General features: G+C 44.5%; 1 protein-coding gene across 1 annotated transcript; it reads right to left on the bottom strand.

Annotated features, from left to right (window-relative positions):
- Positions 1–919: 919 nt before the first annotated feature.
- Positions 920–58,079, bottom strand: GLRA1 (glycine receptor alpha 1). Its single transcript, XM_037015821.2, has 9 exons — positions 58,020–58,079; positions 48,764–48,941; positions 43,274–43,341; positions 25,165–25,388; positions 22,371–22,453; positions 21,057–21,194; positions 18,722–18,936; positions 7,215–7,361; positions 920–1,384 (listed from the first exon to the last, which is right to left on the bottom strand). Exons 1-9 carry the CDS (start codon positions 58,077–58,079, stop codon positions 1,094–1,096), a joined length of 1,404 nt encoding a protein of 467 aa, XP_036871716.1. The 3' UTR covers positions 920–1,093.
- Positions 58,080–60,948: the final 2,869 nt, after the last annotated feature.

Here is a 60,948-nt window from a genome sequence, read left to right as displayed (position 1 = left end):
TCTCAGGACTACCTTACAACAGCTAAATCTTTACTCTGCAGGACCACTACATAACCAGTCTGTTTCAGCCCACTGATCCCACCTTCCCAAAGATATACCCACTTGCAGTTCCAAAGACACTCTTCAAAAAAAAATAGACATTTGAAGAAAGTGCATCTGTTGAGCCTTAGTCTATCTGCATATTATTTCTTGAGATTATTACTTTTCAACCATAAAAAAGATTGCATATTGACAATATAATGAGGAAACCATAACGGCCATTTCTGGGTGGTGGTGGAAGGTAGAGGTGTGGAAGCACAGAAGCAAGAGGGCTCTGAGAGGGGCAGGTGTGGGCCTTAGCCTTGGTGTATGAGGATTGAGGTGGGTGATTTTGATTCTCAGTCTTTCGGCCTCTGAACTGTCCCATCTCTTTAGTCCCTCCCTTCTCTCCTCTCTACCTTTCCCCATTCCCACCCCCCATGCCCAGGATGCACTACCCTCTTGAAGCAGAGGCAGAATGGCTTTTTGGCATGTGTCCACCTGGGCCAGTTTGAGATAGGCGTGGTGTTTGGAAGGCTGTGATACGGACATACACCAGAGCAAGCTTATTTGTGACTGTTTCCACTGGGAAAAATTGTCCATCACTTCCGTGACTTTAAAACTTTAAGCAGTTACTATGCTGATAGGTTAAGAAACAAACATTTTGTTCTTGTGGTTTTGCGTTAGTATTAAGCATGAATATATATCATATATTACATTGCTTTCCTTCTGCTGCGGGGCAGATTGCACTCTCTTTCCAAATAGGAAAATTGCACAGCCCATGGACTCAAGCTTTTGAAAGCTGTTACTCCCTGACTTCCCACCCCACCCCTGCCCTTCCTCCCAGTCCCTCATCCCTGTTAGAAAAGCCCCCCTCCCCCTCCCAGTAGCCTACCCGAGGTTTAAATAGTGCCACACTCTAAGATTCATGCATTCCTGCACTTGCTATTGCACGTACTGCAGAGAGAGTTGTGCGTGTGAGCCCCTCCCTCTCTTCCCTGCTCTGCCTCAGGCTCTCAGCTTCCTGTGCTGTCCCCACTGTGCACGCTCCCAGCCACCCCCAGTCCCAGACCCATCACTGGTTGTGGACGTCCTCCCTGCGGACGATCTTGTAGATGATCCAGTAGAACATGTTGAAGATGAGGAAGGCCATGGGGAAGCCAATGCGGGATATTTTGTCGATCTTCTTGGCCCTCTGGATGAAGAGTTTTCGCATCTCCTCTGGGGACTTAGAAGGCGCAGCGGCGGGGCTGGTTGTATTGTTGCTGTTGGCACCCTTGACCGAGATGCCGTCCTTGGCCTGCAGACAGGCTGGGCCCATCCCGTAGGCAGAGAAGTTGAAGCGGCCCTCGCCGGCCTCATCCTCCTGGAATAGATTCAACATGGGACTCTACTTAAAATAAGACAGCAGCTGGGCACCCCCCACTTGCAAGGCACTCCCCTGGGGGCCATCACGCCTGTCGGTTTCTCCCTGCCTCTTGGGCCACCAGTCCAGGCTCTGGAAGGCTGTGTGCCTGGTTGGGGTTGTGCCTTAGGGAGGGGTGCCACTTGCATGCTGAAACAGACGCAGACCAGGGGATAGGAATGTGGCCGGGGTCTGGAGACCTGTGTTCAGTGTCTGCTCTAGCGCCTGCTGGCTGTAAGACCTTAGACAAATCACTTCCTTCTTTGAGTCTCAGGGCTTTTTTATTTAATTTTTTTTTTCATTTAAGCAGGGGGTAAGATTCACCCCACTACCTCAGAAGGTTCTTTTAACCATCACAGGTTACAGATGAGCAGATGTACTGAGTGTTATTTTGTTAGAGATCCAGGGGACAATTTGGAGAGATCCCCTGCTTTGCCTCTGTTGCTTCCTTGCCCTCTTCACCCACCCCATTTCCCAGTTAACGTCTCCTCGTGCGCAGGTCGCGGGGAGGAGCAAGTGGCCCAGGAGCAAGCAGAATCTGTGGGCCTCACCTCTTCCACAGGCCAGCAAGGCCACTGCTGCTTCTTGCCCCCATGTTCCTATATTCCTTGCAGTTATTGCCTCAGACATACTTTGGATGTTATCAACTTATCACTCAAAGTCCTTCATCATCTGGCTCCAACTTACCTTCATGCCTTTCCTCCACCCCCTACCATATGCTTTGCAAACTTGCCAGTTTTGTTGCACCTTTTCAGTCATCCCTCCTGCATTTCTACCTCTCTGCCTTATGCTCACCTCTAAAACGCCTGCTGCCCTGACCCTCCTAATTGCTCTTTTTCCCAGCCCATGGTGATCTTTTCCTGACCTGACTCTTGGACACCCTGTTGTCTGCCCTCATCATGTCCAGCTTTGTTTTCTTTCCATGGGATTTCTGAGGTGGCCCTGAGAGTCTCAGCTGAGCTGCTGATTCAGTGGGTGGCCCTGGGGAGTTAGCAGTGCACATTGTCCTCGCCGGTAGTGGGGGCTCGTAGAGCAGGAGTCTCATCTTACCCTGTCCTGTGCAGGATAAGGCCAGTGGGGGCAAATGCAGTGAGGTGGCCGCTGCTTCCTCTCCAGCTCTGGCCACCTAGCCTGGGCCACCATCTGGGCTTGTTGCCTTCTAGCCACAACTCCTTCCTGCCTCTAGTCTGGCTCTCTGCCCTAACTGGGTTGTTCTAACAGTCCTTATTGGTCATCTTTTGTTTGGAACTTTTTATTTTAGTAGGCCATCACTGACTTCAGGGTGATTAAAATCCTCACATGGTGAGCAAGGCCTCAGAGGACCTGGACCCTGTCTGCAACTCCAGTCTCTCTCATCCTCTATCTGGCATTCTATGCTGCAGTTGTCGTAGAGTATTTATACATATCTTAAAGTACCATCTCCTTGTCTTTCACTCTGGGCCTCTGTTCAAGTTGTTCTGTGCCTGGAACATACTTCTAATACCACCCCTGCCTCCAACTCCACTCTCACAGAACTAATTTCTTACTCAGAAGCCTTTCCTGAGTCTTAGGATAGGCTTCGTGTCCTTGCTCTGTGCTCCATAAGCTTCCTGTACATCTGTCCCTCTTTTATTTTTTTTTAAAAAAAATCTCTAATCATGTTGTGTTTCTTCATCGGTGTCTCTCTCTCCTGCCGGACTGTAAGTTCCACCAAGACAGAGGCAAAGCATCATGTTCACTGAGTCCTCAACACTGAGCACACGGACATAGTTCTGAGACAGACGCTAAGGACTCAGGAAATGTTAGATAAATAAATGTTTACTTTTAGATCTTCAGTCCTAGCCACCCCCCCCCACACCCTGCCCGCCTTTTTTTTAATGGCACCAGGAAGATTTGAGACATATGATAAATGTTCAAGAAGTCTTTGGCAAATGAATGAATCTGGTCCAACACCCTCATTGCAGAAGTGGGTGAAAGAGGATGTGTTACGGTGCCTGGCAAATAGGTGCTCAATAAATTTGTCTATGAGTAGGGCAGTGGTAGAGGGTTTGTGCTAGGGACAAGGAGAGGGGTTGGGGGAAGCTGGCCAAATTCCTGGACCCCTGCCTGGAAGTGGGGTTGGGTCCGACTCTTGCTTCTCAGAATAAATCTGCCCTTGCTGCAGGCTTGCGTGCTTGAAAATGTGTTTTCACTGGGTTCTAGTTATGCAGGGGGAAGCACCAAATTAACTTTCTATATAGCTTTGGGTGAATTATTCTCTGCCTTCCTAATTTGTTAAATATAGGAGTGGAAGGGATGGAGGTGTGTACTCCAGGCTCCACCTAGTTAGATGATTATCAATTTTCATACTGTAGCCAGGAGAAAGGAAATTCCTTAAAAATGATTGGAACAAAGGCTTGCTATTCCTATTCTTCCCAGCAGGTGGCAGGAAACGAATGCCCAACTGCGTCTGGCTGGGAAATCTGGTTGTGTGTACTCTAGAACCCAGGGAGGTTAGTAGTGTGCCTGCCCAGTCGGGCTCAAAGAGTTTTCCTAATAATCTGACTAATGAGGCCGGCTAGGGAATTTGGACCAGATGCTTTCTGTTCAACAAATGTGGTAACATGGAAGGATGGTGGGAGTTGAGGAGCCTGGCCAAGATCACAGGCTCTGAGAAGCTCAGGCATATAGCTAGTTACCCGTCACTCACCATCTGGGGATTAAAATACCCCCTGCAAACTTCCTACTAACAGAGGTTTCTGCCACCTAAGTTTATATGCCACCAGTTTACAAGCCAATACCCAGAAGGACTTTCTGCAAAGGAAGCTGGTCTTTATGGTGAACCCAATTTTGTGTCCTTGTAGTTTCTGCCATTTGGGCTAAGTTCAGAGCCCTTAGGAACAAGGTCACACTGAAATGCACACCAGGGGTCAGGCAGGGGAAATCTGAGTGATGAAGTGAGCTAGGCTGAAGAAGCCCTCCAGGTAGAAGGGACTCCGGCAGCCTGCAGAATGCATTCCGTTCCCTCTAGGCAGTTCGTGTGCACCAGCGCTACCTAGGATGTGAATCCAGTGGCACCAGAGGCTGTGACTTTTTTGAGTGAGCGAGAAGTGTGTTTGTTAAATGCTGGCATTGTATTCCAGATTTTTAAGACACTGCTGGTGAAATGGAAGATATTTCCATATTGAGTTGGACCTTCTGGCTATTAGTTTTTGGCCTCTGCCTTGGGATAAATCTTGGTTCTTATTTAAGACCTAGTAAATGCTGGACTATTTTTATCTGCTTCAGGATGGAAACATTGACGAATAGATAAGCAACTGATGGTGAACTGTCAATGTTTTGGGAGGAGTCACAGAGCAACTCCCCTGCCTTTGCTGCCAGTGCCTCCGTGATCCTGGTGACTTGCTCCTCTATGCTGTCATCATTTGCATGTCAGGAGTGGACAGGATGCCTTTGGAGCTCTCCTCCAGTACTGATGTACTGTGAGAAGGCGAGGAGGGAACTGAGCGGGAGAATCTGATCAAATCTGGGTAGTGGCTTTATTCACACTGGCCAGAGAGAAAGCTTTTGTTTTCCTCTAGTGTGTAATGCTGGCTGGGTTCTGGCAAAGGTGGAAGCAGCCTTTGGAAGTACTCTGGGCCTACCATGCCATAGCCTCATCTCCTGGAGGCTGCATTCACAGTTTAGTCTACGCATATAGGCCTCCTGGAGTTGTGCAATGCACACTCTAGAGGCCTGGTACTTGTCAAATATTTTGGATGTAGCCTTCCCAAATAAGTGTCTCTTCAACAAATGTATTCCCTCTTTTAGCAGAAGGAAATAGAAAAAGCAATTGGCCCTGGGGAAAAAGGGAAAATGCAAAGTAAATCCTAGAAATAGTTGTGTTTGGTCAGTTTCTCACTTAGAATATTTTAGAGTCAGAGGGTAGGTATTCAGTGGATAGTAATGGAGGGAATGAAACTAGCAGTCCTTTAAGAAGTCCTATCTGGCTTGCTGTACCCAAGATCATTTCCTCTTCCAATGCAGATACCGAAGGATGGTTGGATCTTAACTCCCATGGACATCTTCTGTCTTTGAATGTCTGCCTTCTGCCTATGGTAAACTTCTGGAAGTTCACTGAATCAGCTTTCTGATGTATAAGAAACATACTGATAGAAATCTATGCCTGTGTAATCATTTTATTCCCTGGCACTTGTGTAACAGGAACAAAACTTGAAGCTGCTTTGGCATCTGATCTAACCCTTGCCACAGTCCCCCATTATGCCCATTTAATCCATTTTACAGATGGAAAAACTGGAACCAGAAGGAGGCTAGCTCGAAGTCACTTACCAAACAGTGCTAAAGAATCATAGTCCTTTGACACTGCCCGTTGTAGCTGGGTAGACAGCTGTTTCAAATAGGTCAGTCTAGAGCCTTTCTGGGTGGCAGGTGTGTGGTGTGGCTTGACAGGCCACAGTGTATGTGTTCTTGACTGCCCTAATCTGTCACTGGAGGAACTTCTTGTCAGGCTCTCTGACTCTGAACAAAGACCTCTTTGTTCATTAGTTTGTTTATCCTTTTGCCAATTTCTTCAACAAATGCCTACTGCATGTTCACTATGTATCAGGCATTGTGTTAGGCACCAGGAATAAAGCTCTGAGCAAAAACAGATATGGTCTCTCCCTTTATGGAGCTCATAATTCAGTGTAAGAGATGAGCATAAAACAATCACATCACTGAATATGTAATTATAAATCTAGGAAAATATTCAGAAGGAAAGAAACCAAGTTCAATTAGAACATGACCTTTGCTAGCACACAAAACATCCTTGTGCAGATTAGGAAAATAGCCCTCCCCCTCCAGGCATATGAAGCAGAATCCCTTTGTTTGGCTGATATTCCATGCCAGGCAGGACTTGGAGAAGAGTGCCTTGTTGGCCAGGGGCCCTTGCAGGATACAACCTACACAGCCATACTTGACAGCCTTGCATAAGAATCTTCATATAGGACCTAGATCTCGTCTAGGGTATTAGGGAAAGATGCCTCAGCTGAGAACTGGAAAATGAGTGATTGGTCAAGACTAAGCAAAGTGCATTGGAAGGGCAATCCAGGAGAGAATGAGATGAGTGTATGTTTGAGGGGCTAGGAAAAAAGCTGGGTGAGCAAAAGAGCAAAGGAGAGAAAAGTGAGTTCTTTCTCTTCCAGGGGAAGGACTCCTGGGGGAGTGGCTACTGGGCTGGGGCATGGAGCCAGTTGCCTCCCGCAGGCTGCAGGCCCCACAGTGCATTTGCTGGCTGGGAACATTACATCTCAGTTAACAGGGTTTAGTGACTTTTCAAAGTGGCCTGCCAAATATTTCTTTATTCAATCCCTCATAAAGTGAGAGAATCCACTCTGGGGGAGGATCTTGCCTTACACCCCTTCCTTGGAGGTAGAAAGCAAAGGCCTAGAACCTAGACATTCTACTCAAAAGGCCTCATCTTTTGTGGAGCAATTCCCTTCTGGAACAACCCCATGAAAAAATGTAGCCTTGCAGAAAACCCCAATAAATAACTCTCAGCCTGGATGCTTAGTGCACAGTCTGTTGCTATCTTGGCCCTATCATTCTGCCTCCAGGTGTAACCTGCTAATTTCTGTTGTGTTATGGTGGGAAGAGTGGTTCCTGTAGATCCAATCAGGGCATCATTTAATATGGAAGGGGAAGTTAGGACTTCTAGAATTTTAATCCCTATTCTATGCCTGCCTTACCCACTAAGAAGGATGGTTCAGTGAAAAAAGTGTCACAGACAAGGGCGCCGGGAGCTCTTCCATTTACTGCCAGCTGCCCCTCCTGAGGCAGTGACCCAAAGGCCTACCTTGTGATGTCTTCGCTTCCTCCTGAATCGGAGCAGCTCTTTGTGCTGCCGAGACACAAAGTTGACAGCAGCGTACTCCAGCAGGGCTGAGAACACGAAGAGCAGGCACACCGCCATCCAAATGTCAATGGCTTTCACATAGGACACCTAGAGGTGGGTGGGGAGAACACAGGACGGGGAGGGAAGGGCAGAGGAGAGCGAAATACTGAGTGTGGCGGAGTGTTTTCTGTGCCTCAGTGACTGCCCCCACCACCCAGCGGCTGCCCCCTCCTCAGCTGTGGTATTAAGGTGGAGAGTACAAGGGAAAACAGAAGAGAAATGCATCATGACTGGACAGAAAATTGGAGGAAATGAAATATGATACCTGGAAGAGTATTAAAGAGCAGAGGATGGTGTATCTAGCATTATCATTAGGGAAACAGAATGGTATGTTTAGTCTTAAGAGTGATAGGAACAGAAAGTTGTACCTAGGATTAAAAGTAAATAGAGGATGTCAGCAAAAATGGCAGAGTAAGAGCTCTGGAAATGTTCTCCTGTGTGAAGGCAATAAGAACACTAGCAAAAAAGCTCAGAATCTACCTTTCCCGAACTCTTAATTAACCAAAGCCTAACAGCAACCCTACAAGCATTTAATTAAGAAAAGCAGCTGTATCTCAGAACAGCAGTTTGGGGCATTTTTTAAAAATTCAACTTTTTTCTTTTTCTTTTAAAATAATTCCACACTTACAAGAGTTGCATCTATAATAGTACAAATAACTTTTTTCCTGTACAGTTGAGAGCAAATTGCCAACATGATGTCCCACTGCCTGTGCTAAAACTAGTGCATAATTGCTACAAACAAGGACATTCTCCTACATAACCACTTTAAAGCATTTTTTTAAAAGAGCTTTATTGAGATGTAATTTGTATATCATACCATTCAAGCATTTAAAGTGTACAACTCAGTGGTTTTTATACAGTTACAGAATTGTGCAACCATCACCATAGTCAATTTTAGAATGTTTTCCTCATCTCAGAAAGAAACCTTGTACCTTTTGGCCATCATTTCCCCAATCCTGTGGTTCCCCTATCCTCAGTCCTAAGCAGTGATTAATCTGCTTCCTCTGTATCTCCATTCTGGGCATATCATATGAATGGAATCATACAGTATGTGGCTTTTTATGCTTGGCTTCTTTCACTTAGCATAATGTTTTCAAAATTCACCCATATTGTAGCATGTATCAGTATTTCATTATTTTTTATGTCCAAGTAATATTCCATTACATGGATATACCATTTTGCTAATCCATTCATCAGTTGATAGACATTTGGGTTGTTTCTACCTTCTGGCTATTATGAATAATGCTGCATGAACATTTGTGTACAAGTTTTCACTTATTTTCCTTGGGGTTTTGTTAAAACCTCCTTTACTCCTGTCCTTCATTCCCAACATCTTGCTAGCCTTGAAAACCAGTGTCCTGGCAGTCATGGGGAGGAGCAGAACAGAATTGCAGCTTCTTTAACACCCCATTCCCCAAGAATTGTCATTGTTTGACCCATCTTGTGGTTCACTGAAAGGCTGCCCTCACAAGGCTACCTTTATTTGACATGACTTGGAACTGGGCTGCTGTGAACAGCCTTTTTCCTGGGGTCATCTGTTGAAAACAAACAGTGGCGATTGTTGAATATCATATCAGCCTGAGGTAAGAGGAACAGTTGAGGCAAACAGGTCGATTAAAAGGCTTGAAAGGAAAACCTGAACAATGTTTTGTGTGCTTCAGTGACTGCCCCCATCACCCAACTGCTGCCTCTCCTCAGCTGAAATATTAGGGTGAAGAGTGCAAGGGAAAACAGAAGAGAAATGTGTCAAGACTGGACAGAATATTGGGAGAAATGGAATATGGTACCTGGAAAAAATACTAAAGAGAAGAGGGTGGTGATCTAGCATTATCATTAAGGAAACAGAAATGTTATGTTTAGTCTAAGAGTGATAGGAACAGAATGTTGTACCTAATGTAAAGGTACATCTACCTAGAGATGTTCATAGGGGGCTTTAGAAAGCTCTGACATATTCCTGGGAATCTATGTGCATGCTTAGGCCTGTGTGCATGCCCAGGGAAGACTCTGACCAATGTTGATGACCTGAAAAAGCAGGAAGTGAATGCAATGGTCAAGTTGTAAACTGATGGGCTGAGTGGTAAAGTTGTGTCCTAACCCACACACATAGTCCCTTGGCAAAGTCTGAGAGGTTTACTATCTAGGCATATAAGGAAATCTCCAATTTTTAGCTAACCAACAAGCTTACTGAGCAGAGACTTCAGTGGCCCCACACAAGAAAGAATACAGACATTACAGAATTATTTCATAAAAGTTACTAAACAAACAACAACAAATCCTGAGGAGAGGGACAATCAGATTTTTGGAAATGTACATTACATTAGGTAAAATGTGTAATTTTCAACAAAGATTTATAAGATATGCAAAAAAAACCACGAAAGTATGGTCCTGCAAAACATTGAATGTTTGTGTCCCCCCACCCCCAATTCAAATGTTGACATCTTGATCCCAGTGTGTTAGTGTTTGGAGGTGCGACCTTTGGGAAGTAATTAGGTCATGAGGGTGGGTCTCATGAATGGGATTAGTGCCTTTATAAAAAGAGACCTTAGAACTGGTTAGCTGTTTTCCCATCATGTGAGGATACAATAAGTCCACAGGTTGTGACTATAAAAGAGTCCCAACCAGAGCCTGACTCTGCTGGTACTTTGATCTCAGACTCCCAATCTCTAAAACTAAGAAATAAATTTCTGCTGTTTTTAAGCTGCCCATTCTATGGTACTTTGTTTTAGCAGCCTATGTTGACTAAAACAGGCCCATATATAGGAAAAAGGCAGCCTAATGAAGCTGCTCCTTAGGAAGCCCAGATGTTGGACTTAATACTTTAAGTCAGTTGTTTTTAAATATGTTCAAAGAACTAAAGGAAATCATATTTAAACAATAAAAGTGTGAGAACAGAAGTATCATTTGTATAGACTCTCATACAAAGTAGAGCATGAGATAGAAATGATAGAAAAGAACTAAACAAATTCTGGAGTTGAAAAGAATAAAATAAATTCAATAAAATAACTGAGCTGAAAATTTCACTAGAGAGGATCAACAGCATATTTGAATGGACAGAAGAAAGAATCAGTGAACTTGAGGAAGAATTGGTGAATTTGAGGTTATCCGGTCAGAGGAACAGAATGAAGAAAAATGAACAAAGCCTCAGAACCCTGTGGACAACTATCAAATACACTAACATGTGTTTAATAGGTATTCCTGAAGGAGGGGAAAGAAGCTGAAAGAATATTTGAAGAAATAACTACCAAAAGTTTACCAAATTTGATGAAAAACACTAATGTATACACCTAGGAAGCCAAATGAACTCCAAGGAAGAAAAACTCAGTGAGTTCCCACTTAGACACATCATAATCACACTGTCAGGAGACAAAGACAGAGAGAGAATCTTGAAAAAAACAAAGAGAATCAACTGATCATGTATAAGGGAGATTCAATAAGATTAACAGCTGATTTCTGTTAGAAACCACAAGTCCTAGAAGGTAGTGGGATGAAATTAAAGATCACCTAAATAAACAAGAAGACATCCTGTGTTAAGGGGTTGGAAGACTTAATATTGTTAAGACGGGGTACTCCCCAAGTTCATCTACAGAATCAAGGCATTTTTAATTAAAACTTCTTTTTTCTGCAAAAATTGACAAACTGATTTTAAAATTCATATTCAAGTTCCTATGGAAATGAAAGGGACCCACAATAGCCAAAACAATCTTTAAAAAGAACAAAGTTGGAAGACTCACACTTCTCATTTTCAAAACTTACTACAAAGCTATGGTAATCAACAGAGTGGTACTGGTATAGGAATAACATAGATCAGTGGAATAGAATTGGGAATCCAGAAATAAACCCATACATCTATTGTATTGATTTTTGATGAGAGTGTAAATTTAATGGAGGGAAAGAATAGTCTCAACAAATGGTGCTGTGACAACTGGATATCCACATGCAAAAGAATGATATCCCTTCTTCATACCACATAAAAATAGATAAAAATGGATCAAAACCTAAATTCAGAGCTAAATTATAAAACTCTTAGGAAAAAACATGTGTAAATCTTCATGACCTTGGATTAGGCATTACTTTCTTAAATATACTAAAAGCACAAGCAACAAAAGAAAAAATAGATAAATTTGACTTAATCAAAATTAAAAACTTGTGTATAAAGGATATTATCAATGAAGTGAAAAGACAACCTACAGAATAGGAGAAAATATTGGCAAATCATACATCTGATAAGGGTTTAAAATCCACAATTTACAAATAGCTCTTACAACTCAGTGATGAAAAGATAAATGCCCCAATTACAAAGTGGAAAAAGACTTGAAGAGATATTTCTCCAAAGAAGATCTAGAAATGGCCAGTAAGCACATGAAAAGAGTGCCAAACATTATTAGTCATTAGGAAAATGCAAATCAAAATCACAGTGAGATACCACTTCACATCCACTCAGATGTCTACAGTCAAAAAGACAGGTAATAATAAGCATTGGTTGAGATGTGGAGAAATCAGAACTCTAGTGGTATTATAAAATGATAAAGCTACTTTGGGAAATAGTTTGGCAAAGAGTTAAGCATATAGTTACTGTATGACCCAATAATTTTGCTTGTAGTTATATATCTATGAGAGTTGAAAACATATGTCCACATAAAACTTGCACACAGATGTTCATAGCAGCATTATTTATAAGAAACAAAAAGTAGAAATAACCCAAATGTCCATCAACTGGTGAACAGACAAAATGTGATATATCCATAGTATGGAATATTATTCAGCAATAAAAAGGAATGAAGTACCAATACATTATACAACATGGTTGAACCTCAAAAACATTAAATGAAAGAAACCAGTCATAAAAGTGTCCAGGCTGTAAGATTCCACTTACATGAGAGGCCCAGGGTAGGCAAGTCTATACAGGTAGAAAGTAGATCAGTGGTGCCAGAGGCTTGTTGGACTGGGAAACAAGAAGAGACTGTTGATGAGTATTGGGGTTTCTTTTTGGGGTGATAAATATGTTCTGGAATTAGATAGTGGTGAGCATGTACAACTTTGTGACTATATAAAATGCCACTGAATTTTACTCTTTAAAGTGAATGGAAGAAACAGACAACTTTCTAGAAAAATACAACTTTCCAAGGCTGACCCAGAAAGAAACAGAAAATATGAACAGAACAATTACCAGCAACAAAATTGAATTGGTAATCAAAAAACTACCTAAGAACAAAAGCCCTGGACCAGATGGCTTCACTGCTGAATATTATCAAACATTTAGTGAAGACCTAATACCCATCCTCCTTAAAGTTTTCCAAAAAGTAGAAGAGGAAAGAATACTCCCGAACTCATTCTATGAGGCCAGCATCACTTTAATACCAAAACCAGGCAAAGATACCAGAAAAAAGAAAATTACAGACCAGTATCCCTGATGAACATAGATGCAAAAATACTCAACAGAATATTAGCAAGCTGAATTAAAAAATACATCAAAAAGATCATCCATCATGATCAAGTAGGATTTATTCCAGGGATGCAAGGATCGTACAACATTCAAAAATCCATCAACATCTTCCACCACATCAACAAAAAGGATAAAAACCACATGATCAACAGCACAATGCCCCAACTTCTGTGGGGCGCAGTGAAGGCAGTTCTAAGAGGAAAGTATATAACAATCCAGGCCTATTTAAAGAAGGAAGAACAATCCCAAATGAATAGTCTAAATTCACAATTATTAAACTGGAAAAAAAAGAACAAATGAGGCCCAATGTCAGTAGGAGAGACATAATAAAGACCAGAAAAGAAAGAAATAAAATGGAGAAGAATAAAACAATAGAAAAAATTAGTGAAACCAAGAGCTAGTTCTTTGAGAAAATAAACAAAATAGACTTATCAAGAGAAAAAGAGAATCTACACACATAAACAGAATCAGAAATGAGAAAGGAAAAATCACTATGGACACCACAGAAATACAAAGAATTATTAGAGAATACAATGAAAAATTATATGCTAACAAACTAGATAACCCTAGAAGAAATGGACAACTTTCTAGAAAAATACAACCTTCTAAGACTGATTCAGGAAGAAACAAAATCTAAACAGACCAATTACCAGCAATGAAATTGAATTGGTAATCAAAAACTACCCAAGAACAAAACTACCAGATCAGATGGATTCACTGCTGAATTTTATCAGACATTTAGAGAAGATATAATACCCATTCTCCTTAAAGTTTTCCAAAAAATAGAAGAGGAGGGAATACTTCCAAACTCATTCTATGAGACCAGCATCACTCTAATACCAAAATAAGATAAAGACAGCAAAAAAAAAGAAAACTACAGACCAATATCTCTCAAGAATATACATGCAAAAATACTCAACAAAATATTAGTGAATAAAACCGAATTAAAAAATACATCAAGAGGATCATACACCATGATCAAGTGGAATTCATCTCAGGGATGCAAGGATGGTACAACATTCGAAAATCCATCAACATCATCCACTACATCAACAAAAAGGAGGACAAAAATCACATGATCCATCTCCATAGATGCTGAAAAAGCATTTGACAAAATTCAACATAGATTCATGACAAAAACTCTCAACAAAGTGGGTATAGAGGGCAAGTACCTCTGCATAATAAAGGCCATATATGAAAAACCCACAGCCAATATCATACTTAACAGTGAGAAACTCAAAGCTTTTCCTCTAAGATCAGGAACAAGACAGGGATGCCCACTCTCCCCACTTCTATTCAACATAGTACTGGAGGTCCTAGCCATGGCAATCAGAGAACACAAAGAAATACAAGGCATCCAGATTGGTAAGGAAGATGCCAAACTGTCACTGTTTGCAGATGACATGATATTGTACATAAAAACCCTAAAGAATCCACTCCAAACTACTAGATCTTAATTCAGCAAAGTTGCAGGATACAAAATTAATACACAGAAATCTGTTGCATTCCTATACACTAACAATGAACTAGCAGAAAGAGAAATCAGCAAAACAATTCCATTCACAATTATATTAAAAAGAATAAAATATCTAGGAATAAACCTAACCAAGGAAATGAAAGACCTATATTCTGAAAGCTACAGGACACTCTTGAGAGAAATTAAAGAAGATACCAATAAATGGAAACACGTCCCATGTTCATGGATAGGGAGAATTAATATCATCAAAATGGCCATCCTGCCTAAAGCAATATGCAGATTCAATGCAATCCCTATCAAAATACCAAAAGCATTCTTCAACAAACTAGAGCAAATCATTCTAAAATTCATATGGAACCACAAAAGACCCCAAATAGCCAAAGCAATCCTGAGAAGGAAGAATAAAGTGGGGGGATTTTGCTCCCCGACTTCAAGCTCTACTACAAAGCCACAGTAATCAAGACAATTTGGTAGTGGCACAAGAACAGACCCATAGACCAGTGGAACAGAATAGAGAGTCCAGATAATAATCCAAGCATATATGGTCAATTAATATATGATAAAGGAGCCATGGATATACAATGGGGAAATGACAGCCTCTTCAACAGCTGGTGTTGACAAAACTGGACAGCTACATGCAAGAGAATGAAACTGGATCATTGTCTAACCCCATACACAAAAGTAAACTCGAAATGGATCAAAGACCTGACTGTAAGTCATGAAGCCATAAAGCTCTTAGAAAAAAACATAGGTAAAACTCTCTTGAACATAAACATGAGCAACTTCTTCATGAACATATCTCCCCAGGCATTGGAAACAAAAGCAAAAATGAACAAGTGGGACTATACCAAACTAAAAAGCTTCTGTACAGCAAAGGACACCATCAGTAGAACAAAAAGGCATCCTACAGTATGGGAGAATATATTCATAAATGACATATCCGATAAGAGCTTGACATTCAAAATATATGAAGAGCTCACACACCTCAACAAAAAGCAAATAAACCAATTAAAAAGTGGGCAGAGGATCTGAACAGACACTTCTCCAAAGAAGAAATTTAGATGGCTAACAGACACATGAAAAGATGCTCCACATCACTAATCATCAGAGAAATGCAAAGTAAAACCACAATGAGATATCACCTCACACCGGTTAGGATGGCCAACATAGAGAAGAACAGGAACAACAAATGCTGGCGAGGATGCAGAGAAAGGGGAACCCTCCTACACTGCTGGTAGGAATGTAAATTAGTTCTACCATTGTGGAAAGCAGTGTAGAGGTTCATCAAAAAACTAAAAATATAAATACCATTTTACCCAGGAATTCCACTCTTAGGAATTTACCCTAAGAATGCAGGAGTCCAGTTTGAAAAAGACATATGCATCCCTATGTTTATCGCAGCAGTATTTATAGTAGCCAGAATATGGAAGCAACCTAAGTGTCCATCAGTAGATGAATGGATAAAGAAGAAGTGGTACATATACACAATGGAATACTATTCGGCCCTAAGAAAGAAACAAATCCTACCATTTGCAACAACATGGATGGAACTTAAGGGTATTATGCTCAGTGAACTAAACCAGGTGGAGAAAGACAAGTGCCAAATGATTTCCCTCATTTGTGGAGTATAACAAGGAAGCAAAACTGAAGGAACAAAATAGCAGCAGACTCAGAGACTCCAAGAAGGAAATAGTGGTTACCAAAGGGGAGGGGTGTGGGAGGGCAGGTGGGGAGGGAGGGAGAAGGGGATTGTGGGATATCATGATTAGTGCACATTGGTGTGTGGAATCACAGGGATGTCAGTGTAGCACAGAGAAGACAAGTAGGGACTCTGTGGCTTCTTACTGTACTGATGGACAGTGACTGTAATGGGGTGTGATGGGATGTGATAATAAGGGTGAATGTAGTAACCACATTGTTTTTCTTGGGACACCTTCATAAGAGTGTATATCAATGATACCTTAATAAAATAAATAAATAAATTAAAATATCCCCCCTCCACCCACACAAAAAATTGAAAGGAATATGAGGTTGAGTGTTAATAGCAAATGAAGTTGTATATCAAATCTAATTTTAACCACAAGTGGAACAGAATATTGAGTCCAGTATAAATTCTAAGTGACAGAGAGTGTGGTATCAATATACTAATATAGAGAGTGGAGTAGAATGTTTACTCTGACATAAGGAAAGGGAGCAGAATTTATGTCAGTTGTTACAGTTGAACAGAGCAGAATGTGTTGTCTGGTGCTAATAGGAAACAGAGAATTTGATTTCAAGCATTTATAGTGAATGTTGCAGAAAGTGAAGCCTAGTGTTAATAATGCAAAGGACAGATTGTTGAGTTGTTATTGTAAGGGTGAATGGAGAGAGTGGTGTCTTGTGTTGATGGCAAATGAAGGAAAATGTCATGTCTCACATTAAAAGGTAATGGAACAGTCAATGTCATGAAACAAAACATGGAGAGACTATTTTAGATTAAAAGAGCAACCATAAGCAATGTGAATCTTTTTTGATCCTTGATTGGGTCCCTAATCATGTTTACTGATGACTTTTTTTGACAGTTGGGAAAATTTAAATAAAGGTGCTATATTAGATGATATTGTGGAACAAATTATGATTCAGTAGTTATTGATATATAAATGATACATAATACATTGACATTCAATTTATAAATAGTAATTATTAAATTAATGTCAATTTCAGATGTGATACTTTCAGTGTGATCCTTATTCCTTATTTAGAGGTGACCTGTCATAATGTCTGTAACCTTCAAATGATTCAGCCAAAATTGCATCTATTTACCTATGTATCTACCTACCTACCTACCTATCTGTCTGTATATAGAGAAAGATAAAGTAAATGTGCAAGATGATAACAACTGGAATCCAAGTGAAGGGTATTAGGGCATACATTGTATATTCTTTCAACTTTTCTGTTTTAAAACAAAAGTTATGTGCAGCGTCTGTTGGAAATGGTGCAGAATGTTGCATTTAGCATAAGGCTGAAGGAAGCCGAGTATGGTGTCTGGCAGTAATAGTGGAGCAGAATGTTGTGTCTAGTGTTGAGTGAATAAAGCAGAATGTGGTTCAGATGATAGCAGTGAGTGCAGTAGAATGCAGTGCCTGGCATTAAAAGAGAGTAAAGCAGAATGAAGCATCAAGCATTCACAGTAAAGGGAGCAGAATGCGGTACCTCAGGTATGGGCAAATGGAAGAGTATGTGGTGTCTGGCATTAATAGTAAATGAAGCAGGGCATTAATATCTAGTGTTAAAAGTAAATTAAACAGAAGGTGAGGTTAACAGTATAAGGCACAGAATGTTGCATTTATTGTAAGGGTGACTGGAGGAGAATTAGTGTTTGGGGTCAGTAATGAATGAAGTGAAATTCTGTGTCTGGTATTAGAAAAATGGAACAGAAGGTTGTGTCTAGCATAGAGTGAATGGAGCAGGATGTGTATCTGGCATTAATAGTGAATGGAGTGAAATGCTATGTCTAGTGTAAATAGTGAATGGAGCAGAATATGGTTCAAGAGTTAATAGTGAATGGAGCAGAATGTGCTGTTTTAGCTTAGAAATGTCAGAGATTGAAGTAGGTGCAGAAAAGGGTTAACATAGCAGACATGAAGCTGCTCTCTTACAAGCGACCTGCTTGCAAGGTTGGCCCTTGGTTGATATGTGGGAACTTGGATTTTGGGAGTGTTCCCACTTTCTCTAACTGATAAGGGTCCTTGACTACTTGTGCAAACAATGTGGCTTATGCTGAACATCAGCTTTCCTTTTGGGAGTCTAGAATTTTGGGTTTGTACTAAGCAGAGGTACTGGCATGATCAGCACCCAGTAAAAACCTTCAATACTACATCTTAAATGAATCTCAAAACAATTTCTCTCTCTCTGCAGAAACAGTACACTCATGGGGCTGCCTGTGTGTTACTGGGTTGAGAATGGGCTCTGTGTGGTCCCTCACGGGAGGCAGAGAGCAAGGAGGCCTGCAGTGGGTTCCTTTAGACGCCACTCGTTTCCTTTCCTTTACCATCCAGCTGTGTGTCCTTAATACATCACTGTAAGCAGTCTGAGCGGTGAATGCATGAAGCACTGAATCCTTGAGTCCTTTCAAAGCTCTGAATGTCAGGGTGGTCTTGGAGACCCCCAACACAACATGTCTACCATTAATGGTCAGAGGAGTGGGATGTTGTATTTAGCACAAAAAGTGAATGCAGGAGGAGGTGGAGTTGCATTAATAGCAAATGAAGTGGAATATGTCTAATATTGGTAGAGAATGGACCATAATGTGGAGTGTGGCAACTGCATAGAACATAACATTGAGTCTGGGGGAGAGACTGGATGGACCAGAATGCTGGATCCTGCCAAGTGTGGTAGGTAAGAAATACTAATTCTCTGTTTTCCCTTTATCTCAGGCAAGGTAGGGAGATGAGTGTGCTCCTCACCTGTCCAGGTGTTCTGTGCTCTCAGGTAGCAGGCCTTCCTTACCTTGGGCAGGGACGCCCGGGAGCCAGAGCTCTGGGTGGTCATGGTGAGCACGGTGGTGATGCCCAGGCCCACGCGGGCGGGTGCGGCGTCCATGTTGATCCAGAAGGAGATCCATGAGAGGATGACGATGAGCAGGCTGGGGATGTACATCTGGATCAGGTAGTAGCCCATCTGGCGCTCCAGGTGGAACCGCGCCTCGATGCACGTGAATTTGCCTGCAAGAAATGGTCATGGGAAGGCAAAGTAGCTCGGTGGGCAGGAACAAGGCCTTGAGGTCAGAACAGCCTTGGCTGGAGTCCTGGCTCAGCCTCACACCAGCCATGTCCTTAGGCAAGCGTCTGAACCTCTCTGTTTCCGTTTCCTCATGAACAGCAAATCGGGGATCATGGTAATAATCATCTCCCCTACCCCACATGGTCACTATGATGGTAAAGTGGGATGATGCCTGTAAAAAACTGGGGCTGGCCTCACACGCCAGGAGTGCTGTGGAAGGGCAGCTGCCAGTGTCCTCATCATCACCGTGTTGTTGCCCAGAGTGAGCCTAAGAGGACCGTTCTTTACCCCTCTGCCAGTTGCTCTCCCAAAGTGTGACTTGAACCCGTTACTTCCTCTTGTAAAGCTTTTCTTTCCTTCCCTCTCTCCTCATACAAGAAAGTCCCCATTACCTACAGGGAAAAGTGCCAGCTCTTCAGTGTGCTGGACAGTGAGCACTGCCCAGTTTCCCACCCCATTTCCCTTCTCTCCTCACCCTGATCATGCCCCCTCCACTCCATCTTTTGCCTTGGGCACGTTCTGCATTTTCACTTCTGAGCTTTTGATCCTGCTAATCCCTCTGCCTGGAATGCCCTTACGCCTTCAACAGCCAAAGAGGTCCTCCTTCTCCGGGGCAGTTTAACAGTGAAGTCTCCACCAGGCAGACCTCTGCCCCCCACCCCCTCCATATGCTCCTCCATTCCGGTCAGTTCTATGATCAGAATCCGTAAGGCATAATACAGGGAGTGACAGGCAGGTCCGTCCTCCTCTGTCCTCTGCACTGGACACTGGGTGGTGCGTCTCCTCCCCATCTGTGTCCCTGGAACTGGGACGGGGCCAGTCCCAGAGTGGGGTCTCTGCTCTTGTCCATGGAAGCACAGCTACTAGGAATTTCCTGGTGCTCCCTGGACTGTGTGCGCCACATGGGCAAGACCTTGGTCTTTCCTCCTTGTGTCCACAGGGCCAGGCACAGAACCCAGCTCTCACTTAAATGTGAAGAGCAAATGAGATCATGAATGAGAGACACTGTATAAACAATAAAGGGCTGTGGTATGTGAGAGTCAGTTGTGATTGTCTGATTCATTCATTGTTCTCATGGCTGCTAATGGGAGTACCATTATTTCTCTCTTAGTTTCAGCTTGCCCAGGGATGAAGAGAGTGTCTTTGGAGGTTCTGAGACCTCTCTGGGGTCCATCACCCAGGAAGGGGCAGCTGTTCTAAACTGACCAGAACCCAGGCTGCCTGCCCTTTCTCTGGGTCTTCTGCTTGCACCAGAGCCCACAGTGGTTTCTCTCAATTCCTCTCCTTTACCAAATGCTCTCCTTGGTCCCTGTCTTCAGCTTATTTTATGCCTCCACTCTACCCAGCTGGGTTCAAACAGCAGCCTCCTACCCATCCCTCCAGCTGTCATACTGAGTGATGGATTCTTCCACATGCTTCCATGAGCTCCTTTCCAGCCTGAGACAGGGCATGCAAAGCCAGGTGTGAGCTGGCCCCAGTTCATTCCTATATCCAGTCTTCCAACAAAGGCTGTGCTGGGCATGGGTGATAGAGAGCTGACCTGGACAGTCATAGTTTTCCACCCTCTCCCAGCTCACAGTTTAGTGGACCCTTTCCAATTTCACTGTTTACTGATCTTCAGTGTGACCTCTTAGCTCCCTCCTGCTGAGGTCTGACGTGAGCATTCTCTGTACTTTACTGTTGCCCTCTCAGGTATGCTGGCTACTCTATATCTGTGCCACTGCCAGATACTCTCCTAACAGCAGCTCCTCCCTTCTGCCCTAGGAATAGGGTCCGTTTTGAGTTGGGCATGTTGCTTCCTGGAATAACGACCATCTCCCAGGTTCTCTTGACATGCAGTGTGGCCTAAGCTTCAGTTGCTTGCCCCACGAGGTGCAGTAAGAGTGTCAGAGCCACTTGTTGGTTTCAAAGACTATTCTCTTAACCACTAGACAATCAATACAGAGCTATGTCTATCATGGGAGCCTCATAAGATCTGTTGAATCAAAAATCAAGAAGATGTTTGAAATGACCCACAGCCCTGGTTGGGCAGGACCTGAGGAGGGTGGCCCCTTCCGCCTACCTGTGTTGTAGTGCTTGGTGCAGTATCTCAGGTCCTTCTCCTCCTTCAGGATAAACTGGGGCAGAGTTAGTCCATCTGCCACCTGCACAGCTCCCTGCTCCTGCCACTCAAAGATGAGGTCATTCATGGTGTATCCAACTGCCGTGGGATCAGAAGAGGGAGCAGTCACCTCCCAGAAGCACTTACTTGAAGCGTGTCAGGGATGGTTAGGGTTAGAAACTGAGAAGCATCAGACGCTTGATGGAACTCATGAGACCATGTTGCTCTTGCACAAAGGAGATTACAACTAGCTTTACTTGTTTACATCTATACCCCAGCCCTTCTACCTCTCTTCCTGCCACCCTCCCGGCAACCTACCTGAGCTTGTCCTCTTGCCCCCACCCACTGCCCCTGTGGTGGCATCCAGTTGACATCTGCTCTTCTTGCCTACACATCCTCCTCACAAGCTCCCTCTTTGCTCACAGTGGATTTTCCTGGGGAATGACCACATGGTCATTGTGGTAGGATTATCAATTGGGAGCCAAGGTGTGAGATAGTGATTCAACTAGACCAGTCAGACTGTGCCCCAGGACTGATTCTTGAGTGAAGTGACAGAAGGTTCAGAGCTGGCTGCTGCTGATTCCCCTCGGGGGTGGTGCTCCAAGGGGATGGTCCATTAGTTCCTGCTGTCTAAGTGCTTTGCACTGATTCCTATAATTTTAGTTTCTTCTTCTTCAAATCCATGAGCAACCCCCATGCCCTTCCATTTAATTCCATTTTTAAAATTAGATCGGTTTCTCTGTTTGCAATTAAAGCATTCAGCTTGGAAGAGATCATATCTGTTAAAATCCTGGTTCACTTGTGATCTCCATAAAGCCTTCTCCAATACCCTCTCTCCCTCCTAATTGGAAGGAAGCAGTCTTTCTGCCATGGGGCAGCAGCATTTTGTACTTCTAATAAAACACCACTTGCTGCTGTGGGTTATTTGTGCAGCCAGTCGTCTCTCTCCCCTGCTGGAGTAAATACCCCTGTGAGTTCAAGGACCTTGACTTACTCAAACTATTACCTCTCTATTCCTGGAGAGCATGTTCACACAAGGGACACAGAACAGTGCCTCTTTGGAGACTGCTGCTGAATCCAAAGCTGGGCCTAGTTAGACAATGTAGGAGAAGTTGCATTTCTAATGCATTTTCTAAGAGAAAAGCCCCTCATCTGGTATTTTGGGCTATTGCACTAATCTCCTGCAGTCCAGTGGTTGGGAGCAGCTGTGTGGGAATTCCTGCCAGTCCCATAGGTAAAGGGAAATCTAGTTCTTTCTTCATGCAAAGGACTCACAGCTTTCCAGTTGCATGATGCATGTCTGGACATCCATGGGGAAATTCTTCAAGTCCATGGGGCAGGCCAGGGTCAGGGTGATTCTAGAAAGAGAAGGGTGTTGAATGATGCTGGACCTATAAACCAGGGAAGCTGGCCTCCGTTGTATTTACTACCAGAAAATCGGTTATCTAGGAGAGGTCACAGAGGTTAGGGAACTAGTGTTTATTGAAATACTACATGTGTATTTCCACATTCTAGATATGGAAATGGAGGCTCAGAGAGAGAAATTAGTTGCCTAAAGTCACACAGAGACATTGGAACTTCTGGGTTTCTTTGGAGTCTGTGTGGCTTCCAGAGCCCTGCCGTTAGCAAGGTGCCTGAAAGCCTGGCAGATGGGCAGCCCCCAGGCCTGTCCCCATGCCTGCTCCTCGGCAGCGCCCTCAGGTGGGGGCAGCGCATGAGCAGCCCCAGTCCCTTGGCACTCCAGGCACACCTCAGCACATGCTGAGTTCCTGGCTGCCTCCCTTCATATACTGGGCTCATTAAAAGTTATTTCTAAGAGGCCCCATCCTTCTGGGTGTCCAAACACAACTGGCTCACATCTGTGGGCTCATGCTGGAGTCAGCTGGGAAGTGGTATATGACCCGGGCTAGCTGTTTATTTTGGGTTGTTTGACCCCTGCAGAGGCTGCAGTGTCAGAGCCAGAGGGAGTCCCTTAACAGAAGTGAGGTCAGCAGCTCAGGCTGGGATACAAGGCTTCAGCTTGAAAGGCTTTGCCAACATCTGAGCACCTGCTGCAAAGAATGGAGAAGACAGGCTCTCAGAGCCCTGCACGTCTTAGAGCATCAGGCCAACTCCGTCATTTGGCAGGTAAGAAAACTGGAGTACAGAGGACAGGTAGGGACTCATGTAAGGTCACACAGCAAGCTGATGGCACAGCCAGGATTCAAAACCACACCTCCTGGCCTTTGGGCTCGGAGCTCATCTGTATTTGCTGGTGGACTTCTGTCCTGAAAAGCTCCCCATTGGCGGAGGTCGAGTGACACACAGCGCACCTGGTGAGGCACGTGGCCCTGTGGGAACGTCCCCGCCACCCCCCACACCCACAGCCCCGTATCTGGGCCACTTGAAGCACAAAGTAGAGGCAGGAGGGGAAAAAAGGAAGAAAAGGAGGGAAAGAAGAGGGGAAAAAGGGAGTGGAAGAAGGAGGGGGAGAGTGAAGGGGAAGTGAATGCAGTTGGATTTCTGAAGATGAAAGCTCCAGAGTGAGGCAGCTGTCACACTGGGTTGAGTTCCTGAAGCTGAGTAACCTTGGCAGCATCACCGTCTGCTGACCTGTCCTTCCGTCATGCTGCTTAGCGCTCAGCTTCCTGCAGATAGGAAACTAGCCTGGCAGCAGCAAAATCCAAGCAGGGTAACACCTCCCCTGCCCCTGCCGTCCTGGCAGCCTTGGCGGCCACCCTGAGCCCGGCACCCTTCCCCTTTGTCCTTGCAGCCCTGAGGGAGGAAGGCCTGGCAGCCCCTGGCCCCTCCCTGCCTGAGCCTCCGAGGTGCCTACTTTCCCTGCTGAGGTTCCTAAGTCCCCTGCCCCACCTGACCTCTTCTCAGGAGAGACTTTGAATCCAGTCACATCTGAAGATTATAACCTGTGCAGCCTTGCCTATGGGCCTGGACATTTAAAGCTAATCTATGAATGGAAATAGAAATATTTATTCTCCTACGGAACTGGAGGGGGAGGGGGATCATTTAGGACCAGTGCCCCTTTTAAGCTCTTTGAAATAAAAACATATTCATTCATTCATCACATATTTGAGTGCCTACTGAATGCCCTGTAGTGTTCTAGCCTCTGGGTGGGCATCAGATCTGCACTAACAGACTAGAATCTAGGCTCTGCTACCAAACTGCTGTGGGATCTTGTGGCTTAAACCTTCAGATCCTCACTTGTCTAGTCTGTAAAATGGGCATAATAAAATCAACTTCCTGGGGCTGTTAGGATTAGAAATAATATATGTAAAGTACTCAGCCTATTAAGTAAATCTTAGTAAACAGTACATATATAAGAGCATAACATGGACATGGCCATTTTCTCTGTGCCTTTGGGGAGGAGATGGGGCATTAGGTGGGGAGGGGTGGCAGGAGACTGAATGTGTGCCCCTAACTGGTATCTGCAGGATATCCCCCCCAGCTGGGGAAGGGGGTCCCAGCTTCCTAGACTGAGGGCAAGGTGTGGAGAATAGAAAGTGTTTATAGAAGGGGTAGAGCAGCCCTGGCTTGTACCTGTGGGCAGCACCATCCCATTAGGTTGAAGTTGCTGCAGTTCTTTGGGTCTTGTGCCTTTGCGCCTTCTACTTGTGATAAGGGCATCTATCATGAGCTCCACCCTCTTAACAAATGTTCCTGTGAACAATATAATATCGTTACCTATAGGCACAATGTTGTCCAGCAGCTCTCCAGAACCTTCTCATCTTGAGTAACTAAGCACTTATGCTGCTGAACATTGTCTTTGAATGTGCTTTTGCCATTTTTTTCATTGAAATGCTGGGGAAACTGAGGGGTCTAACTTTAACCCCTGCCTCTCTGAGATGCTTCTTTGGTCCCCTGGGTTATAATGAACCACTTGTTCCTAGAACTTCCTGTGGTATTTTTTCTGACTTGCTGAGTGTAACTTGTAGAGCTGTCTCTGCCTATTCTGCAAACGTGTTGGGTGGCCAGGCCTGCTCACCTCTGGCCCTTCTCTCGGTGTCTGTTCCCAGAAGGCAGTAGGGCAAGGCATGTTGTGAAGATGGAGGGAAGGAACCTGTGCGGAACTCACCTGATGCTGTAGAGGACGTTCCCGTTCCGGGAGATCCTCAGCAGTTTGTTGTCTGTGGTGATCTCGTGGAAGTGGGCCCCCTTCTCGTTGGCAAAGAACAGGTCAGGTTTCCAGATGGAGTCCAGCATGGATGGGTCCAGGTCCAGAGAGTCGTCCGGGTATTCATTGTAGGCCAGCCGGGGGTCATTCCACTGCTGGCGCAGGAAGATGTTGACCCTGTAGTCCTGTAGCCAGGAGACACGGAAGCGGAGTCAGGTTAGCTTCTGGGAAGTCCAGTCTTTGGAAGGGTGCGAGGGCTCCCCAAAGCTCCTTCTGGAGGACATGATTAGAGTGTGGATGCATCTTACAAGGGGTGAGGCATAAAGTCCATGCCTCAAGCAAAAACCAGGAGAGTCATAATTATCCCTGAAATCCTCTGAATGTCCTAATAAGTATATTCAACTCTGAGATTATTTAAATGTTATTCTTTTGAAAAATTTCAAAACTGAAGTTCAGACTGATGTAATCAATATCTGTTTACATCCTGCTAACATTCTGTTGTATTTGCTTTAATTTTTTTAGATAAGAGAAACAATACATTACAGATAAAATCGAAGTCCCCCTTTTATCGTCAACCCCACCAATGAAGTAATTCTCATGCACTGAGGTTTAAGAGTCACCATCTGGACAGACTGAAGGAAGTAAAGACTAAAAGCTGATGCCTAAGCATTCACTCTATTCTGCCTAAGGGGAACAGTTAATTCCAAAGCAGTGCAGGAAGGATGGCTAGAAGAATTTTATAGTGCTCCTGCTTGTCCTGGGATTCACACCACTTTTACAGCCTCTGTAACTTTGTATAGATGTGATTTGTTTGTTTGGAGAGGATTAATAGATTTTATGGAGTCATAGCTTAATGGGTTCTAAACTCAGTGCTAAGTGATATGCTTCTCTGTTGGGACGGTAGTGTAGTTACTGCACTGTAAAAAAGTCACAGAACAAACCCATTAGGGAAATGTTTGACTAAACCCAATGCAACCAGTTTCTTTATTGCAGGACCTCTCAGAGACCTTCAAATGCTAATGAGTTGTGTGTATCTCCAAGAGGGAAATAGAATATACAATATTTATTTTGGCCATAGAGCTCTTTCATTTTGTGCACAATTCTCATCTTCTGTGGAACACAGGTTAGGAATTGCTGTCCTGGTCAAAACCGCCCCTCCACCCCAACCTTTTTTTTTCCAGATAAAGAAACTAAAGTCCAGAGTGAATTGAGACTGACCCAGTGTCACTCTGCAAAGGCAGGGCAGAGCTGATTCTGGAACCCAAGATTCCTGACTCCTAGCTGAGGAACTGAGGGAGTCCATTTGGTTCCCAGTCAAAGCCTGATGAGCAGTGGTGTGGATAGGACTCCATGGCAGGAAGCTGGGCAAGTCAAGAAATATTTCCATGGAGAAAAATGGATTATTTTGTTAGAGAGGCACTGTAAACCTGGGCCCATGAATATTATGACACTGTAAGTGGAATTTGAGGTCTACTTGTGTTTTCCCCAGAGGAAAGCACAGTTCTCTACGTTGGACTCCCCAAAGAGTCTGTAGTTCCCTAAAAAATTAATAATGTCAATTCAAGTTCAATTTTAAATGCTCTCCTTCAAGGAATACCCTCCACACCTGAGCACCTGCTCTGCTGTCCTTGAAGGTGCCAGATAAACGGTGCCATATGATATTTTCTTTTGTGGGTGCTGCTTCTAAATCCTAGTCACTTTTGATCTGTCATCAGCAGGGGTGGATTAAAACACAAAACCCTCCTTCCCACCCTCACTCTCACCCCTCCCAGTCCCTCCCACAGCACACCCCTCATTCTGTGTGCCTACAGAAATATCAATGGCTTCATCACATGTTCCAGGGTATTTTATAAGATTGTTCTATAATTTAATTGAAGCTGCTCCCTCCAGGCCCATAGAAAATGACTTGTGGTCTCATAATCTCATGTCTTATAAATCCCATGGTGGAGGGAGAATTTCAGGCCAGACCTGGCTGTTGACTCTGTTTTCCCTGCTGACAGTAATGGACAGCTCCCAATCTGGCCCCACCTGCTTAGGGATTAGAAATACCCTCTCTTTCTCCTTGGATTTTATGTGAAGCGTGTGTGTGTGTGTGTGTGTATGCACTGGGCAAGTTATGTCTGAGTAAACAGACTATAAATGGTTGGGCAGAAAAGCCGGCAGTCCCCAAACCCCAGCTGTACTTTTGATGTTTCACCAGTGACATGTCAGGCCTGTTTATGTGGCTGGGAGGAAGAAAAGAAAGTGGCATTTCTTAAAATGATCTGTTAGGTGCCAGGTGCTGTTCTAGGTACTATCATATACAGTTAATGCACACAAAACCTCTGCAAGCTAGACATTCAGATTCTCACAATGAGGGTGAGAAACCTGAGGTTTGGGAAGGCTAAGAAACTGTGTCCAAGGCCCAGAGCTGGTAAGTGGCAGAGTTCCTTGTCGCCTCCGGCAGGTGGGTGTGGACAACCAGTTTCCTGCAAGGAATGCTCTTCCCTCATCCTCACTGCCCACGTATGTTCTGCCTGCTCAGCTTCAGCCTTACCTCCTGCGGGAGCCTTGATGCCCCCAGGCTCCCTGGATTGCTTCCTTTTCCCATCTCCTAGCAAAATAGAATTACCAGAAACATTTAATTTAGCACTTCCTCACTCTGTGTGTCTTATTTCCTCAACTTGATTGGTAACAATTTGAGAGGGTGAACCTGCTCTTTTATTGCTCCTGCACTATCCCACCTACACACCCAGTCTGTGCACCTGCAAGCTACCCAACACTCAGGAGGAGGAGGAGAAGAAGGAGGAGGCAAAGCCAGGAAAAGCTGGAGCAGGAAGACCTTTCTGCATTTTACAGTGGAGAGATTGAGACCCAGAGAGGGAAGGCATTTCTAAGGTCATACAGCAATTTAGTAAAGGACCTGAGATTAGAACCTGGATTTACTTCTCTGGGTCTCACTGTTAATAGAAGGAGCTAGGCTAGATAGACTTTTCAAATCTAATAGTTAATTTTTATCAGTTTTCTTTTTCTCCCTGCAATATTTAACTGAGCATTTACTAAGTGCCAGGCACCATTCTAGGCTCTGGAGAATCTACTGAGAACAAGAAAGATGTATCTTTGCTGTCACAGAGCCTACAGTGTAATATTTACACCATGCTGAGATAAGGGCTCCAACAGGGATTAAGTACTGGGTGCTGGGGAGCCCTGGAAGATAGGCTCCCTATTTAGTCAGGGGGTGGTGGTCTGGAAGGCTCCAGGAAAACACTTTTAGCATGAGAATAAATATGGTTGAGCCAAAGAAGAAAAATATTTTGGGCAGTTGGAACTGCATTTGTGAAGGCCTAGAGACCAAGCAATAGCTTGACGCTTTGGAAAGAGCAGCAAGTGAGTGAGTGAAGAGAGGGGGCTGGGAGGAGGCACGCTGAGCCTCGCCGGCCACCCTGGGGAATCCAGACTTCATCCTGAGAGTAATGGGGAGCCTTTGAAGAATTTTAAGTAGGGAAGGGTGTTATTACATTTGAGGTTTATTACTGGTATTTAAAATTTATTTTTTCTTATTACAAATGCAGATGCATGTTGATTTCTTAGAAAACATAAAGGTACATCACTTAAAAGAAGAAGGGGATCTCGGGGTCCTCAGGCAGCTTGACTCCCTCTCAGGTGGCCCTGCCCCTCCCCTTAGCAGCCGCTACTCAAACAAGTTGCTGCCATCGATTTTCTCCTCCCTAGGTGGTAAACAGCAGTGGAAATGCAGTTCAGAAGAGATCGATGTAATTGGTGTAACAGGCTGAAAACTAAATGCTGTTTTGCTTACTTAGCTCTGCACTTGTGTTTGGCCGGTGTTCAGCATGCGGGGGCTCTATGTTCAGGTTCGGGGCCTGGGGAGCAGCATTTGAACTCTCCATCCAGGAACCTCAGGTTCCACCTCTGGTAGTTGGTCTCTGGGTCTCAAACTCAAGGATGGCCCATCTAGATTTTGAGGCAGGAGAGACTTCCAAAGCCTTGCTTATAAGACCAAGGTAGAGCATGATCTCATTCATACATTCTGTCATTCAACAAACATTTATTGCAGGCTTCCTGTGTGCTACCTGCACGGGTATCTGTTTCCCCCCTCCACCCCCACAGTGTCTGATTTCAGATTCTAACCTCCCTTGGTAAGCTCCTCTAAACTCGGTACTGCAGTGAAATAGGAAGCATGAGGGCTTCAGTAGGAAAGTACCGAGAGCCCGCATGAGCATGTTGGTGAGAAGGGGGTGTGGAGGGCAAGGTGTGTGCCCACTGCAGCCGGAACCGAGGGGCATCGCCCAAGAAGGGGACTGCGAACCAAATTCTTATACTGGCCTAAGTCTCAGCATTCCAGCTCTCAAGGGGTACCTCTTCCCTAAACTAGGATCAACCCTGTGAACATTTATTAGGGAACAGTGAGGATGGAGGCAGATGGTCTTCATTTCTACCCTCACAGAACTTAAATTATCTGGCAGATAAGGCAAGATATGGACCCAAATACCTACCATGCACCACTGAAAGTGATAGGGGCGTAAGAGGCTCTAACAAACAAATTGTTATTTAGATATTGCTCTCAAGTCATCAAGATTACTTCCAGCCAGGTTGGGTGAATCTGGAAAAGCTTATAGAGAGAAGGCATTTGAAGTGGCCCCTTTCAGTTTGTTCCATCCTCATGAAGGTAGCATCTCTAGACCCGGTGCTCTGAGATGTGAACAATATCTGGTCTCAGCTGGAAAGGGGGGCAGTGATACGTAACAAGGAAGGACAGAGGTGAGGAGTCAGGCTTAGAGCAAGACAGCCCATGAGGAGGGGTGTGCAGCCTCAGATACTCAGGATGAGGATGTGTGCAGCTGGAGGTAAAGGGATCTCCTGTTGAAGGGGCAGCACAGGCCCAGGTGTACAGGCATGAGCATTCAGTTCTGTTTAGCTCCGCTGTAGCCACATAAGCAATAAAAGGCCCCCTTATGGAGGACCTTCTGTGCACCAGGCATTGTGCTAAGCATGGCATATACTTCAGCTCACTTTATCTTTAAGAAAATCCTATGGCATAGGTATTTTCAGTCTAGTTTTATAGATGCAGAAGGCTTGGGGAGGTTAAGTAATTTGTCCAAATCCACACAGTTAGTAAACCATGGGACTGGAATTTGAATCTGGTTTGTGTGAGTATGTAAAGTCCGTGCTCTCAACCCCTCTGCTGTGATGAGGCTGTAAAAGGATTGATTTGAGACTGTGGGTATCCTTCACTGCCAAACCAATGTGTCTGGACTTTATTCTGTAGCCAGTTGGGTACCGCTGAGTCTTAAGCAGTGGAGCAGTATCACAGTTTTGGCCTCAGGAAGGTCAGTGTGCCAGGAGTGGCCACATAGTATTTGACATGAGAGAGAACAGGCACCAGGAGACCTGGTAGGAGGCTGCTGAGCCGGACCAGCTGCGGGATATGCTGGCAGGCCTGGAGGGTGGGCTACATGAGAGAATCACACTTCTTTGTCTTCATCATCATCTTCTGTTTTCATCACCAACTATTACAGCTGTGGAGGACCTTTGGAGACTTCTGTCTTGGTTCTTTCATTTTACACATAGCCCACAGAAGGAAAGGGACTCCCTCTGGGCCACAGAGCGATTCAGTGACTGAGATGGGGCTTGCATGCAGAAGTCTTGACTATGTCCCACTTCTTTTCCTACCACTTGCACACCTCTGAGGGCAGAAGGAGGAGTACCAAGTGGAATCTGCCATTGGTCAGGTTCTGTTCTCTGAGAAGCTAAAATCTAAACATGGCTCTGACAGTGTTTGGGATTAAGAAGCATGAGAGGTGAATCAGTCTGCTGAAAGCTGGGGACCGGGGGCATTCAGAGTGGATGCCCAGGCCTGGCTTATGGGCAGCCACTTCCTCTGCCACCAGCTGCCCTTCTCAAGCACGTTCCCAGACCTCTCAGCAGCGCCATGGAATGAGAGTCATAGATGTTGCCTCCAAATGTGAGAAAGTCAGCCTCAGTGTCCTCACAGTCCCGTGGGACTGTGGGCCCGGCTCTTCAGTACGTGCAGAATGTACTGGATCCGGACTGAGTGCGGGTACTGTGTTAAAGACTTTGATGGACTTTCTCTCCAAATTCTCACAGTGACACTGCTTTTATAGAAAAACTGAGGCCTAGGGATTTTTAGTACTTTGTCTATAGTTAGTTACAGAGCTGGGGCTTGAGTCCATGACTGGCCCAAAGTCCTATGCTTTTAAGTTGTACACTGTATTGGTTCCTTTTATTAATAATATCTTATACTTATTTGCTGCTTTTTACTTTTCAAAGCACCCTCACTGTAGTTTTGTTCTATGATGCTTGGCATGGGAGAGAAGATTCTTACCCCCACTGGACAGACATGGAAACTAAAGCCTTGAAGGCTCAGTTCCTACCATAGGTTATGGGGAGACCCAGAACCGATGACAGCACTAATGCATGTAATGCTCGCAGACTGAGCCTGAGCCACGTGTGTATGTGTTAGCTTATGTTCATAGGAATCCTGCCATGGAGGTTTATTGTCATTCCCATTTTACTGTTAGGTACGTCAGGGCACAGAGAAGTTAAAGTACTATTCCTGACATCCCGTAGCCAGTTAGTGGCAAAGCTGGGATTTGAACCCAAGACTTTAATGCCAGAGCCCAAGCATTTAACTACAAGAATACACTGCTCGTGACCTCTCAGAACTGCACTGAGCGGCAGTTTTACACACCTCGTTGCCATCTACTGCCTCTGGTGGCTGTTAAGTCCCTGTGGGTTTGTGAATACCCACAATTAGCAGGAAGTATTAAAAAGGGCAAAGGATAAAAACTTCTGCTGTCTGGCTGTCCACTAGTGCTTCTACCCCATTCCTGCTTTGACCTTGGATTTGACTGATTGTCTACATTCAAGACCAGTGCTGGCAGACTTCCCAAATCCTGACCCATTACCTCCTTGGCTTCAGATGCCTGCTCTGTGCCTTGGACTTCTGCGCAGTCACTGCCCTTCCTGGTGCATTCTCATTTGGATCTAACACAATCAGAGCCACATTTGTAAGGAACCATAGCTGGTTTGGACCAGTGGAGCTGAGCGTCTTTGTCTTCAGGGGATCACTAAATCCCAGCATGAGTTTAATAATTACATGAAAATGCTAATAGTAGCTTTTATTGGTATCTAATGTCTGCTAGAACTTTATATGCATTGTTTCTCTACACCTTTTGTCAACCTAGCACACTGGGTATTATTATACTCATTTTACAGAGGAGGAAACTAACATTCAGAGAGGTTAACTAGAGGCTAAGTGTCTCGCCCAAAGCCCTGTAGCTGCTGGGTGCTAGAGCGGGCACCTGAGACCAGGCTCCTTGGCTCCCGAGCCCACGGTCTCCTGACAGTTGCATACTGCCTCTTTCTTTCCTTCTTCTCTCCCCCCTCCCTCCCTCCCTCCCTCCCTCCCTCCCTCCCTCCCTCCCTCCCTCCCTCCCTTCCTTCCTTCCTTCCTTCCTTCCTTCCTTCCTTCCTTCCTTCCTTCCTTCCTTCCTTCCTTCCTTCCTTCCTTCCTTCACTCTCTCTTTCCTTTTCTCTTTCTTTCTTTCCTTCCTTCCTTCCTCCCTCTCTCTTCTCTTCTATTCTTTAAAACTTAGTTCCCAGATGGGTGGATGAAAAAAACAGACCTGGTATACTGGGATCCCCACGAGTCTGAGACAGGGCAGCTCATCCCTACAGTCAATGCCAAGTGGAGAACTTGGCTTGGGACCTTAAACAGAGAAGGGGATTCATAACTGCTTCCAAAGGGTACAAACTGAAGGCTGGATGTTAACCCAGAAAGAGGAAAGAGGACTGTGCTGGTGGTACAGGGCACAGTAATGCGTCATGCCACTAACCAACTTGGAATAAGGGAAATAAAGTTTCTTTCTGAGATTTAGGCTAGCAGCAGAAATGAATATGCAGTAGAGGGGTTCAGCAAGGCCCAGCATCAATCACAATGAACCATGTCACCTCGATGCATTAGGATGGACACGTGCTTGTAATTTAGTAAGTGGAGCCTTAATTTATTGTATCATGTCTTGTTTAAAGAGCTGTTTTATAAACATATGAGAGACGTTCATTCAGTAGTAGAAGAATGGGCAGTTCGAGAAGCAGGAGCTTGACAGCTGGTAAGCTGGTCCCATCTGGAGGACAGGGGCCCACTGTCTAGGGGAGCAGCAGCTTTCTCATCGCTGGAGAGGGTTTCTGTGTGGTGAGGAAAGGATCATTTCTCAGACCTCTCTCTGGCCTGGATGAAATCTCTCTCAAGGATCTCTACCTTCTCTTCCTCCAGTTCCAGATATGTCAAAAGTGACTTTAACTGGCTTCCCTGGTGTTCAGAGAGTGGCAAGGGAGCTTTCACCGAGGACTTGAGCATTCTCCATATTAGAAGGGAAAGCCCCATCATAAATTAAAATAACTTGGTGGTGGCACCTACCCACGGTGGTCTTACATGGGTGTGGTCATTGTGAGTCGGCCTTCCTGACTCGGAGCAGATGGAGAGATGACTGGGCTGTCCTACATTTATGGCCGTGCTGCCTCCTGGGAGGTGCGCTGGGAGAGAGTCATCCAGTACATGATGCTGGAGTGCCTGCAGCCCTGTTTTCTGCCTGTAACAGACTCCAAGGGCATTCAGAGGGCCCTCTCCTTGGCCTTCTCTTACTTTTCAGTTTCCTAAGGCTTTGTGGAATGTTGAGCCATATCTAACTGGATGACATTTAATAGGATCCACCAAAGTGTATAAGAAGTGACCTAGATTAGCTGTGTAGGAAGACTGAGATTGTAATGGAAAAAGCAACAGTGAAAAAGATGTTGTCTACAATGACAACCCACCCCACAAAAAAGGAATAAACCAACTAAGAAATGTGTGAATCATATGTATTCAAAAAAATCCCACAACTCTAAAACTTTACTGAAAGGCATAAAGGAATACCTGTATAAATGGAGAGACATACCATGTTTATAAAATATTGTAAAGATGTCAGTTCTTCCCAAATTAAATCTATAAACTCAATGCAGTCCCAATCAAAATCTGAGGCAATTTTTATAGTCCTCAACTGGCTGCTTCTAAAGTTCAAATGGAAGAGAAAATGGACTGAAAATGAATATCAAGAAAACCATATAAGAGAAAAACAGAGGACTTTCCCTACCAGACATAGAAATATAATGTCAAGCCATAGAAATTGAAGTGATGTGGTATTGGTGCAGAAACAGACACCCAGGGCAATGGAATAAACTGAGACTAGGACTAGACCTAGGTATGTATGGGGATTTAATTTATGAGGAAGGTAGCACTTAAATTGGTGGAGACATAATGGCTACTTAGAATAATGCTGGAAAAAATTACTGTCTAATCAGAGAAAAGTAGAGTTAAACCACCACCAAATACTTTCCAGAAACCAAACTCCAAATGGATTAAAGGGGTACTTATAAAAAAGAGAAATGTGTAGTATTATTCAAAATGCCCAATATCCAAACAAAATGCAAAGATGCTTAAATTCACTAGTAATCTGGAGTGAAAATTAAAAATGACAATGACGTACCACTAAAAAAATCTCTTTTGGTCAAATAAAAGTGCTGATAATATCTTGGGTTGACAAGAATAAGGAGAAATGGATACTGTTGTAGGGACAGTAAACTGTTGAAACTTCTTTGGAAGTGAGTTGGGCAAATCATACCTTGTCAAAATAATATTTAAGAAGTACATGTCCTTTCATAAAGTATCCATTCCTGGAATAGTCCTAAGGAAATGCACAAGGAGTTATATATAAGAATATTCATCGTGGCATTATTTGTAATACTGAAAAGCTCTGTAAAGCTCAAGGTCCATCAGGAGAACAGTGGTTAAATACCACTAGGTGATGGCACGTCCAGACCATGGAGTTTACAGGCCAGCCATAAAGCCTGGAAACAAAGATTAAAATCGCTGCCATATGTCGAATGTAATAGTAATAAGCCACTTACTATGTTTCCATATGTGGCGGTGTGTGGAGAACAGAGAATAAGGTAGACCTCTGTGCAGTGACGTGGAGAGATTCCAAGACATGGTGGAGGTGAAAAAGCAAATTGTATCCCACGGTCTTGTTTATGCTAAGATGTATGTATACACATAAATGTCTGTACCATCCGGGGGCGGGGGTGGGGTGGGACTAGCAGGATGTATCTGTGGTGGTTGATTCCGGATAAGACAGTGGGAATTGGAGGAGAGGGTGAAGCAGGGGCATTCCTGTTTCTCTCTCTCTTTTCTTTTTTATTGGACTTAATACAAAAGCTTGTTTTCATCTGTTTCTCATACACTTAAAAAAAATGTCCTAGAATTTTGCTGTCCACAGCACAGTGTGAGTCATCAAAATGCCTCTGAGGTGGCATGAGCCGAAATGACTTTAGGGTCCTGAGGAGGTTCTGCAGGCTGCCGTGGGGAGGCAGAGACTGGGGTAAAGGCCAAGAGAATGAGATTCCAGCCCTCTGCTCCACTGCGTCCAGAGCAGCCCATCTTTATCAGTGTATTGGAGTGCTGCATGTCCATGGTGACGTGACAGTGAGTCCCCGCTAAACGTGGCAGGGGCGTTTTAGCTAGGGAGTCAGGGAAGAGCTCTCTCAAGAGACATCTGAGCTGAGACCTCAAGGGCGAGAAGGAGCTAGTCACGCAGAGATGTTTCTGGGTGGAGAGAAGACGGAGTGAGAATTAGGAAGCTGCTGCAGGACTTGAAGTAGGAGAAGGCTGTGATCTGATTTAAGGTTTGAAATGACCTGTCTATCCACTGTAGGAGGTGCTAAAGGACATGAGGAGGGGAGGCAGGGATGCCAGATGGGAGGCCATTTTAGTCGAGCAGAAGAGAGAGAGTGCCATGTTTAACTACAATTGACAGTGGCAGAATTGGAAAAAAGTAGATGAATTTAAGTTTTATCTTCTATGATTCAAAGTATCTGCTTCTTTCAGTCATTTGATCCCAGAAGTAGGTTGGTATTGTGTAACTGCATCCTAATATACAAAGGAAGGGATGGCCAAGGTCTTCCCATGATACAAGTTCTGACAGAACCTCACAGACCCTCCTGGGCCTCTTGTTAGCCAAACTAAAATGCAGAAGACCAGGACAAGGCCATGTGCTTGCGGGGCCCTGCCTTCCCCTGGCCCTGGCCCCTCTCCTCTTGCCCCGTGGCCAGCAGGGGGGGCCGGGCTGAGCAGGGCTCCGGGAGTCAGCAGCCTGGGGTTAATTCCTGGTGATGACATTTATTGGCTGACAAAATTTGGGTGAATTAAGCCTCTCTGAGCTTTGGTTTCCTCATCTATGTAATGGAATTGTTGTTGTACATGAAATAATCCCCATAATTTGCTAACCACAGATGTCTAGTTTTCAGAAAAGTGCTTAATAAATGACAGACACTGCTGCCGCCACCTCACCTCTTCACAGAAGAGCTTATGGAAGAATTGATTTCCCCCAGCCTTTGCTTCTGTCTGTCTTCTGCTTTCTTCATGCCCCTGCAGTTGCATTCTCTAATTTCATGTATGCTTCCCTTCCCCCATCCGCCCCCAAACCCGCTGGACTCAGTTTTCTTATTTGACTTTGCTCCCCTTTTGGCACTGTTGAATACACACAGGTTTTTTAAAACCCCCTCATCTTTGGGTCAATTTACATCATTTGCTGCTGGAAGGTTTTTAACATGAAGAGTATCTTGAGCAGATTTCTACTTTAGAAAAATTTCTCAAGAGCACATAACAGCATTTTCAGAGTACCCGGTACATAATACATGTTCAGTAAGTGTTGGAGAATATTGCTCTTGGCTGTCATCATTTCTGTGTTCCAGAGCATCCTGGGCATATGGCCATGTTTAGCGGCGACTCACTGTCACGTCACCATGGACATGGACTCTCACTTATCATCCCGCGGTATTACCTCTGTTTCCTTGTCCACCTTCTCCAATAGAGTCTCTTGGAAAGCAGAGACCTACTACTCACTGGTGTCCCATTCCTGGGAACAGGGGAGGGTTGTAGTTTTCTTCCTGCAGGGCCGTGTGACCTCCTTTAGATAATGAGCAGAAGAGTTATCCCTGTTCCTGCTGGTGGAAAGCATTTACTCGCCAGTGTTCAGCCTTTCAGTGCCTTCCTTGTAGGGCAAATGTGAAGTTATGGAAATGTGTTCAACTTTCATCAACAGATGATCAGCTGTGTTGTCACAGAAATGCAGTGCTCAGCCGCAGCATGGAGGACAACAGTCCTGGAGAGTCCCCCAGGCCCGTCGCAGACCTCAGATCAGTGATAAATTGGCATTTGCTGTTTTAAGACACTGAGGTTTTTGGGGATTTGTTGCAACAAGAAGGCCTCACCTACTGTGAGTGAAAAAACAAAGTTTTATGCCTGGAACCTAATGCCGTATTCACACATGTAAGACCTTAACGAATGGGGATGGGAAGAATAAACGAATAAATAGGGAAGAGAAGGAAAAAAACCCAGAAAGGCATTTCCTCGTGCTTATGTGTTGGAGTCCTTGGCTCATTCCTTCAGTTGTTAACAGCCCTTTACATTTCTGTCACGTTCAGCAAGGGTTGTTGTACCTATTACACACCATTACTGGAGCCAGACACTTGGAGAGAACTGAGTCTCAGAGGCATTAAATGGTGGCAGAGCTGGAACTCAAAGTCTTGTCTCTTAATTCCTGGCTCAGGGCTCTGTCCATGGCTCCTTAATATCTACAAATAAGGCCAAACTGTGCACTGTAGTTGGGCAGGCTGTCAGCGACCACCAGGGGCCCTGGCCACAGTATGCCTGTCTCTATGCCAGGCTGGCCTGGCTGTTGGCAAGAGGGGCTGGGGCACATGTCCTAATGGTGGGAACACTGGGATCATGCCCAAAGGACAGCCATAACTCACATGTGTGCATGTGCACACACACATACACTCATGTTTGTTTATATGTACTTTCACATGAATTTCAGCTATCTGTATTTCCCCCACACATGCACACTCACATGTTTACATGTATAGACACACTTATACTCACATACTGATATACACTTAAATGCTCTTTCACATATTCACATGTACTTGTGTGTATACACATTCACATGCACATGTGTACATGCATGGCTGACTCCGATGCTGATGCATACTTAAATATGTGCTTATATTTTCACAAATATCCATATACAATTATGTAACTGAAAATAATGTGCTTCATGTACATTCACCCTTGAGTACTAAGAATATCATCTATTCTTACATATATATCTATATATGCAGATACATACACATCCACACTCAAAATTCACTTGTAACACTTACAACCACAGAAATACACACACTTATGTCCAAACCTATACATGGTCATATACATTTCACTGTGAAGTTATCTGTCTAAATATATTCAAACTAGCAAACATATATATGCATGCTTGTGTGTACGCTTATACAAACACACAACCCCACAGTGCACTCATGTGCATACCCACTACACAGACACATAGAAGCTGCAGTGCACATACTTCTGTGCACTCATAATCCCCTGTGTCCAGGCAAACTGAATGGCCTCCCAGGTTCCAGCTCCAGGTCTTTCTCTGGCAGAGTGCCAAAGGGGCTGCTCTAGATCAGGACGCCCTCCTCTCTTCTCTCTTATCCATTCCTGTTCCAACTTCTACCTTTCTCTTGCTGCACAGACTTGAAGAGAGTCCCTGGAAAGATCAGACGCAGAACAGGCGCATCAGCCTTCCCTTGTCGGGAATGGCTAGAGACTCCTGTTGCTTTGTGGGCTGCCTCCCTGCTCTCGGGCCTGCGAGCTCCAGGGAATAAAGCCAGGCCCGGGGAGGCAGACAGTCAGGCCTAGGGACTCCAGCTGCTTAAAGAGCTGCTATGCACTCCTGCTGCTCTTGGAGAACAAACACAGCCTGGAAAGTTTCTGACACCGGGATTATGTCTATATTACTATGGACGCAGGGTGTACAACCAGCTCTCTGCGTGGTTGGCAAGGCAGGACACTGGGCTGGAAGTCTGGTGACCTGGGCATGTCTGTTCAATGAAGTAGCCTTTCAGCTCTAACTTCCTTATGAAGAAAGGAAGCCAACAGTGGCTGGGTAATCCCAAACATCCAAGAATGAAATATTTATATTTGGCTCAAAAACATGGGCTTTGGGGTGAGATAGATATGAGTTCAAATCCCTCTTCTGCCCCTGATTAGCTAGGTGTGTGTCCTTATGCCAGTGACCTAGCTTTTCTGAGCCTCAGCATGTGGGGATAACATTTCCTGCTTCGTGGGGGTCACTCTGAGGTCTGAGATGGTATATGCAGAGTGCACATATGCATACGGCATGGCCCACAGAAGCTTGTTAATGCATGCTTGTTGCTTTTGTTAGTATGTTCATAAGTCCATTGTTGTTCTCCAAGCACGTCCTGAATGACAAGGAAAGAAGCTGGAATGGGAAAGTGGTTCAGAGGGTTTGATTGGTGGGAGCTGGGTGGGGTCTAGCTGAGGTGGTGGTGGTGGGGAACCCTTGGCCACTGCAAAGAGCATAAGACCTGGGTTTCTGTTGCATTGTTCCATTGCTCAAGGGATGCTCCCACTCTAGCCATCAGATTCCCTCTTATAAAATAAAGGACTGCTACAATTTCTTAAGGTTTTTTCAGGCTCTGAGATTTTAGGTTTTGTTTTTCCTGAATCATCTGCAAACTAATTTAAACATGTATAGATAATTAAGAACCCAGTGGGGAAAAAAATCACAGTACTAGGGAATGTGCAAGCCAGAAAACAGCAACTCCTACTTTGGACTAACTTTAATTAATAAGGAGAAAACTGTGTCACCCGTGGACCTCTCCCAAGGAAGCACATCATTGCCAACTCTTCATTTTCTGTCTGAAGATTATTTATCCCTGCCCCAGGGGCCAGCTCCTCGGGGCTCCCCTTGTTGGTTATCTCCATTTTCATGATGTACTGTTCTCCCCTGAGGCATGCTAAGCCTGGCATGATATGAGATTGGTTTTCCACTTTGGTAACACTTAGGTCATTGCTTAAGTGTGCTTTGTGGTCTGTGGTCCCTCAGTTTTCTGAGCCTGTGCTCCTTGGTGTTATGGCAGCGTGGAGCAGAACACCACTTACGGGTTATAAGAACTGGATATTAATCCCTGCTCAGCCACTGACTAGTTCTGTGATATGATGTCTCCAAATATCAGTTTCCTCAACTGTAAACCAGGGAATATGGTGTCTGCTATGTCTACTTTACAGAGTGGTTGTAAGATCAAGTACTGGTGAAGGAATCAAGTGAGAGAGGAAGTGTGAAAATGTGTTGGCAATTATGAGAAGCATTTAGTAATAATAACTGACCTTCATTGTGTGTGGACTTTGTGTCCAGTACTGTGCCTAGCACTTTCTATGGTTTGTCTCTTAATCCTCACAACAGGTCACAAGGTGGATATACTGGTACCCCGTTCAACACATGGGGAGGCTGATTTAGGCAACCTCCCCCAAGGTCATAGAGCGGGGCCTCAAATTTTGTCTGTGCATGGAAGTCTGTATCCTAACTGCTATACTGTCTCTGTGGAAAACAATATGCAGCAGAGTGAAGTCTGGAAAGGTAGACGGGAGATGGGGCAAGAGGGAAACTTAAAGCTCGGGGAGGTCTGGGGATTGCTAAGGTCCACACAGCCAATCAGCGGTAGGTCTGGGGCTTCAGCATCCAGAGCCTCCGTCCACCTCCTCCTCCTTGTCATCCTTGTCCTCATCGTCATGATTATCCTTATCACTAAAAACCTTTAGAGTACTTCCAAAGCCTTTACTGTGGTACTTTCCTGCATATAATCTCCACTCATAATACCTTGATGAAGTAAGGATGTTAATCACCACCGGGGTTTTACAAATGAGGAAACTGAGGCTTAAAGACATGAAGCAAATCAAATCCTCACATGTAGTAAGTGAGCCCAGGTCTGTGTGACTCCAGAGCCTGGGCTTTTAACCATTACACAAAATAAGGTCGAACTGCAATTCTTTTAGGAATTGGTATCAAGGAAATAGATGTCTGTGCAGCCATTATAGGGAAATGAGGGGGGTGGGGGTGGAGTGTAGGTATGTACACCTGTCCTCAGATAACCAAGTCCTTTACATAATTGCATTGTCCCTGACTTGGTTTCATACCTATTTACCATTTTGGAAAAAGAATGGAAGTGTCAGTACTCAGTTCACAGAGACTGAATAATGAAAATGTCAGCACGTTTCTGATTTGGGGGGAGGAAGGAGAAAAGCCGAGGGACCAATTAGGAGCCCTTATGAGACATCCATTCAAAGTGTGGGGGAAGTTGGCTTTTCAGCTGGATACCCAGTGAAAATCAGCCATGTTTGACCCTAGTTGACAGGTGGGATCATCTCTATGTGGAGATAAGAGGCCCATTTTAGGGAGTTTGATCCAACATCTTCTGGATGTGGGCAGGGTCTACGGGATCATATCAAGACAGGATTCTGCATAAGGACAGATTTGAGACCATTTGCCCATGACCTACAGAGCTCAGTGATTTTTGCCAGACTGGGAATGAAAGATTAGGTCTAATCTCCCTACACATTTGGGGTGAGATAATAATTTGAGTTCACAGATGACATATATGTCTGATTTGGTTTATTTATTTTAAAAAGTTATTGAGTATTTGTTTTTAAATCACTGTGCTAGCTGCTGAGATTACCACAGGAAATGAGACAAAGAACTTACTTCAGTGTGAGGGGAAGGACAAATAAACAGACTGTTACAGTGATAAGTGTAAGTGGTAAGTGCTATTATAGGAATTGTAAGATGTGTCATGAGAGTGAGGGGAAGGGACCCATTCTAACCTTGGGTCAGGCACACGTATGAACTTACACACATGTACACATGTTAGAGTGCAAAGGCTTCCTACAGAGGTAATTCTAAGCAGAAACTTAAAGGAGAATAGGGGCTGGCAAGGGAGAGGGTGCGGGGGTGGGTGCCCTAGGCAGCGACAGGAGGCTGCAGGCCAGAGAGAGCACTACCTGTTCAGCGAGTGTGAGGCAGTTCCATTTACCCAGAATAAGAAGTGAGAGGGAAGAGATGAAGCCAGGCAGAATCATGAGGGCCTTCTAAGCTTTACAAAGGAATCAGGCTTTATGCTGAAGGTGACGGGGCACCGTGAGTAGGAGTTACTGCAGGGGAGTGGTCTGGTTAGATTTTTGTTTTAGAAAGACCAGTGTGTGAAAAAGAAGAAACTGGAGTGGAGCAAGATGACCATCAGGAACCCTTTGCAGCAATGTGAGCAAGCCACAACAGAGGCTTGAACCAGTCTAGGCACAGGCAGATGTTCAGAAATGGGTGGGCTAGTGGATTTCAAGTCTGTAACATCTAGGACTTGGTGACTGAGTGGCTGCTTCTCACTCTGCTCATAAAGAGAAGATTTAGGCTGCCTTGATTTTCTCACCAGCTAAATCATTCCCTTCAAAACAAGTACAAGTGATCTTGTTTTTATTTTCAAGGAGAAAAAGATTTTTAAGTATCATTACATTTGTTTATAGTTATTAATGTAGTATTTACTCCTTGCAGAAATTTAAAATATATGGAAATACTGAAAGAAGGAAATTAAAAATTACCATAAGTCTATGATCCAGGGATAATTGCTATAAACATTTTGGTATTTTTCTTACTGATCTTTTTTTCTGGTGTAATTGATTTATTTTAAACTCTTTTCCATGAGAATTTTTAAGTACATACAAAATTAGAAGAGTAGAAACAACCCAGTATACCCATTTCAGCTTCTTTTACCATTTTTTTGTGATTCTGCAGTTGAATTTTAAACTTAACAAGCGTTAAACTCACACATCTTTACATTTTCTTTTAATCTAAAATTTTAGCCTGTTGACATAATTTTGTTTTTGTAATCCTGGGTGTTCGTCATATGCTAGCCCTGCTAGCTCTTGGCCATTATCAGATGTGCATCTTCACCAAAACACACAGTAAAAATATCCAAGTCTCATGGTATACCAGTGGAGACCTGAGTAAAAGACCAGATTCCCCACATCCATGCGGAGGGTAAGTATTTCAGAGCGAGAGAGATCCCCAGCAGGAAATAGCAGCTTGTGTTTGGGCTCACTCACCATCGTTGTCTCAGCAATGGAACCAAAGCTGTTGATGAAAATGTTGCAGCTCACATTCACCGGGGGACCTGCCAATAAAGAGAGATTCCTACTTAGCTTCATGGCCACGAAGAAACCCACAGTGTTCTTGGAACACTGACTTGAGCAATGGATCTGCCTTGGTAGGGGTGACCCTTGCTTGCCCTCCACCCCATCCTCGTGCAGCCGAGACTCCTAGCCACACCACTATGCCAGATTCCCTGGTCCCCAAGTGAGCACCAGGTACAGAACACTGGAGGCCAAGCTGAGATGTACGTTCATTAACACAGGATGATTCATCATCCTGCCATATGGTTGAAATCCCTTCCCCAGCCCCATCGGCTACCTTCTAATTTGTGGCTGAAATGTATTTACTGCTACAACATTTGGAGGCCATCTTGGGAATAGCAAGGAACAGCAAGTTCCTTGCCTTGAACTTAAGAAGCAAGAATGATTGCCTAAAAGGGTGTTGATGGGAATTACCAGCTGAGGAATCCAGAGAGAACCTCAGATGAAGTCTGTAAGTCTCTGTTAAATACTTTCTAAGCAAGCTTTTTGAATCCTACTGCAAAGGGTAGGAAAGAAGTGAAGGAGTATTTGCTCTTTGGAATCTCACTGATAGGGGGACCTCTGTCCAGTTAAAGCCCAATCTCTTCATTTTATACTATTAATTCTAGCAGCTACCATTTACTGAGCATTACAGGGTTTGCTCCTGAGCTGACAGTGTTACTAACATTATCTCATTACATCCTCTCACCAACTCCATGAGAAGACATTGTTATCACTTCCATTTTAGAGATGAGGAAACAGGCTCAGAGAGGTTATTTGTCCTTAGCCACACAGCTAGTAAATGGTCGAGCCAGAGTTTGAGTTCAGATTGATCTAATTCCAAAGCTTGTGGTCTTAATGGCTATACTTGTAGGAAAGAAGTTCAGAGAAAGGAAGGGCTATGCTCAAGGCCATACAGTGGCAGAATCCAGGGTTTTAAGCACTGGCCTTCCACATGAGCTGACAAGAGGGCCAGCATAAGATAACCAGAGAGGAATGTGAGACCATGTAAGTAGTAGGAGGCAGGATGCAAGAGAGGTTCTGGAGAGCAAGGTGTTAGGGAAGACCTAAGGGAGGTGGTAACCTTGAGCTGACCTGGAAAGTGGGTTAGATTTGGATAAAAGATCATAATCCTTCACATGAAGATTGCAATGGGTAATCTGAATTTTTTCAGGTCTGCTTTCTTCTTGATCCCATGAGGTCCTGAGGCAGGCAGGGCAAAATTACTGTCTCTGCTTTACAAGTGGAGCACAGAGAATTTAAATATCTCATCTGAGCTTGTTTATCTAGCAAGCGGTAGAGCCAGGACTTGACTGATTTTTCTGATTGTGGAAAGAAGGAAGCAGATACCCTGTGTCTTCTTTTACCCACTCCTCTCTGTCCCTCTTGAAAAAGTAGCCCAGGCATTTCACTCAAACTCAGCTCAGATATCCTTCTTTTCAGAAATCTCAGTGTGGAAGGGACTCAGTCTTATGGAGAGAATCCAGGTTTTCCCTCCAAGGGAGTGCCAGGGTCCCTGGGTTTTAGACCCAGTTCCAGCACTCTGGCTGTGTTACTTCAGGCATGCCTCTTCCCTTTCCTGGGTCACAGTGTCCCCATCCAGTCTGGGACAGTAGCTTTTGATCTGGGCAGTCACTCTGAGCTCCAGTAGTTTGGAATTCCCTTATGGAAGCTTTCCATTTGAATTACAGGGTTATAGGATTTAAGGTTGGAAGGTTTCTTAGAGGTCACCTAATGAGTTGCTTCCCAAATGGGTGTGCACATGGGGCTTCCTGCAATAGAATGCCATGGGGAACAGGGTAAACCGCAGCTTCCTCGGCCCAGCTCCAGATCCAGGGAACCCAAATCTGTGGAGATGGATCTGTTGTTTAACAAGCTAGTTGGGTGATTCTCATGCACAGCCAGGTTTAGGAACCACTGCTATAGACCAATTACCCATTCAAGAATGAGTACTTGAACATGACCAATAGTGGGGCACTCATTTTGTCTTCAGCAGCCCTTTCCATAGTTGGATAGTTTTGTCTGCTAAAAAATTTGCCTTATGCTGAGTAGAAATGTGCCTCCTTGTCACTTCTGCCTAAAGAAAGGCCCCTTAGGTATTTTTTTTTCCCCTCATGAAGGCTCAGACCCAGGTCTTTCTTTCCATTTTGCCTCCTTACCGTGAAGATGCCCCAAAGATTTATTGCCAGTGCCTTGAAATGACAGGCACAGGGTTCCCACCCAGGCCCTGAATGTGCCTGGTGCTATGACTCCCATATAAATTGGAATCTGATTTGTGTGTGGGAGAGGGCACCAGCCAAAAGGATCCCGTGGGGAGGTGTGGTTCAGTGAAATAAATCTGAAATTAAATTATCCTAGGGAAAATTACAATCTGGCTGCCTTTGACAGCAGGATAATGTATATATTTCATTAAATATTAAAGTTTAATTTTGTTTTTGTGTATGTGTTTGCATTGGGCTGTGCCCCTGATCCTGGGAGCCATTATCCTATACAAAGTCTTAGAGAAGATATGGAATATCAGACCTGGAAGAGCCTAGTCCTACTGAATCATTTTATAGATGCAAAAACAGAGACCTAGATATGTCAAGTGGTTTTCTCTGAGTCACACATATCAGGTAAGTAAGAGGACTAGAAGCTAGTTTTAGTGCTCTTTACTTCCATATTATGGCTTACTTCTATGTTATGATTGCCACTGTGTTCTGCAGGCGAAGCCTGCTGTTCCCAGCCACCCCATCTCCAGGAGGGTCAGGAGCAGGCAAAATTTCTGGTGCTTGAAGCAAGCTACTGAGTAATTAGTTGAGTTCTCAAGCAGTGCAGACCTATTCCTATTGTGTTGGGTTCACAGGGCCCTTCTCTGCATGGCCTTTTCTGGAGCTCTGTGATCTGTGTGGGCCTTCTGGGATTCTCATTTGCATGGGAGGAAGTGTGAAGGGACTAAGGGGCTCCAGGGTAGGAGATCCCCTCATGCCAATGTTTCAGCCCTCACCCCAAGGGAAAGTAGAGAAAGCTTGCACCCAGATGCTGGGGTGGGGTTCCAGGAAGCTATGTCTTGCTCAGATCCTAACTGGGAACTGAGAATGTTAGAGACATGCAGTGCAAGAGGCCTAAGAGATTATCTACTCCTGGATATTTTGGGCCCAAGTGTGTGGATTAAGGCTCTGAGAATGAATGGGTTGGGGAAGGGCCCTGATTCAACAGTTTGATAGTCTGGGTGACATTGTATTTCTTAAAAATGTCCACTGCTAAGTAAATAAATAAATGAATAAGAAAATAAGCAAATAAACAATTAAGTCACTAGCATTAGACAAAGAATTGACTCAGAGTAGCTAGTTGGATTCAAGTCCTTAGTCCTGATAGCGTAACTTGGGAAAGACACTTAACTACTGTGAACCTAATCATGTTTGTTGGTTCATTTGTTCATTCATTCATTTATGCAAGTTCATCGAGGGCCTTCTATGTGCTAAGTACAGTGATACGCACAAAGGATACCTAGCATGTGAACCCGAGATGCACACCTGTTCAACAGGAGCCCTCTTTTCTCAGGAGAGCAGGACCACAGCGCTCAGGCCAGAATTCCCGGAGAACCCACCAGGGGGCGTGGTGGGCGGAATTCCTGAACACGGAGAAGGGACACACGTGCAACTTGGCGGTCAGTTATCCAATGTGTTTAATCTGGCCGATGGTGTTTCTAAAAGATATGATTTAGCCGCCACTTGGAAGATTTCACACAAAACCCCAGACTCAAAGTCTTGTCTTGGAAGGCCTGCATTCCTACCTGGCAGCTGCTGGTAGGAGCTGAGAAATGGCTTCCCTTAGATGAGCCCTTGCTTTCTGGTTTTCTTTTCTTATCCCCATCCTGCTTCATACCTGAAGTGTGTCATACCCGCATGGTCCCTGTGGGTGTCTGAGGCTGTGGACGTGGAGAAGGGGTCGGGCCCAGGGCCCTGACCTACCCAGCATCCAGGGAACCAAGGTCGTTCTGATGGTGCTGGAGGGCAGGGCCTCAGGTGCAAGGTGCTGGAGGTGAAGGGGCATCTAGGTTAGCGGGTGGGAAGGGGGCCCAAACACAACCCTCAGGGCATCTCCCAGGCCATTTTGTTTGCAGAGCACTCTGAGGAGGGGCTTGGAGAATGGGGGGCAAAGTTAGCAAATATTAGGAAACCGTTACCAGCTGTCATATCTGTTGTTTGGTCTTGGACTTGAGCCAAAAGAATAAGTGAGGAAGGGCATCTGGAATCAATAACTAATTAGGAAACAGGCAGTGGGTCCTTGAAATAAGATTTTTGCCGGGACTGTGGGAGGAAGGTCGGGGTGTGCAGGCTCCCGAGGAAGTCCGTACAACTGTACCTGCAGAGTTCTGCTCAGCAGTTTGAGGTGGTCACAACCTCCTGAGGTGTCGGTGGACCAAGGGAACCAGTTCCCTCTTGTTACAGATGCTAAGGCCCTCTTGTTACAGATGCTAAGGCCTCTTGTTACAGAGAGCTAAGATTAACTCCTCAGATCATTTTGGTGAGGGTTTGTAAATTGGCTACCCATGGGGCATATCTGGCTTATAAACATATTTTCTGGAATTAACATGTTTTAGGAATCAGAAAATTTTGCACAAGTCTTGATTTCTGGCTCTTCTTGGAGTACTGGATGATCTGGCAACACCGGGCCCACATTCCTTTAGGGTAACTATGGGTTGGGTTAAGGAGAGGCTGCCACCCTTAGAGGGGCCTGGACCTCTATTTCTCCATAGTCTCCACCACTCCCTATTGCCTTCCTCTTGGCTCACTTCACTCATTTAAGTTACCTACCTTATCCCTGTAGGTGTTTGAAATTGTGACTCTGATTTAGACTAGAAAGTTTCAAAATTATTTGTTAGTCCCTGGGAACTTCTCAGCAGAGGAACTGTAGTTGGAAGCATCCTATGTGAAACAAATAAAAGTGGAGCTGCTTGGGGAAGGAGCAAGGGTGGGCTTGCTCATTATGCCCTCTGCTTCTTCCTTTGGAGTGCATGGTGGAAGCCCTTGAGCTCCATGATGCATGGTTTAAAACCACAGTGGAGCCAAAGCCATCACTGCAGAAATGAGGAAGCTGAGGCCCAGAGAAGGAGGAAGCTTCTCAAAGCCGAGTGAGTGAGTTTGTGTGTGAGCAAAAACTGGAACCCATTTCTCCACACTCTGTGTTTGTTTATCTGTCCTTTATGGCACAGGTGGCAAATAGGTTTTGATTCACACACAGCCTCCTGGACTGCTGAGTTGGATTCTTCGAGGTTTGTTTGGGTCTGGCTGGGAAGAAGCCTGAACTAATAGCGTCTGCCTGCTGCAGAGGAGAGTCATGGGATTCGTACCCTCTACCCGCTGCATCCAACACCAAGCTGCTTGTTTCCGTTATCTAGGAAAGCAGATTCCTGAGGCTCTGAAGGGGAGTTTTCTCTACCTTTAAAGTTGGGCCTGATCCTTGCGTCATATCCAGAGGTTCTCCCCATTAGCTTATCCAGGAAATCCGAGGGTGACATAGGCTTGGGCGCAGAGCGAGCAGCTTCAGCCTCCTTAGAGGCAGCAAGGCTAAGAAGGGAGAGAGGAAAGCAGAGGGTAAATAATGGCCTTTTCTCATGCTGTGATCATGTCCCAGCCTTGCCCAGCCCCAAGAACTACTAGAGTGTTCTCAGTCTGAGAAAGAGGTAATTCAGGTCCTTCATGAGCTAGGGCCCAGGTGAGGTTGTTTACCCAGCCCAGACAACAGCTGGCAAGGGATCCGGGCAGGAAGCCGAGTGCCTGACTGCTGCTGAGAAGCTGCCGACTCTGTTAAGGCTGCATCTGTAGGGTTTCCAGCAATCACACCGGCTGCTGGGTCTCCTCGGGAGAGGAGATTAAAGGGTTAAATTCTGCGGTGCCCCACCTTGGGTTTTAGGTGCCTGCACTCTCCTAGGTCCGTCGAATAACACAACCAGAAAGAATCTCACAAATCAAAAAGGCCAGCCTTTCCCCAAAGTTTCTCTTCCGAATCAGAGTCACTGATTAAAAACAAAAAGCAACCAAGTCAACTTTTCTGTCATATGCGTTCTGGAGCACACATTTATTCAGGCATTTTAGCCTCAATTGTTCTCAGAACCTTTGACAAGCTTAGATACCTATAATTATGGGACTAATATCTCATGAAACATACACTTTAAAAGGCTCAATTGGGGAAATTGAGGCACAAATAGTGGAAGGGGCCATTACAGGTTCCAGAATAAATCAGTGGTAGCCTCAATGTCAGGATTTGGGTGACTTGAAATCAAACTGCTGGGGATGCTTCACATAGTTTCTGTACCACCACTCCCCACTCCTACCTGGCAAAGTGGTTTTAGGTCCTCATTGCTGCTGCCTAAGCACAGTGGCCACCCTCCCAACCCCACCCTGCCACAATCTCAAAGGCTTCAGATTTCTAGAGAGTCAAGATGGTAAGCTGAAGGGGTGAAGAACAATCATATGGGTTACTTTGGATGACTGAGCTTGCCTAGTTTTGGAAAGTATACCCAGTAGATAGCTGGGAGCTATGCAGCTCTGTCTTGTTGTGCTGAGGGGCTGGTGCACTGGAGGAAGTGCACATGTAGAGAGAGAGATGCCCGTACCTGTGTGTTGTGTAAGAGGGGAGTTTCCGTCACCTCGCCAAGCAGGGCATTGTGTTCCCCGAGGCTTTCTGTTCAGTGACTCCTGTTCTTCGCCTTGGCCCTTTTCTGATCTCGTAGTGAGAACTGTTTAAGTGATTACCTCTAATAGGGGACTCTCAAATCTGTGTCTCCACTCTGGCTTCTCCCTTAAACCCCCTTTCCTCATTTGCAAGTACCTGCAGGGCGTGTCATCTGTCTGTTCAGCCTGTGCCTCAGAATCATCTCCAGACCAAACGCCATGGCTTCCTTTCCACACGTGGCTCTTGCAGACCAGTGTCCCCAGATGGCATCAACCACTTCCCATTCTCTAGGACTAGGAGCTCCAGAGCCATCTCATCCCCTTACCTCTCTGTCCTCTCATCCCCCAATCACCAGACCCTGGGGCATGGAACCTTGTAATACAGTATTTGTATTTTAGGACCAGGAATCCTAGTGTTTTTTTTTTATTGTTTGTTTGTTCTTTTAAACTCCTACTGTGTCTACCATGGTGTCTCAAACAACTGGTGCTCAAGTAATTGCACAGTAAACGAATGAATAAATAATATGCTACTTTAATCAAATATCCTGGTTAGTAGAATATTCATAAATATTCATGTAAGGGTTAATAATAGAAAAAAATTAGATAATTATACCCAGTAATGAAACATGCTGAAAGCATTCTGGTATTCCTTTGAAGATTCCGAAGGCATTCTAAGATTAGTGAGACACTCATGCTTAGTGATCTGAAGATCCTTTATTCATATACCAAAGAACTAGTTTGATTGACAGGATGAGGGACAAATGCATTTTATAGTTTTTTTTTTGTGACTCCATCTTTTGTATTTTTATTTTATTTTATTTTATTTTATTTTATTTTATTATTTTATTTTATTTTATTTTATTTTATATTTTATTTTATTTTTATTTTATTTTATTTATTTTATTTTTTTGAGAGGGCATCTCTCATATTTATTGATCAAATAAAATTCTGTATAGGGGACTCAATGCACAATCATTAATCAACCCCAAGCCTAGTTCTCAACAGTCTCCAATCTTCTGAAGCATAACGAACAACTTCTTACATGGTGAACAAATTCTTACATAGTGAATAAGTTCTTACATGGTGAACAGTGCAAGGGCGGTCACCACAGAAACTTTCAGTTTTGATCTCACATTATGAACTATAAACAATCAGGTCAAATATGAATATTCATTTGATTTTTATACTTGATTTATATGTGAATCCCACATTGCATTTTATAGTTTTTATAGATATTTGTGAGTTTGTATGATGTGGGTGAGTTTCTAGGTGTACTGTGTATGCATGTTATGTGTACAAGTGCGAGGATATATATGTTTTGGGGATTAGGGTGTGCATGGGGATTATTGGCTGTAAGTGGATTGTGTTAAATAGATTTATATGTGCCAAAATATGAATGCCTTAGTTTGTGTGAAAGTGTATTGTTAGGTGTGGCATTTAGTAGGGGCGTTTTTGTGTGTATGTGGGGTGTATACATGGGGTACTGGGTATGAATGTTAAAATACCCTTTGTGTATGTATGTATGTATGTGGTATGTATGTTGCACGTATGTGTTTCTGAAATGTACTGTGAGATGTAATATAGAATAGTGCAAAAAGAATGAACAGAACAGATGACTTGGAATTAATCCTGTCTTGGCTATTTACTAGCTGTGTGACCTTGGGGAAGTTACTGCATCTCTCTGAACTTCAGTTGCCTCACATGTCAGTTTTGTGCAAGGAGTAAATGAGATAGCACAGATGAAAAAAAGAAAAACACCTAGGACAGTTCTGCAAACATAGCAGACACCCAGTATATTGTCTGGCTCTTGCCTTGTTCTGTTTGTGTGTGTGTGTGTGTGTGTTTGAAGCAGTTCAGAACCAGTCTGGGGGCTTCTTCTGCCCACATGGCTGGGAAGTCCTGCTAGATGCTTTCCATAGCCCACTGTTAGGACCATGATTCCAGTCTTTTTCTCCATTCAGCACCAGACTCATGGCTGCTATGCAGCTCTGGTGTGAGCACAGGGGACCACAGGCCTACAACTGGTGATTTACAACTTTTCTGCTGCTGTAATTCACTTCTAGAACCTCTCTAGGAGTGGTAGTTATGAAGCTTTCATAAGCTCTTGTTCTCTCTCCAGCCCCTCCTCTCAGATAATAAGATTTGGGAACATAGTACTCCCTCCCAGCAGTTACTAGCGCTGCAGCAATCTCTGGGCCCTTAGGCCTCTTTCATAAGCTTGAATCGTATTAGGTGGTACAGTGAGAGAATGAGTTTGCCCCCAATTATCCCTTACCATTTTCTATTAGCAAAATGTGCCATTTAATACCTGAATCCCCCCCAAAGCTGAAGAGTCCTTTTATTATCTTAACCCTCATGTCATGTCCGCAACAAGGCCATTGCAATCTGGGTACCTGGCTGCTGACTCACCTACATCTCTGGCATTGTGAGCTGAACTGGAGGGAATGGAGACTGCGAGGTTAAGCACCTGGCCTCAGGTCGGTCACACAGCACTTTAATGAGAGAAAGTGTTAGAACTCAAATTTTCAAGTGTTGCCTCATCCAAATGCTGCGATGTATATAAATTGTGAAGAGTACAAATCATGATAGCTGCCATTGTTACTATTTGTTTTCCTAGCTTGTTATATATACTCTGTTACATATAAGAAAATCAAAACAGGTGCCTGACTCCCAGCAATCCTGATACACACAACTTTGAATTTGCTACACTTAAAAATGAAGAAGAAATAGTTGTGAACTACCAAATGATCCTCTGTTTTGTCAAGTGATTCGCAGCACTATTCTTTGAAATTTTGAGATCTCTAGTCCCAACTCTTCTATGTAACCTATGCCAGTGGTTTGTGGGTATCACTTCCACAATTTTTGCTCTGTTTCTGTACTACCTCTACTATTAGTCACTCAAAATTTTCCTTAAAGTGCCTCACTTTTTAAAAACTTATGCTTTAAAAGGGGATTTTATATTTCCCTACTCACAAACGAAAAACCAGTACTACTTGCCACAATAGAAATAACAATTAATAGTGAATGTAGTGAAAACAAAACAGAAGAGTTTAAAATTCTAGTTATATTCCTTTGATTGCCAGTGTTCTGAGCCTGAGGCCTGCTCTCAGTACCAGAGGTAGGTCCGCAGTTGTTGGGAAAGTGTTAGAGACATTTTAACACCTAGCTGAGACTTTCTTCTTGAGATGAGGACTGAAAGGGAATTGGTTCAATAATAATTCACTGTTACTGTGTGTAAATCCCCTAAAATCATCCCACATTTTTTACTGCCCTAGCCCAAAATCTCCCTAATTCTTTTCACAAAGCCTCCATTACAATGTCAAAATAGCCATGCCCCTGCACTTGATGATCATTGTACATTTCTGTCTGTATTCAGACAGTGCATTCTGCACAGAATTAGTTCTGCGCAGAGGCCTCTGATAGTAGAGTAGATCTGTGCTCTGTGCTTCTGTGCAGAATAAATATGCACCAAGGGGTCCTTGGTGCACTTTCAGTACCACTACCTCTGGTGAACTTAAACATTTGCTTATAGACTGTGAGCTACTGGACAGAGAAGCTGGCAATGAATCCGCGGAGTGAGACATTCGATTGGTAGGATTTTATGACCCTGTATAAGTATTTGGGAGTGATGTAGATTGTTTCAGGGATTACTGCAATATAACATAGTGAAGCAGACTCAGATTAGACAAATTTGATTAATAGTAATTTTCAGAAAGACAGTGAGGTCTTCTGGGACCAAGTGTTCTGCCCCTCACTCAGAAGGCTTAGGGAAGAGCTGCAGTGACTGGACAGAGTGTTAGAGCACCACCTTTTTGTCAGGGCATTTGTCACACTCAGAGACTCTGTTACCTAAAGGGCCTCGGTTTTGACTCCTAGTGACAGAGGTGATAGAAAGTCCACGAGTGAGGTTCCAAAGTGGGGTTGGAGGCAGGGTGATATTGTGAAGTGGGGGTTGTGTGACCTTCAGTGAGTCACTTGCCTTTTTGGCTCTCAGTTTCCCAAACTACCAAATGAGGAGATTAGAATAATCTCTGAGAGCCCTTCTGGCCTTAAGCAATTATTTTATTGTCTATAATATTCCCTCCCCCCTCCCTTTTCATACATCTGGTCTTGGGACCTGAGTTTGTCTGGACTGCTCTGACCTGTGTTTGTGTCTTGGTTCTGCCCCATCCAGTCTCAAGATTTCTCTCCCGTGGCAAGACTCATTTCTCAGGGATTTGTTGGAAGAAAGGCCAGATCAATGCTCAGATTCTCATTCTCCAGTTGCAACATCAATTAGAAATAGGGAATCAATATGGAGCTGTCAATCGGCATTTCAAATGAGCTGGAGCTGGCAAGGATACCAGGGAGAAACGGTTTCAATGACACCCTGCACGGCACCACACCCCCAGGAATTACCAGAGGGGGTCCCTCCAGCAGACTCCATCTCCTCAGTTTGCCATGGACAGGGAAGGCAGGAGGTCAGGGGTGAGAAAGGAGAGGAAGGACAAGGGGAGGGGGCCACACAGAAAGAGGCTGAAGATAACCAAGGGAGGAATTCGTAGGGCTGGAGGAAGAAGTTGGAGGTGCAGGCTGAGAAGGGAAGCAGGGAGGAGAGGAAGGTTTGAGAGGGAGGTGTCTGAGGCCTGGCTCCTGCTGTAATGGAGGATTCAGTGAGCACAGTGGACCCGACTGCACCTGGTGGGAGGGTGGGGGGTTTCCAAGAGGCTTTTGTGGAGAAAGTGGCTTTTACAGTGAAACTTAAAGACTGGTTAAGGAGTTGGCCTGGAGGAAATAGGGGAGGAAGTGTTCTGGTAGAAGGCAGAGCATGCGTAAAGTCTAGAGGTGAGAGAGGACTTGGAGAACCAAGAGAAATTCAGTGTGTGTGTGATGGAAGAGGAGAGAGAGAGAGAGAGTAGTGATAAACAAGGAGATGGGCGGTTCGCGGGGCTGCCGGCAGCGAGGGCTGGGCCTCCCGGTCTGCGTCCTGATGGTGGGTATGCAAGTTAAATGAAAATTATTTTCCCTCAGTTCCTTTACAGTCAGAATAATCTGTCCTGATTTCTCAGTTATTTCTGTTGAGGTTGAACTGTGGTCTGGGCAAGCTTGGGGAATGAGCCCTCCAAAGATACTTGCAAATGGTGGGTGTCCAACTTGGTTTCCAGGCAACTTGTCCTCTGACTTGGGCCAGAAAATCTATCCCTTTTGCCTTGGCAGGGAGGTGATCCAATGAGCTAGTATTTATTCTGTGTAGTAACTACCTTGTCAACTAGTCAGAGGTTTCATGAAAATCTGCTCTGTGTTCCCATGGGCATTTACTTAATACATAATTTTGAAGGTTACTGTGGAACAGAGAAGAAAACATTAGGCAGGAGCTGGGAAACACTGTGTATGTTTGGCTCTGACTGTAACTTTCTGTGTAAAATTCTATGAATTGGGTTAATTCTTTTTTCCTAGATGTCCCTCAATGTCTTCTTCTGTGAAATAGCAGTTTTGGATTCAATCAGGCACAGAAAACAATTTTACCTTGAGGACCCACTCAGTTCCCCTGGTGGTAGAAGGGTTCTAGGGCCCAGAGGGCAGAAGCAGCCGGATGCCTCAGCCTCTGCCCTGGGACTAGATTGTGGAGTGGTGGCGTGTCTCATTTCTATGGGCCCTCTTGCTCTAAAATCTCGTGATCCTTCTGATTTATTAAGCAACCACTATATGCATAAGGCACTGTGGGGGGGGGTGCAGATAAATACGTCACTGCCTACTGGAGAAGCACTCCGTGTGGGCAGAGTTTGTGTCTGGTTCAGTGCCTGGCATGTAGAAGCAATCAATAATCACTTGTTGATGAATGGCCTTTGCCCTCTCATTGTTTACAGTTCAGCAGGGAGAATAGATTAGGTACATAAACAATTACAAGAGGTTGCCACTCATCTTAGGAGGCATAATTGGACTGCTATAGCATGTCAGGGGAGGAAGGCAGTATTTGGAGGGGGGTGGGGATGTGAATCAGAGAATTTTTCTGAATTTTATCAGTTTTAGCTTCTCTGTACTTTTAGAAAGACCCAACATTTGCCGTTGTCCACATTGTGTACTTGGGGGAGAATGCTTTTGTCTGCCTGTGGACTGTCCTTGGACAGGGAATAGAGAGGTGGTGGGGAGGGCTTGGTGCCCCAGGCTCCTGGGAAGGGGTGGGCCGAGTGAGGCTGGCACTCTCTGGCCTTGTGGACTGAACCGGTTTCCTGTCTCTGGCTCTGACACCGGAGACTCGGGGCTTGTTATGCAGTGTAGGTCCTGCTGCTCACCTGAAGCTTTGCCTGGGTTGCGTCCTTAGGTCAACACCGGCTTCCCCCCGCCAGCTGTGCAATTCTGGTTTTATTTGATTGCGGTAAGAGGCTTAGGCTGGCTTAGGAGTGCCTGACATTTCATTATTCTCACTTGGTGATCCACTAAGCACCCCTGGGAGCAGAATGTCACAGTTGGCATGCTCTGAGCCCAATTCTCCCCAGGGTCTTACAGAAGAAGGCATCCTTCCCCCTTTCTGTTCCACCTCCCACAGCTATATGCTTCCAATAAGGAACCCTTAGCTGAGTAAAGCGCACATGTATTTGAATAGGACTGTCTTCTGCAGTAAGGTAAAATGTTGTCTCCTCAGAGCTGGAAGGAACCTTGAGATCCCATCAGGCTCTCCTCCTGCCTGTAGGGAAGTCTGATTCTCTAGGGTTCTCTGTACTCCTTATCATCGTGTCCAGTCTGTTCCTCTGGACAGCCTTCCATCCACTAAATCTGCTTTATTTTATGTATCTCCATAAAGCAGGCCAGCAGTAGGAGAGGGAATGAGGCACCTAGCAAAATGGAAGGAGGCACTCGGGCTCAGGGTCATGTGGGCACCCCTCCTGCACTCGCAGGGCCCTGAGAGTGACCACCTCCTGAAATGCTGTACCCTGAAGCCTCACACACCTCACCCTAGTCCTGGCCCTGCTACAGTATCACAGATCCTCAAATCTAGTCCATCTAGGATTGAATGTCCTGTAGATAATCAAATGTATTCATCTGGGAGGGAGGCTCTACTTCTCACAGCCTCTCATTTTCTTTCCAAAAAACTTTGTTTTTACTTTTCTTATTTGACAGCAAGAAACAACATTACATATTTTATCTCATTTTCTCTTTCTAGCAGGCTGAGAGGTTGGAATGTCTGTCCCCATTTTACAAATGAAATCAAGGCATAAGATGCATGTGATGATCTCCCTCTGGCACGCCGCACTGCATTTGCTTGAATTGTGTGGGCATCTGCTTTTCTCCCACCTCCCTTCACTTTGTTCCATGTGTTCGTTTTCAATGCTGGAGTCATGGTAGCCCTTGGAGTTGTCTGGTTCAAGCTCAACCTTCTGTTCTAACCTTCCATTCCCTTGGAATTGGGGCAGTCGAGGTGTTACGTAGACAAGAACCGGAAAGAATGGTTTTGCAAGCTGCTTTCCAGGCTCTGAATAAGTGTGGTTTTCATGAAGCACAGAGCTTGGCACATGGTCAGGGTTCAATAAATATTTGTTAAATGGGTGATACACATCTGACATTTCAGAGGATGTGGAATTCAGCTGTTCAGGTACTTGGCATCAGTGATGTGATTCAACTGGAATGAAAAAGCCCCAAATTCTGGTCCTGTTACCCTTAGTCAGTCTCTGGGGAAGACACCTGATGTCCTCTGGGAAAACCCAAGGCAGGGAAATGGAAGAAGCCATCCTTTTCTTTCAAGGTGGAATGACTTGGACCAGTGGCAAGGCCAAACCAATATCTGCGCATAAACCCTTCATTTCTGCCCCTTAGGTTACAATTATAATTCTACAACAACTATTTCACTTTGCCCGGAATGTTGCTATATGACTCACTTGGGGGAAATTTGCCTGCATCTCTAACCTGCAGTGTCATTTCTGCAATCTGGTACCACAGAGAAAGAACTCTTGTCTTCAGCCAGTGGGCATCAAGTAGCCCCCAGAGGAGTTATATTGTGAGGAATCCAGGCAGATTCTTCAGAGGCTTCAGTGCTGAAGACAGACCTGTGGGTTCACTGTGCCTGAGTCAAAGCTCTTAGCAGGCACTGCATAATCAGGATGCATCGCACGAGTTGGACAGGAGAGCAAATGGCTCTCATTACCTTCAATGCGGCTTTCTTTTTAATCAGATAAATCTCACTGGAAAAGTATGCTTTTGCAGAGAACGCAGCTCAGGGCTATGGACAAAAAATTTTGGGAAAAAAGATTGCACAGATCGGCAGGGATTGGTCATTTGAGGTTGCAAAGACCTGGGAATATAAATATTGTAGATGAAAAATAATAAGATAAAAACAGATAAAGACATATTAGCTGCCATTCACTTAGGACTTACTATGTGTACTTTACATTGTTACTGTATTTAATCTTTTCAGCAGTTCTATGGAGATGACATCATTGCCTCCAATTTACAGGTGAGGAAGCCCACACTTAATGTTTTCAGAAATCCAGCCAAAGCCTCTAGGTGGCACCGCCCACAGGTCAGTGGCTTCTGAGGCCCACACTGTTAAGCGCTCCGCTCTGCTGGCTCTTCCAAGGGACAATGATTCTCAAAGTTCCCCTGAGGAGCTGCTCTGCTTCATGACATAAAGGTTGGCGTGGCTCTCTGGAGCAACAGGTGAGAATTCATGGAGCTCCGGGAATTGGAAGGTCTGGGTTGAAACAGTGTGGCAGTCATTCTCGCACAGATACTGATTCCATTTTATACGGCACTGCCAGAGTCCGTTTCTGCATTTTATCCTTATACCATCTGCATGGGAGCGTCCCTGTGTGCAGGTGATGACATGTTTCTCAGCTGGAAGGCTGACAGACCAGTCAAGGCCTCAGATGGCAGAGCCATAATGCGACCAGGGTGCCCAGATGTGGTCTGGAGCATCCTGGCCACTTGGCCATTCCCAAAAGACAGAAAGAGCACGGGTGATCCCTTCTTGAGTGTTTATTAACTCAGAATTTCTCTGGAATCAACTTGCCTTTCACTTTATTTTTCTCCATCTCAGTTCACTCATCTTTAAACTACAACCTGCCTTTACCAACTGCATTATGGTTTGAAAAAGAGGTCCTGGTGATTTCACAGATGCTGTGGAGGTGAACTCTTTCCCTTCTCAGGCCATCAGCCTTTTTCATGCACTAGGCACTTTGAGGTAATCATCATCTCATTGGAGGTAGCACTAATTTATTACTTCATGTATTCACTCATTTTCCAAAATAAGTATGGAGTGCCTACTATAAATCAGGTTGTACTAGGTGACTGAGGAGTCTATAAGTAATATAATAACAGCTTGTTCTCATTGAGTGGTGATAAAGTACCAGGCATTACATTAAGAGCTTTATTTGTGAGAGTTAATCCTGAATATGATCCTATGGTTGGGTGTCATTTTACCCCCATTTTACTGATGAGGAAACTGAGTTTCACAGAGGTTAAGTAACTTCTCCAGGTACACCTGACCCCACAGATTTTTCTCTTAACTGTATCAGTAATGAATATGCCACAGGCCCTGGCTTTCCAAGAGCTCCCGAACAAGAAGAGGGAAACCTACGTGAAGACAAATTAGTGCTTGAATATCTGGGCCTGATAGAAAAGCATCATCGTCCCTCACTTTTCAAGCTTGAGGAAATGTTTGAAGTAGTTTGAACTTACGAGATCCAACCTGTAGCGGAAAATGAGCCAAAGTCGCAACGACCCCACGGGAGACACATCAGCAAAACGGGGGGCTATTTATCCCAGAGGAACAGGTTTTCCTAAGAGTGGAGCTTGGATGTGTGTGATCTTCAGGAAGCCAAGAGACCATGATCCAAAGGAGAATGATGAGAAATAAATGACACTCCTTGGGCACTGAGGAAGAAATGGCCTTAAATCATAGGAAGAGCACCTTGGGTTGAACTCTGAAGCTGCCTTTAATAAACTGAGTGACTGGTCTTCAGACAGAGAGCACTTAATGGGAGTTTGAGAGGGTTTAGTTGAAGTGGGTATTTGTATGTAAATACAGAGTTTTAGGGAAGCTCCAGGGCTCTAATAATGCTCTAAATAGCGCTTGTTTGATTCCGTGGAATCCTCTAAGGCAGAGAGCTGTGGGTACCTCTGTGGGGTGGGACTCCATCTCGCTCAGCAGGTTCCAGAGTCTTGGGGAAGCAGTAGGTGGAAGAGTCAGAGAATTATGGGACCTGGTCATCTTGGGCATTAAAAAAAAAAGACATTTATTGAGCACCTGCTATAAATTAATGACTGTATATTAAGACTCCACGTGTCAGTGGGGATGGTCATCACCATTTTATGGATGAGGAAACTGACTCAGACATGAACAGTAATAGCGATTGCCACCAGTGATTGAACACTTGCCAGGCACCATGCACAGAGCTAAGAACTTTTCTATACATGCTTTCTAATCCACCCAACAAGTCTCTCAGGTAGGTACCATTTTCTTCTCGGTTTTTCAGATGAGGACACCGAGGCTTGGAGAGCTTAATGACTTAATCGAGGTGCTTTGGTGGCAGAGATGATAAGTGAATCTAATTGAGGTGGAATTTTGGCATACGTTTTGGAGCAGCTGTTCAAATGTACTAAAAATACTCACTCCACTTGAATATACATTGTTTTAAGTTCCTGCTCCTCTGTGGTTTAGCATAAGCTTCTATAAGGAATATTTACTGAGGACAATTCAGGAGAAGGCGTGTCAGTGAGACCTAGGGGATGTAGGAGATGAAAGGAAGAAGGAAGGATGGTGCTGTGGGCAGTGCCCCTTCCTGGTTTTTGGGTGGAGGGCTAACGGGGGAAGGATCACAAGGTCGCTGCTGAGTTCTTCTTTTTCTTCTGGGCTTTCTTTCCCTCTGACCTACACCTTGAGAATCCTTCAGCAGGGCCACCTCTTTGTGGCTCATAGCAGGACTAGGCAGGGGCCCTGAATCCCACCACCCTTCTTGCTGCATGTCTCAGAGGCAG

The sequence above is a fragment of the Manis javanica genome, chromosome 1 (assembly GCF_040802235.1).
Source record: "Manis javanica isolate MJ-LG chromosome 1, MJ_LKY, whole genome shotgun sequence".
Taxonomy (NCBI): domain Eukaryota; kingdom Metazoa; phylum Chordata; class Mammalia; order Pholidota; family Manidae; genus Manis; species Manis javanica.
The sequence above is the reverse complement of the archived record's forward strand: the minus strand, read 5'-3'. Positions and strand labels throughout refer to the sequence as shown.

Coding starts and splice junctions, on each gene's coding strand:
- GLRA1 (XM_037015821.2), bottom strand. CDS start 58,079: ATGCATCCTGATTATGCAGTGCCTGCTAAGAGCTTTGACTCAGGCACA. Junction 25,389..43,273: donor CCATTGCTGAGACAACGATG/GTGAGTGAGCCC, acceptor TCCTGGCTACAG/GACTACAGGGTCAACATCTT. Junction 7,362..18,721: donor CCCGGGCGTCCCTGCCCAAG/GTAAGGAAGGCC, acceptor ACCCACCTCTAG/GTGTCCTATGTGAAAGCCAT.